A 72,089-nucleotide genomic window follows, 5' to 3' on the forward strand; every position below is an offset into this window, starting at 1 on the left:
ACTACTTTGAAATTACATCTTATACATATCAGAATGGTTATATGATGTAGGAAGTTCCATTGATTTCATTGGATATGAATAAAGAAGCTGCTTTGGCCTAGGATAGGGCAGAGTAGAACTAGGAGGGAAAACTAAACTGAATGCTTGGAGAAAGAATGAGAAGCTGTGGAACCACCACCAGAAACAAACATACCAAAACTTTGCTGGAAAGCCACAACCACATGCTGATACACATATTAATGGAGATAGGTAAGTTTAGGATATAAAAGTTAGCCAGAAATATGCTTGAGATATTGGCCAAACAATATCGCAAATAATGTCTGAGCAGCTTGGAACAAACAATCCACCTCCTACAATAATTATAATCAAAACCAGAAGTGAGAGCTAATGGTGGTGAGGAACAGGTCTAAAATTTATTCTTATGTATGAATTAAAATTTACCAAATCAAATGCTCGAGCTTAAACATCTTGGTTTAAACAGATGGCTCAGCATTCAAGGGCACATACTGATTTTCCAGAGAAGCAAAATTAGGATCCCAAAACCCATGAACTACAACTCCATGGGATACAGTATGATCTTCTGACCTCTACTTGTATAAACACACCACACACGGAGATAGAGAAAGAGAGAGAGAAAAAAACAAACCTGCATACATAAATACATAAACACACATAGACACATGCATACACACATGCATAAAACACATAAACTCAAGCATACACACACACACATGCACAGCTGTAGCTGCTGGGAAATAAGTCCAATATGTAATATGTCAGTGTCTGATAATCTAAGGAAGAAACTCTTCCAGGATATTATGTTCAAACCAGCTACATACAACTGCCTAGCACTAACTCAGAACAAGATAGTTCCAAATCTTTGTGTGTGCTGTAATCCAAGTAGCTTCAAACATGCTCAAGTATAAAGCTCTCTTGTAATTGCCTAGATTCTTGGCCCCCCCTAACACTTCCACAATGTACTCAAATTGCTCTGACACAAAATACTTCCTTCTGCATTGAATAACATTCCCTAGAAAAAACGAGGAGTATTTTCATGTATTTTTATTTTCAAAAATAGGAAGACAATTCTGTATATTTTTTTAAATTGCCAGAACCTTACATGATCTGGAGTTGACAGTCTATTATTATTATTATTATTATGATGATGATGATGATGATGATGATGATGTATATAGCATTCTTCCTGCATGTATGGCTGCACATCAGAAGAGGGCACCAGATTCAATCATAGATGGTTGTGAACCACCATGAACTCAGGACCTCTCGAAGATTAGCCAGTGCTCTTAACTTCTGAGCCATCTCTCCAGCCCCAATTCTGTATATTTTTAAAAGTCTTTTGTTCATGTTTTAGTTGACAGACTATCATGTTGGCACCTGATTTACTGTTTTCAATGACACACTCTTGAGTGAATTGATTTTTGATAGTGTGCATTTATTAACTTGAAGTTCACATTTCTGTAAACACAATCCATTAATATCAGAACTTTATCCTTTCATCTTGCTTCACTCTGGGGACTCTTACTTGTTCCCACAGTCACTGCTAGGTTTGCCATGAGCTTGCAGAAGGCTGCTCCCATCTGTTACAAACACATTCCCAGTGACAGCTGTCCACTTCTTGCCAAGTACCAGCAGTTCCTGTCCATCCCTCTCTTGAAGAGCATGTGTCTTTTCTCAGACTGACATCATGTTGCCCCTTATTGCTTTGCCCCAACGATTGTCATAAAAGTTGGCCCTGCTACAATATTCCTATTGGAGACTGCTTATTTCTGAGAAACCAAGAATTAATTCAGAAGGGATTAATTAATATTTTGTCAGAAAAAAATTAAGAAGCTCAAGAGTATGGCCATGTCTGTCTCCTCCTTACATAGAACACTATTTTCAAACAAACCAACAGACATGGAAAGAGTGACTGAAAGCTCCACCCAGCCCTGCTCAGGACACCCAGTAACCCAGACCCTTAGACATTATCAGAGGAATGGTACAGCTACGTGGAGAACCAGTTCACAGTTTTCTTCCTGCCATACAGCCTGACATTAATGTACAGTGTTTCTGTCCTAAGTATGATCAGTCATGATACCAAGGGTATCTAGTCTTCTCTTTTTTTGTTTTTTAAGACGGGTTTTCTCTGAAGCTTTGAAGCTTGTCCTAAAACTCACTCTGTAAACCAGGTGAGCCTCGAACTCACAAAATGTGCCTCACTCTGCCACCTGAGTGCTGGGATTAAAAGCATGGACCCCCACCACCCTCCTGGGTTCAGTCTTTTAAGGTCAAAGTCAAAGTGGTAGTTGGGATGAAACCCTTCACTGTCTCTGGAATAGAATATTCTTCCAGCCCCCTTAAGTGTGTACTGGGGAGGCAAGTGAATAAATTCTAGGCAAACTGAACAAATGTGGCTTTGTCTAGTTAATCAATCCTAATAACTTTTACCTTTGTGCACACTTCTGGGGATCTATAGGCTACTAATTTTCCTATGACCTTCTTTACTTCATACATTAATTACAATTATCTTTCTTAAAGAGAAAATCATTACTAACCCTTTTTTTCCCATGGATTCAAGATAAAACCTGTGCTACTAGTGTTTCACTTTGGCCTAATTTCTCTCCTAAAAATAGGTGTTAAGAACAGTTTTGATTATTATGGTGGGTAGAATACCTGGGAAGCATGAGGATAGAGTCATTGAACTCATTCCAGGAGCACATTTACCAGAATGAATGGACTTCCACCCTACCATTTCCTGGCCTCTATAATGCTGGCTAAAGAGCTGCTATTATAGAACAAGCCAGGCAAATAACAAAGGCGGAAGAATGTTAAAATCTCATTACAGCTGTAAAGGACTCTTAGCTGCTCAGACAGCCAAAGCTCTGATTATGCACTCACTGCTACTTAAATTTTTTTCAAATTTTCTGTGAACACGTGGGGAAAGTTTCCTGCCTCATTTTAAGTGGGTCATTTGCATGAGTGTCCTTGTTCTAGGGAGAGGCAGAGCCCTTGGGTCCCTCGAGGCAAGAGATCTCAGTAATAGGAAAAGTGTCAAAGCCTTGACAGTCTCTACCTGCAGAATTTAGGCTACTTGTTCATTTCTCAGGGTTAATGCACCATCACTTCAGTTAAATTACCCAAATGCACTTTAGGAGTTCAGATTTCCTGCACCGTGGTTTTATATTGACAGATCTAGACTTTGACCTCTGCTTTCTATGTATCACCATTGTGGACAAGTGGACTACTTCACCAGTTTGTGTCTGACTCCTTTAAAGCCATTTAACAGCTGTACTCCCAAATTCTCTGGATTTTTATAAAATGCCGCTAAGACAACAGCCTTTGAAATTGAATGTTAGGCGTGTAATGACAAGGAAATATGAGGAAATTTTGTGAGTCTTAGAATTCTGTGAGAATTTTGAGAGATGATGATTTGAGATGGGTGGAGGACAGACACAAAATGTTTGCTGCTGTAACTGAGCATGACTTCTGGGCAGTGGCCATTTAATCCCAGCACTTGGCAGGCAGAGGCAGGCAGATCTCTATGAGTTCGAGGCCAGCCTGATCTACAAGAGCAAGTTCTAGGACAGCTCCAGCTATTATACAGAGAAACGCCATCTCGAAAAACCAAAAAAGGAAAAAGAGAAAAAGAGAAAGCAACAGCATAACTGCAGAACAAAATGAACTTTGGAATTTGCTCATTCACTCCCAAGGAAGTGGAGATTTCCAGATTTTCTGTGAGAAAACCTGGTGGTACTATTTATAGACCTTAGTAGAGTGATTAGCAGGATGAAGGCAAAAGATGGATCCTAAGAGGCTCTAGAACCATATCCCCAGAGACAGCAATCACCAGCTCAACTGAGGGGAAGAGATAGACAGAGCCTCCCTCTCAATACCTCCAAGACAAATGATGTTTCCATCTTTCTGATCAAGGGACAGATATGTGAGAGGGTAAAATTCTAAACCCAACTAGCACTGAAATGCTATGATTTTAATTAATAATGTAGCAACACTGGATTATAAAAAAATGTTATTATAGGAAAATCAAATAAATGCATTTATTACATGTTATAATGTGAAAAAATTTCTATAAGGAAAAAATCCCAAGCCTGAGTGAAAGTATGAAAATGAAATCTACAACAGAGAATTCAAAATTGAAACATATAATTTTTCTCTGAGATCAAGTTTTCTAATGAATTCAAACATGAATTTTAACATAAAAAATGAACTCTGAATCATTGAAACACCCAAGAAGACCAGAAGGTCATAGATGTACTTGGTAATTCACTATGCATTTCTTCTTAAATGAATTTAACTCACACACACACACACACACACACACACACACACACACACGTGGAATACAGCATGAGGTTTACATATACATATATGCCATGTAAGGAGAAAAATCAGGTTACTTATTATGTTTTCACTTCAGTTTATCATTTCTTTGTTTTCAAATGTTTACAGCCTACTGTGTGGTGCTAGAGGATGGATCAGTGGTTAACTTGTGTGTGTAGGCAGAAGCCAGAAATGGGCTCCTAGTATTTTCTTCCGCCACAGTCTATTTGCTTTTCCTAAACAGGGTCTCTCCCTTAATTGGTGGCAGTTTTTTATCAGTTATGCTGAAAGTGAGCAAGCCTCAGATGCTCTTGTGCCAGCATCCCTGAGCACTGGAGCTATAGTTTGGTTGTTATCCAGGCACTAGGATCTAAACTCTAACCCTCGTGATGGTAAAGCATGTACTCTTAACTATTGTGTGATTGTTCCAGACTCAATTTTCTAGGAATTCTTGCATTGAAAACATTCAAAAGTGGGAAATAAGGATGCCAAAAAGATACTTGTCCTCCTTATTAATAACAGACAAGATATGCAACTTATTGAAAATGCTTATGAAATTCTTATTACCTTCAACAAAGCTGAAAATCAGTTACTAAGATAATTGAAAATGTGTCAGATGTTTAGTGATTTAAAACAATTGTCTTCTTGTTCATGTCAAAATTGATGAATAACTTTTAAACTACAATAGAATGTAGAGTGCAATCATGAAAAATGGTTCTAATAAACTGTATGAACAGAATACATCTTCACAATGACCTGGACCACCTTAGATGTATGCGGTGCTGCAAGTGGAAATGACTCCATCTGAGGTTCATAAATATTATAACTCATTATATTTTTCCTTAAATGGTAGGACTGAGGATTTTAAAAAAGATGTCTTAAATTACCTTTATCAAAGGCTCAGTTCCTACTGAGAGTTCCTACTGTGAGTATGTGTTTTCCTGGGTGGAGAAAACCACATGATTTATGAAACACAGATTTTCAAAAGATTGTATCTGCACTGTATCATCAAACAAGATAGAGAGGGTCCAAGTCCAAGATTTTTAAAAGGTCTTTGATTCCAAGATTAATATTGGCAGAAACAGCTTCACCTTGGAAACTTGATCTTTCTTATAGAAACCAGATAATTGTGTAGGAAAAAAAGACATGGAATCCTTAAAATGAAGACAAAATCTTTCCCAGCAGAGATCTATTAAAGAATTTCAAATGTTATATTTTGAAAAGCAAAACAAATCTGTGACTTCCAGTATCTCCAATTATCCACTAGTTTAAGCACACATTCTGCAGATTCTCAGCTTGTCCCCAGTGCTGTGTGTTGGGAGACATAAAAGGGGTGAAGGACGACTGTTCCCTTTGCTCATTCTTTCACTCCCTGAGCTAATCTGCAGAATCCCCGAACAAGTCTCATCTACACAGAGATATCTTCTGTAGTTCCTGACCAAAAGTCTGATTCTTATGTAAATTGCTGCAAGGTCCTTAGCAATATTTCACTTCATTTAACTTGCATGAGGAATGTAGTTTAACTTGATTACAGTAAATTGTAATATATTTTGTTTGATAAAAATCATCATGGAGGTATATTCATTACGTGGCTATCTCCCTTTCATTCTCTACTGAATCTACTTACTCAACTTCTCTTCCTAAAATGGGATGGATCGTTTTTAGTGAACATGAAGAAAATGAAACATAAATAGCAGTTAATAATCAAGATTAGCAGTCAAAGTGGTTTGGACAAGATTTGCTCTTCAGAATACATAAAATCTGAGGCAGCAATGGCAGAAGCCCTTGGTTTAACACTGACTGCAGTAATTATTGAGCATCCAGTGAAGCTGACCTATAGACAAGGGTTGGGAACAGGGGACAGAAATAATGCATTACCTCAGTAACAATAGTGGACACTGACTGTGCTGTGAGTGAGAGGGAAAGACACAAGCATAAAAGGCCCACAGCCTGCACACATGTACAAGAAAGTGTAAGGAGGATGTCACATGCTAATCACATGTGTCGTGGTAATGAGCAACATTCCTTAGAGGTAACAGGTGATAGGGCTTCCTTGCAGTTCTTAAATCTACTCACTTCTGCCCTAGAAATTAGTATCAAATTTCACAAATGGGATGGAATACACACACACACTTATAAAAGTATAATTGATATATAATATAATAAGTTTTATGGGTCTTTCTATAGGTTTGTTGTGTTAATTTTTATCAGTCTTCATCTCTGTAGCAGTTGTTGCTAAAATATCAATATTTACCAGTTTCATTTCTGTCTTAGTCCAAACTCCTAGTAACCAGGAAATTAATAAAGCACAGAAAATGTTTTGGCATTGATGTGGGATTTCTTTCTTCATGCTGTGAATGTATTTTATTACCACTGGTTAATAAAGAAGCTACTTTGGCCTATGGTATGGAATAATAGAGCTAGGCAGGAATTCTAAATTGAATACAGGGAGTAGAAGATGCGGGGTCAGAGAGATGCTATGTAGCTGCAGAAGGAAAAAGATGGTGGAAACTTATCAGTAGGCCACAGCCACATGGTGATACATAGGTTAATAGAAATGGGTTAATTTAATATGCAAGAGCTAGCTAAGAAATCACCTAAGTCATTGGCCATACAAAGTTGTAATTAATACAGTTTGTGTTATCATTCAAGACTGGGCAGCCTGAAAGCTAAAATCTCCTTTTCCATGGTGTATTTCTGAGACATGTGTAGTCAAGTACATTTTGTCAGTACTTGTTAGCCCAATGTGAAAATCTTGCTGAGTCATTACATGGTATAGTGTGTGTCAGGTTGAGGTGTAGCATATAGGCTAGCATGGTTCTTCCTCCTGCTTGACTCACTGATGTCATCCATAAAGTTCTATTTTTAATACCTCACCTAGTTCAAAACAAATGCCTAAAACCATACAACTTATGTACATCATGTGAAAAATTACTGTTTAGTTTTCCTAGACATTTATTTTGGATGCTCAATTAGACCATAGCCATAGATAGGAATTGAAGGGTGGAGTTAAGTGAAACCTGAAGCCAAGAAGTGCTCATCCCAGTCTTTGCGCTCAGTCCGGTCTCATGATTAACACACAATCTATGGTTGGAGTGCCGGCTTCCCTGAGTCCGTGTTGTCATGACTTGAGAAAACATGATGTCTGGAAGAGACAACTTTAGAAAAAGTTTCTGAAAGACATACACTTCATTCCAACACAGATAAGATTTTCAAGGAATATACCTTCATGGGGGTTATAGTAATTAATAGATTATTTATCTACCTTTAAGTTTAAATGTTAAATACTCGTAATAGCATCATGTTTAATAAATAATGTCTCATGCCAAGAGACAGAAAGTGAACTTTAACATAGAAGGGAAACTGGTAAATTTAAAACAATCCTTAAAAAAAAAAACTTAAAATTAGCAAATACTAATATTGTTGGGACTTTTACATTTGTGATTACATTTCTTACATGTGATTTTAGAATCTACAAAAGAAATATCAAATTATAGCAAGTGCTAATTCAGCTTTAGAATATTCACTAAAGAAAATGAGTAAGTGGTCCACTGGAAATGGTTTCCTCTAATGCAGCTAGTCACAGAGGAAAGAACAGGAATTGACTTTGCAAACCCACCAGGACTCAATTAAAATAAGTTCAGTGGATCTGAATGGTTTGACATGTGAAAATTACATGAACGGCATCAAACTAAGAAACTTTTCTCACAGCTATACATATTTCTATGAAAGGAATACAGGTGGGGATATGTGTGCCAGTTACAGATATGTTTACAAGAATATTGACGCCCTCAGTCAAGTAACTACAGGGTAAAAATGACACATGTATGACTTTCCACATGTTTATAGTGATGAATTGGTCTGTTATATAATCAACAAACAGTTTTAATGGAAAAGAGTGTGTCATACCATCACAATGGTAAGTTAAAATAGATATTTATTTGTATTTTTGTTTAATAGAAATCAATTTAAAACTTCCTAATATCATTTCGAGACCAGCCTGGTCTACAAGAGCTAGTTCCAGGACAGGCTCCAAAACCACAGAGAAACCCTGTCTCGAAAAACCAAAAAAAAAAAAAAAAAAAAAAAAACTTCCTAATATCATTGTCATTGACTTCATTCAGACTGTCATCCAAATCCAGGTGAAGTTATGACCTTACAAATATTCTTCCCTTGGGGCAGCAGTCTTCAAAATATATATTTCATATCAGCTTCTCTCCAGGTCTATATCATGCTGATTGTAATTTCTGAATTCAATTATAAGCAGTTTTCTCACAGAAGGAACAACATTTCCCAAAGTTTCTGGAAATTGAAGGACAATTGCCATTCATGACAGAGAAGACCTTAAAATAATTTTTCAGGAAAATTAATTTGTTAGTGCACAAATATAGCATCTTCCCTAGTAAGGAATATCAGTAATACTGTCTTTCAATGAACAGAATATGTTCAGGTAAGTGTTGGGAAGTTTTCACTACTTTTCTAATAAAAATTTTACATTATGATTCTAAGTTCAGTAGATCTTAAAGAAATATGTACTATAAAATTTGATAGAATATCCAATGATAACTCAATTCAGTCTTCAGATTATATTTTAAAGACCAGCTCAGAGAAAGTTGAGTGTAGCTGTATATGTTCTCTGGGGCAGCAGAGAGGATGCTAACCTTTTTCTTAGAAGAATAATCCTTTATTTATGAATTTATAAATGTCCTCCTTTCAACACATCCCAAAACTATTGTGCTTTAAGATTAGATAGGTCATAGGTCTATGGAAAATCAAATGTTGTTCCACTAAAGAACTGTAGCAATAATTTACACCGGATGACATTTTGCTAACTTCACAGGTCAGTGCCCCATTCAGCCACCAACAGAGAAGCTCCTTCCTACAGTAGATTGAGACAAATATAGAGATTTACGGCTGGATATTATGCAGAGAGTGAGAGAGTTTGGAAAACTTAATCCTAAATGTTATGTCTCCATAAAATCTCTTTCTTTCTTAGGGCTCAACAAACTGAGGAAGAAGAGGAGGAAAGCTTGTAAGAACCATTGGGGATGAAGGACACTAAAGAAATAAGACCTTGTAGACAGAACAGGACTGATGCAGAGATTAATGCACAGGTCCTGAACAGGTCCAACCCAGATGGGGACCCAGCACTGTGAGAGGAAATAGGCACAAGCCCCATCATAACCCAAACAACATCTCCAGGTGCTATTAGTTCACAAAGAAAAATTAGTTATCTCCCATAGAGTCTCACTGGGTATACAAACTGCACATAAGAATGCGCCCCATGCCCTGAAATAGATGTCCAACACAAAATGAACTTAGTAGTATTTTTGGAGGGTATTTTATTTTAATTTTTTGTCTCATCTCATAGTGTTGTGTATGAGGGGGCTTTTTTCCATTTTATATTATAATTTCTGGTTTTGTATTTTTATGGAATTTTTGTATGTGCAAATACATGTATCTCTGCATTTACGTATATTTCTTGTGCTTTTTCTTTGGCTCTATTTTCTTCTTTGTATTAGTTTGTTTTGTCTTTTCAGGTTTTTTTTTTAATTTTATTTTGTCTCCCCCACACCTCTGTCTCTTAGATGCCTGTTTGTTTCCTATTGAAAGAACAAGAAGAGCTATAAGTTTCGGTAAGTAGAGTGTTGGAGGAGGGACCGCTTGTTCTTCCCAATGGCCTAGCTAGCTTAGACCTGAACTAATCACACAGAAACTGTATGAATTAAATCACTGCTTGGTCCGTTAGCTCTGGCTTCTTATTGGCTAACTCTTACATATTAATTTAACCCATTTCTATTAATCTGTGTATGGCCACGTGACAGGGGCTTACCAGCAAAGTTTCAGCATGTCTGACTCTGGCTGTGGTTCCATGGTGTCTCTCTGACTCCACCTGCTTTTTCCCAGCATTCAGCCTAGCTTTCCCTGCCTACCTAAGTTCTGCACTGCTATAGGTCCAAAGCAGTTTCTTTATTCATTAATGGTAATCACAGCACACAGAGGTAACTCCCACAGCAGTGGAGAAGTAGGGAGAAGTTAGGATTTGGAAAGTCCCAGAATATATTATATGAAAAAATATTTTTTTAATAAAAAAGAAAATGCAAATTATGATGCCTCAACAAAAATACTGTAAAGGTGAAATAAAGACCTAAGCATCATGTTTGTTTTAATTCAAAATTTTAAAGAAAAAAATAAGTAGGCATTTATTTACTAATCTTACTCATCCCTAATTTTTTATCTGTATGTGATATTTGCAGTGCCAATTGTCAAGTCTATCAATGGGCGGTGACCAAATACAGACACAGTCTCTATTTTAATACCTTCATGTGCTAGCTCTTGGACTCTAATGCAGTTGTCTTTGCTACTTCCTTGAGCCAAGTTAAACTAGAAGATTAAATTAAATATTTAATGTCATAATACCTACCTTAGTCTATTCAGGCTGCTGGGACAAACTGTCAAACACCAGACAGCTTATGAATAATAAGGTTCTTTTGTTCCATGCTAGAGTGCTCCATGTAGCTGGACCCTCATGAGATCAAATTGTCAGAGCACACCTTCCTTGTCTCTGAGAAATACCCTACTTTCATGGCTTCCACCTACAATATCATCAGCTCAGTTTGGTTATTAGTGTACAAAATATTGTCAGGGAATATGCACACCAAGATATCCTCTGAATTTATTATACCAAAATTAAAAGACTCAGTATACAGTTAAAGCACCAATAAGAATTGTCACATAAGCTAGTCTGAGTTTCCAATTTTAGAAAGTCAGACCATTGGTAGAAGCTCATTCTGATTCCCCTTTGGGCAGTTTAAATTATTATTTAGTATTGCTCACATTCTTAATGAGGTTTCTGCCTCTCTTTCGCACTCACTAAAGGTGAATAATGATTTGAAACTTTATTCCTGAATTCTGGCTTCCTATGAGCTTTAGGCCCTCACTCCCCTGTCCCCTTCTGCTGTTGCTCTGAGGCTCTGTTTTTGTCCATGGAGTATTTTACTTTGCACAGGATGTCCAAGCAGACCCCAGGATAATATTCAGAATAGTTTCATATCTGTATCCAAGAAGATTCAAAAGATTGAGGAAAAGGCAGGCAACTTCTGCACCAAAGTAATAAGAAACTGGAACCAAGATTAGAAATAATAGCGTAATGTTTTATGCTACCTAGGCTGAGTAACTAGCTTGGAGCCACACTGATGATTAGCATGCCTGAAAATGTATGAAGCTGGATGGATGAAATGTTCTTTAAAGACTAGTTCACGCTAAACAGCACTGTCATTTCAGACAGGCCTCAGTTTGCAGGGCTCATTACCACACACTGCAAACACCGCAGTCATTGACATGATGTTATGGCTAATTTGACAGGATCTAGAATCAGCTAAGGGAAGAACCTCGGGGCACAAACAAGGGGCTTTTCTAAATTGGGCTGTTTGAGGTGAGGAGACCCACACTAACCTTTGGTAGGAGTGTCTTGTTGGAAGTACAGAAGTGAATGGAAAAGACCAAGAAAACCAAGTGCCAGGATTTCATCTCTCATGGCATTTGGTATTCTCACTCTGGATGCTTTTCCCTGTTCCTGTCAGAAATGCCCTCGCATAACGTGCTACATCCTCATTGTACCTATAAAGCAAACTAAATGCTTCCTTCCTTAAGTCACTTTGGACTGATTTTGTTAGATTCAGAACAATAACTGATATACATGTCTTAATGAGGAACTATCATGGGCAAATATTTGCTTGTTAACTTTTCATGTCTGCAATTCAGTCTCTGTATGGAGGTCTAGGCTAAAGTGGGAAATTGAATGCTACTCCAGGAAGGTAACAGTTAGGGTGTTCTGGGTTCTAACCATGACCATAGCTGATATGCTGACATTTGTCCACATAGGTGACACCTCCGCAGACTGACCATCCTCTGATCCTAACTCACATGTCATGATGTCTTTGCACAAGTATTTTGAGCAAAAATACGTTGTTTCCCTGAGGAAAACAAAGGTTAGAATGATTACTGAAAAAGAAATATATGAGTCAACTTTATCGCTCAGCAGATTTGAATTATAGGTTCTTTCTATGCTGGGTTGTGTAATGTCAGGGAAATATGAATGTCCTTGGAGTCTGTAGATGCTAACACACATTTAGAGAATTTCTAAATCTTGCCATTTTTCAAATTCTGACTGCATAATATATTTCAGGCTGACAATTATGATCTAAACATTACAACAAAAAAGACCATAATGAATCCAATCTATTTAACTGATGTATTTCAACTCCTTGTGTAATAAGGAACTATATTTAGACAAAGAAACTGATTGTAAAGACGTAGGAATAAATGCTGTTTTGAGAATAAAAACATAGATGAATACTCTACAGAGGCAAAGATATTTTCTTCCCTTCATGTGTAATTTACAATCTAATTTAAACAAATAATCACAAGTAAAATTAGAATTGTGGCTCTTTCAAAGTGCAGATGTATAATGTCTCTGTTATCACAGAAAAAAATATTTCTTCCTGAAAATACAGGAAATAAATTGGCAGGCATGGAATTCTTGGCTGAAAACAAAGGCGCATCGTTGGTGAGAGTTAAAGATGAGCAAGAAGATTAAAGTGAGGAAAGCAGAGCCTACGATAATCCCGGCAACAGAAACGCAGTGGAGGACCACAGAAAACATGAATTCTGAAAGCCTTCTACCACAGGGAGTGGGATGAGCTGTCTCAAAAGAACGCTACAAAAATATAAGCCCAACCTTCTGAGTCTAAATTTCTGAGGCATATTTTGTGGTCTTGACAACTCCTGCACTTTTGTTATCTTTCTTAATTTCATTTATAGCAGAAGGGTACATTCAAACACAAGATACAAAATACAGTATTAATAGTGTTATCACATATATTTGTTTTCAGAACCATAAAAACAATGGATTTTCCTCAGTAGTAAGATTTGAAGCTATTTTCCTCATAAAAGTACAAATTAAATATGTTTCTTCCTTAGGTCTATAAATTTGTGAAAAGGACATGCTCTAGCAAGGCATCACTACCAGTGATGCTACCCATCCCATGCTGACCTAACACAAAGAAGTGGAAAGACCAATGGGTGGTACTTCTGACCATTTCTAGTCCCGTTGTCATTATTGGCATCCTTTCCATACCCACACCAAATTAATCAACTGGTCAAATGTCATGTTGTATTTCCCTATACTTGCTTTCTGTCCTAACATTAAAGGTGAAATGATGACTTAATGGGTCAAAGCTTGCTGCATTTTCTTTACATCTATTTCTTTAACTCTCAGAGTAAAGCCGGGGATGTAAATGTCCTCAGTATTTAGTGAAATCCAATTTGAACCCGTCAATGTATTTCTTTCCTGGCACGTAAGCAGAACATATCAAATAGTTGAGGTCTAGTGTTCACTTTCCTTCCAAACACTTTGAGATGTTGAATTCCACACTTCACTTGGGGACCAGATTCGTGTAAGAGGAAACTATGAAACCTCTCAGCAGTGGACTACCTGTCTCACATTTCTGCTGTTAACAAGATTTCCACTGTGCTTGAGATTATATATCACTTTCTTTGGTATGTTTCTGTCACTTCAAAATGTCTTAGTCGATATGATCACCATTCCAAAGGATAATAGAATCACACATTGAAGTTCCATAAAATAAGTCATCATTGATGGCCTTCCTCTGCAATATTCATATGCTCTGCTCTAGTGTTGAGAGCGCCTACCTTTTCTCTCATTTTCTCCAGTAGACACTGGCCTTGAAAAGTTTTCCCCTAATTCAAATGGCTGACTCATTTTTTTATGTACTAAGATTAAATCCTTAAAGTCAGGGCAATTCAACCTTAAAATATGTGTAGTTTCTTTATAGCTGAAGGGTGGGTCATATGACTGAGAAATTTATTCTTCATGCCATGTTCAGACTTCTACCTGTGCATAGCTTAAAGTTATGAGTAACAAAATAAACAAATTAATAGGAAACATTTTCTCCAGCTATGGCAACCCAATAAACACTGTACTTTAGGTATACAGATAATTTCAGAGAGAAACTCTTGCGGACTATCTAGTTCAGATATAAAAAATAAAAACCAAAATAAGAAACTAATGTCTTACTTTATATCTAATTATTTTAAAAGATAAAAAGAGAACCCCAGTGCCCAGTTGTTTAAGGATTTGATCTTTAGGGAAACATAGCAGCCACTCCTTATAGGGCTCCAGCAACAAACCCAAGTATAATTCTAAAAATTTCCAATGTGGGGAGATAATGAGCTAATTTGGATTACTTGCAGATCATGGGCAAGGGATCACTTACAGAAATATGGCAACCCCAAAGCAGCAATAACAATAAACAGCATTACCCCAGCATGTATGATGACTTCCCCATAGCAGCATAGATGAGACCCTTCCTGGTAATTATTCTAGTCTTTATATCTAGCACCTTCCAAGATCATGAGGCCACATGAAATCTGGGGAGACTAACAAATGATCAGGAGGTACAGAAGGAAGAATACCAGGGGAAGGACCAATGATCTTCTCCAGTTTGTTTCTCTATAAGGGAACTTCCCAAGCCCAACCACAGGGGTCTCTTGAAGTAGTCACAGATACTCTGGTGACAATGGAGGCTCTCATGCATGGAATCTTTATGTACAGAATCTTTTGTAACTTTTCATTCTTCCCTGGAAATGGTCTCAAAATTGACACCAACCTTCAAAATAAAGAACACATTTGGCACAAGAAATGGGAGTTTGGAAGGCATATTCCACATATAATGATCAGAGAGGTAAGTAGTAGGTGTAGATCTGAGGAAAATGAAAATAAGTATAGTTTCTCCACATTTAATATTTCTCACTGGAACAAATAATGCTATGTTGTTCCAACTACAAACACTAGTCTTAGATGCCATCACTCTGTGTTCTATCATCATGGCTGTTGGCATGTGTGATTCACGGCACTATGACAACTGTAAAACATAATACAGGACATAATGGAGGTTTTATCTCTTTAACAGTTTAGGAGAACTGCTAATATAAATTTTTATCATTAGATCTAAAAAACTTTATTTTAATTTTTTCTCAGATGTAATCAGAGTAATATTTGACAAAGAAAATTCCTTAAAACAATAAGCAAAAATGGAGCATTTGCCATGTAATCCCAGGCAATCAGTGAATTAATAGCAATAATAAATAGCCTTGAGAAGATATACCTTCTGTTTCCCTAGTTACTGTGGATTCTTGTAATAGCCTTCAATCTCCTTAATTTAACACCAAAGTGAATTTTCCTTCTGAGCTTACAAGAATTTTAACAATTTCCTTTACCACCCATGATGTGGTCTTCAGTTTTTCCAAGAAGCCTATTACAGTTTGAATATGAGATTTACCTAACAGGCTCATGTGAGGAACAGATGATTGGTAGTAAATGTTGCAACCTTAGAAGCTGTATCTAGTTGAAGTGGGTCACTGGGGATTTGCCCAGCAGGGACCTTTTCAGTCACACTCTTTCTCTCTCTACCCTCTCTCCAACCTTCTCTCCATCCCCCTCCTCTCTCTCTCTCTCTCTCTCTCTCTCTCTCTCTCTCATCTTTGTGGTGGAAATGGGCTGAGTAACTTATCTGAACACAGAACTCCGAATCAATGTATCACATAAAGCAGTCCCCAAAACGCAGGACCATTTCCTCAGATTATCATCTTCAAATATTAAACCCAGTTTAAAGCCACACTCTCTTTAAGATTTTCCTCTTAGTTGTCTGTCCCAGTAAATAAATATCTAACAAAGACAGTAGTATCTGACTGAAAGAAATATATCTATTTTGGCATAGTGCCTCTTCTGTGGAAGACTTTTGGAGAAAAACTAATTGTCACTTCAAGGTTAATTTTAACATGATGGGTATAAACACAAAATTTTATATACTAGTACTGTATTTTGGTGGTTGGCTATAGATTTCAACTTGAAACAACCTATAATTATCTAGAAAATAAGTCACAACTGAATAATTTTCTATATCATATTGGCCGTGGACAAGTCAGTAGGAAATTTCCTTGACTTTACTTGGCCCATCCCACTCTGAGTGGCACTATTGTCTAGGCCCAAAAGCTATATACACAGTGAAGAAAGCTCAGTGAGCAAGGAAGCAGGTGGCAAGGGTGCATTTGCTTTTCTCTGTTCTTTACTGTGGATCTGGTATGATCTTTTGTCTCAAGATACTGGCTGCATGCATCCCCCAAAAATGATCTCCAGTAACCCTTTCTTCCTCTATGCTGCTATTGGTAGGAACATTTGTTATAGCAAAAGAGAAGAGATTGGGACTGGTTTCGGGAAATGCTATGGTATACAACACACTGCATATTGTTTAAAATGGAATCTCAAATATTTCTCTTTGAACATCTGTCACTCCTTTATGGGAAAATCTTTCAAATTCCTTTATTCTAATCTTTTGGTTTGTTAACTCTCTTCATATTCTGTGGAAGACCACACCACCAAGTTTGAATTATATATTATCATAACTTGATATCCAGCCATCACTTTTAGATCCCACATATAAGTGAGAGCACCTGGCTCTCCACTGTGTGTACCTGACCTATTTCTCTTCACAAGATCTCTAGTTACTCCATGATGATACAAATGGCAGGACTGTCCTCCTTTCATGGTGAGTAGTATTTCGTAGTGTACACATACCACAGTATTTACAATCACTTATTAGTAGATGCACACATGAATTCCTTCATTTCTGGGCTACTGAGAACAGTACTGCAATAAAATGTGAGTGCAGGTATCTGTTGAATATGAATGGGAAGAACAAGATACATGTATCTAATTCCCTTAACATTACCACTTAGCAATATGGGAGGATATTGTTGGCAGTGTGCTTTTAATATCATAACTTACAATTAAAATTGGGGCAACTTATCTGAAAAGAAGTTCATTTGTTTGACAATTTTGGAATCTAGAACGTAATCCCAGGCATGGCTTGGAATCTGGAGAGTATTCCATAGTACACACTGACATCACTGAAGAACACCCTTTCTCTCTGTCAGGCCACCAAGATTTAATGACTAGTCCCCAACCTAATGATCTGTTGTCATTAATTTTCCAATACATCACCTCTAAATATCACATTTATATTAACTTTTCACCACTCAATGTCATTGTTTTGTTATTTAGATGACTGAACTCAGTATAACTTCAGGGAGTAAACTCATATTCAAAACAAGACATAATTGTCTTTGAATGAGTGTTAATTTTGGCTCCCACAAGACACAGGGTCCTACTGAATGAGAATTGTTAGATGGGAAAAAATTTAGAATCTGAAGTCTGGTTGCTGCTGAATTCTTATCTGTTTATACCAACAAACAGGTGAAACTTTGTGTGTCAAATCATATACCATCTGTGCCAATACACTAAGCTAGCCATGATTTTAAGATACTACATGCCACCTTTAAGGGTACAATTTAGATGATCTTCAAGGCATAGGATGCACCTCCACTATAACTTCGTATTTGCTGTTTTATTGTTAATGTTAATTTCTCTGAAGGCCATGCTGCATTTCACATCTCCATTAGCAGAATGCTTCCTCACTCCTACTCACCTTTCTCTAGCCACTTTCTCCTCTCTGTGATTACATTCTTCTAATCATATAGCCAAACAAGAGAACAAGAACTTATATTTAACCATTTCTGCTCCAACTCTGACCTGTGATCTCCTCTATGTCCTCCAAAGTTTTTATAGTACAGGGCACCAATAGCTCATGACAGAATGTTGTTATAAGAAAAATATTGAAGGAAAAGTTGACTTATGAATTTAGTTTGCAGTATTTTACATATTTTAGTGTACCACCTAATATAAAACGTGACTTTTGAGACAAATTAGGAAAAAAATCTTTCAGAACATATCATATTTTGCTCAAAGTGATAGTGTAGAGACACCAGGATTGAGGGCATGGGATTATCTCTGGAAGCAATTGCTGTGGAGGTTTGCATTTCCTTAAAAACATTACAGGGTGTTATTTAGGGACCTTGGTTAACTTATCCAAGTGAAGTTTCCTGAGATCTAGGATGCACTCCAGATTTTTACTGTAATGTGATGAAAAATACATTAGTGGAGAGAGACAAAATTCTTTATATCTTTATTTTATCTATTTCAGAGAGCAGCATACTTCTTTAAGAGAAAGTGATGGAAGCTATCACCTGGCTTACTGAAGCCCTTTAGATAGGTTTCTGGAGTTGGATTTCATATTTTATGTTGTTCTTTGTAAATACTACATAAAAGATATTGAGACAGTCTAAAAGTGCTTGATGATAAAGAAAGCAGCATCAGCCTTAGAAATCTAAAGTAATCAAGTGTTTCAGAGAACTAGAAGAGAAGAAATGTCTATTATACTCCCTGGCACTAGTACCTAGACATACACTAAAAGAAACACAGTGCCAGACAGGAAATAGCCATATTAGAAAATTAGGTTTAGTCTGTCATCATACCTGAAGCTGTTGGAAACTTTTTCACTGCAAGACGCACCTCCTTGCTGTTTTAAAGATGTTGGTATAATTAATGCCTGTGCTTTATGTCGGGGTAGTCATGAAAACCCAGGTAATTTATTCCAATATAGGAGCAAGAAGCACAAGAGCTTTGTTATCTCACTATATTGACATCTGTCTGCCGAATGCTGTACTTACTTTTTCCCTACCACCACTGAATCTGTCTCACACAGTTAGCTTTGCTTTGAATTTATAAATGAAAAGTGTGGCATTTTATGATAAACAGTAAAATATGAATGATAATATCCCTTATATTATGTGTTCATCAAAAATGAAAGACTATGTACCTGAAAAGATGACAATCATATCTCTCTTCAGGGATCTGGACTAGGGTGTAATATTTTACAAGGACTATAACATTCAGGAAGTGACCAACTCTAAAAAACATTATAAGGTAATTTTCTACAATTCATTTTTCAACTTGGGGAGGACAAGTAAAAATCTTCAAATAGCTGAACACTTTGATGTGGAAGTCCCCTCTGTGTGTTGTGATTACAATTAATAAACAAAGAAATTGCTGTGGTCTGTTGATAGGGCAGAACTTAGGTAAGTGCGGAGGATTGGACTGGATGCTGGGAGAAAGGAGGGCAAAATCAGGGGACATCATGGATCTGCAGCTAAAGATAGACAAGCTGGAACTTTGTTGGTAGTCCATGACCTCATGGTGATATACAGATTAATAGAAAAGGGTTGAAATAAGATATAAGAGCTAGCCAATAAGAAGCTGGAGCTAATGGACAAGCAGTGATTTAATTAATACAGTTTCTGTGTGATTATTTTGGTTCTGGGCAGCCGAGATGAACAACAGTTCTTTGCAACAGATTGGTGCCAATGTGGATAGCTAAATTCACATAAAACCTGAGAGCACTTGAAAGGGAATACTAGACACAAAAATACAGAGTTTGAAACAGATTCTTGCTGTTTGCTAGCATGCCAAAGCTCCTTTAAGAGAGATTTATTTTCCTGATTCAGCCATAGTAGAAAAAAAGTCACACAGTTTTAAAATGTCAGTTGTCTGGGCTATGCCACCAGCACAACCTTTGGCTGTTTCAAGCAGGAGGTCTAGCTACAGAGCATTTGTCTGGAGTTTGTGAACAGCATGCTACAACTTGCTTGATGGCAATGTGGACCAGCTGTGTGCCTACAGTTGGGGCACTGTGCATGTCTCTCAGAGGCAGCAAGCAGCTCTGCCATCCTGGACTATGTGGAGAGAGTAGACAGTAACCGTATTTTACCTAGTAATGTTGCAGCTTAAATTCTTAAGTGCTTAGCATTTTAAGAAGCACTTCTACTCAGAAAATAATTACTGATAAGCAATAAAGACATATCCAGATAAAAAGTCCTATATTAGTCACAGTTTTGGATAAATGTACATAGGCTTGGGAGAGAAAAAAGGAGTATAGAGAGTCATAAAATAAAGTTAAATCTTTAAAAAACAGGGGTGGGGTAAAGTCTTTAAAGATACAGAGTGAATACAGTCATAGATATAAAAAATTAAAAAAAAAACCAAGCCACTTAAAGATGAAAAATTTACAAATAGTCTGGATTATGTATATTATTGTGCTTTCTTTTAATTTTTTGACTGTAAAAGAGCTAAGTACAGAGAGACATTTTATTGTATGGGCTGATAATCTAAAACAGCATGTATATTATAAATTTATCATAACTTTCAAATTTTATTCTTAAGATATTTTGCTTTGGAAAAGTTCTCCTCTTGTTTCCACAGTAGATGAGAACCTGTGGATTGCTTTCAAAACACTATGGTTTCATGGAACATACCACCAGAAAAGTTGCTGTGAACACCCACACAAACACCCACACAAAGTACTTTTACCAACTGTTGACTGAGATGAACCTAACACACTGGATACACCAGATACACCGTGAAAGACCTGATTAACAGTGCCCCTAAACAGTAAGAAGCAGTATGGACGAAACTACACTCATATTCCCAAATACTGTTTATACATATTCTTTTACATTTAAAGGGTAATATGCTATAAAGATTTGCATTGGTATGGGTCTTGGTTGTTGATATAAATTTAAGGTCAATGTTGTTATATTGTATAAATGTATATATATTGTATATATGTATATATAGAAATATACATATATATATGTGTGTATATATACATATATATATATATATATATACATACACACTTTTTTTAGAAATGTGACTGGAGAATGTGTGGCAGACTCTTTCATGAAACAGGAAACCTGAAATCATCTCACCTATAGGCATGATCAGAGGTCATTTCTCTGCAGGTTATACATGTCCACACAAGAGCAGTTACTTGACCAAACAGCAAACTAACTGCATAAGGAGCCACTTATGTGTATATAGTGTACAGAGTGTACAAAGTATACATAGTGTACAAATTGTACAAAGTGTAAATAGTGTACAGAGGGCGCATCGTGTACATAGTGTATATAGTGTACAGAGTGTACATCGTGCATATAGTGTAAATAGTGTACAGAGAGCACATAGTGTACATAGTGCATATAGTGTATAGAGTGTACAGAGTGTACATAGTGCACATAGTGTACATAGTGTACATAGTGTACACAGTGTACAAAGTGTACAGAGTGCATATAGTGTACATAGTGCACATAGTGTACATAGTGTACAGAGTGTACAGAGTGTACATAGTGTACAGAGTGTACAGAGTGCACATAGTGCACATAGTGTACATAGTGTATATAGTGTACGGAGTGCGCATAGTGTACAAAGTGTATATAGTGTACATAGTGTACAGAGTGTACATCGTGAACATAGTGTACATAGTGTACAGAGTGCACATAGTGTACATAGTGCGCATAGTGTACATAGTGTACAGAGTGTACATCGTGCACATAGTGTACAAAGTTTACAGAGTGCACATAGTGTACATAGGGTTCAGAGTGTACAGAGTGTACAGAGTGTACATTGTGTACAGAGTGTACATAGTGTATAGAGTGTACAGAGTGTACATAATGTACATAGCGTACATAGCGTACAGAGTGTACATAGTGTACATAGTGTACATAGTGTACAGAGTGTACAGAGTGTACAGAGTATGCATAGTGCACACAGTGTACAGAGTGTACAGAGTGTAAAGAGTGTGCATAGTGTACAGAGTGTACATAGTGTACATAGTGTACAGAGTGTACATAGTGTGCAGAGTGTACAGAGTATAGATAGTGCACATAGTGTACATAGTGTACAGAGTATACAGACTGTGCATAGTGTACACAGTGTACAGAGTATACAGAGTGTACATAGTGTTGAGAGTGTCCAGAGTGTACATAGTGTACAGAGCGTACAGAGTGTGCATAGTGTACAGAGTGTACATAGTGTATAGAGTGTACAAAGTGTACAGAGTGTACATAGTGCACATAGTGTACAGAGTTTACATAGTGTACATAGTGTACAGAGTGTACAGAGTGTACAGAGTGTACATCATGCGTATAGTGTACATAGTGTAAAGAGTATACAGAGTGTACATAGTGTACATCGTGTACATAGTGTACATAGTGTATAGAGTATACAGAGTGTGCAGAGTGTACAGAGTGTACAGAGTGCACAGAGTGTACAGAGTGTGTATATTGTACATAGTGTACATAGTGTACAAAGTGTGCATAGTGTACATCGTGCATATTGTGTACATAGTGTACATTGTGTACAGAGTGTATATTGTACATTGTGTACATAGTGTACATAGTGTACATAGTGTACAGAGTGTACATAGTGCACATAGTGTACATAGTGTACAGAGTGTACATAGCGTACAGAGTGTACAGAGTGTAAAGAGTGTGCATAGTGTACAGAGTGTACATAGTGTACATAGTGTACAGAGTGTACATAGTGTACAGAGTGTACAGAGTATAGATAGTGCACATAGTGTACATAGTGTACAGAGTGTACAGAGTGTGCAGAGTGTACATAGTGTACAGAGTGTACATAGTGCACATAGTGCACATAGTGTAACGAGTGTACAGATTGTACAGAGTGTTCATAGTGTACAGAGTGTACAGAGTGTTCATAGTGTACAGAGTGTACAGAGTGTACCGAGTGTACAGAGTGTGCATAGTGTACATAATGTATATAGTGTACATAGTGTACAGAGTGTACAGAGTGTGTAAAATGTACATCGTGTACATAGTGTACGTCATTTACAGAGTGTACATAGTGTACAGGGTGTACAAAGTATACATAGTGTTGAGAGTGTACAGAGAGTACATAGTGTACATAGTGTACATAGTGTACAGAGTGTGCATAGGGTACATAGTGTACATATTGAACAGAGTGTACATAGTGCACATAGTGTACATAGTATAAAGAGTGAAGAGAATGTGCAGTGTACATAGAGTACATAGTGTACATAGTGTACATAGTGTACAGAGTGTACAGAGTGTACAGAGTATACAGAGTGAGCATAGTGTACAACGTGTATATAGTGTACATAGTGTACACAGTATACAGAGTGTGTATATTGTACATAGTGTACATAGTGTACAGAGTGCGCATAGTGAACATAGTGTATATAGTGTACATAGTGTACATAATGTAAAGAGTGTGTATATTGTACATCGTGTACATAGTGTACATTGTGTACAGAGTGTACATAGTGCACATAGTGCACATAGTGTACATAGTGGATATAGTGTACAGAGTACGCATAGTGTACAAAGTGTATATAGTGTACATAGTGTACAGAGTGTACATCGTGCACATAGTGTACAAAGATTACAGAGTGCACATAGTGTTCTTAGTGTTCAGAGTGTACATAGTGTACAGAGTGTATATGGTGTACAGAGTGTACATAGTGTATAGAGTGTACAGAGTGTTCATAATGTACATAGCATACATAGCGTACAGAGTGTACATAGTGTACAGAGTGTACAGAGTGTACATAGTGTTGAGAGGGTACAGAGTGTACATTGGGAACATAGTGTACAGAGTGTCCATAGGGTACATAGTGCACATATTGTACAGAGTGTACATAGTGCACATAGTGTACATAGTATACAGAGTGTACAGAGTGTGCAGTGTACATAGAGTACATAGTGTACATAGTGTACAGAGTGTACAGAGTGTGCATAGTGTACATAGTGTACGGAATGCGCATAGTGTACATAGTGTATATAGTGTACATAATGTATATAGTGTACAGAGTGTGTATATTGTACATCGTGTACATAGTGTACAGAGTGTAGAGAGTGTAAAAAGTGTACACAGTGTTGAGAGTGTCCAGAGTGTACATAGTGTACATAGTGTACATAGTGTATGGAGTGTGCATAGTGTACAGAGTGTGCATAGTGTACATAGTGTACATATTGTATAGAGTGTACATAGTGCACATAGTGCACATAGAATACAGAGTGTACAGATTGTGCAGTGTACGTAGTGTACATAGTGTACATTGTGTACAGAGTGTACATAGTGTACATCGGGTACATAGTGTATATAGTGTACAGAGTGTGTATATTGTACATAGCATACATAGTGTACAGAGTGCGCATAGTGAACATAGTGTATATAGTGTACATAGTTTACATAGTGTACAGAGTGTGCACATTGTACATCGTGTACATAGTGTACAGAGTGTACATCGGGCACATAGTGTACATAGATTACAGAGTGCACATAGTGTACATAGTGTTCAGAGTGTACATAGTGTACAGAATGTACATAGTGTACAGAGTGTACATAGGGCGCATAATGTACATAGTATACAGAGTGTACAGAGTGTACATAGCTTCCAGAGTGTATATAGTGCACATAGTGTACAGAGTTTACATAGTGTACATAGTGTACAGAGTATACAGACTGTGCATAGTGTACACAGTTTACAGAGTATACAGAGTGTACATAGTGTTGAGAGTGTCCAGAGTGTACATAGTGTACAGAGCGTACAGAGTGTGCATAGTGTACAGAGTGTACATAGTGTACAGAGTGTACAAAGTGTACAGAGTGTACATAGTGCACATAGTGTACAGAGTTTACATAGTGTACATAGTGTACATAGTGTACAGAGTGTACAGAGTGTACATCATGCGTATAGTGTACATAGTGTAAAGAGTATACAGAGTGTACATAGTGTACATCGTGTACATAGTTTACATAGCGTAGTGTACATAGTGTATAGAGTATACAGTGTGTGCATAGTGTACAGAGTGTACAGAGTGTGTATATTGTACATAGTGTACATAGTGTACAAAGTGTGCATAGTGTACATCGTGCATATTGTGTACATAGTGTGCATTGTGTACAGAGTGTATATTTTACATTGTGTACATAGTGTACATAGTGTACATAGTGTACAGAGTGTACATAGTGCACATAGTGTACATAGTGTACAGAGTGTACATAGCGTACAGAGTGTACAGACTGTAAAGAGTGTGCATAGTGTACATAGTGTACATAGTGTACAGAGTGTACAGAGTGTACAGAGTGTACAGAGTATAGATAGTGCACATAGTGTACATAGTGTACAGAGTGTACAGAGTGTGCAGAGTGTACATAGTGTACAGAGTGTACATAGTGCACATAGTGCACATAGTGTAACGAGTGTACAGAGTTTACAGAGTGTTCATAGTGTACAGAGTGTACAGAGTGTTCATAGTGTACAGAGTGTACAGAGTGTACCGAGTGTACAGAGTGTTCATAGTGTACATAGTGTATATAGTGTACATAGTGTACAGAGTGTACAGAGTGTGTAAAATGTACATCGTGTACATAGTGTACGTCATGTACAGAGTGTACATAGTGTACAGGGTGTACAAAGTGTACATAGTGTTGAGAGTGTACAGAGTGTACATAGTGTACTTAGTGTACATAGTGTACATAGTGTACAGAGTGTGCATAGGGTACATAGTGTACAGAGTGTACAGAGTGTACAGAGTGTACATAGTGTTGAGAGGGTACAGAGTGTACATTGGGAACATAGTGTACAGAGTGTGCATAGGGTACATAGTGCACATATTGTACAGAGTGTACATAGTGCACATAGTGTACATAGTATACATAGTGTACAGAGTGTGCAGTGTACATAGAGTACATAGTGTACATAGTGTACAGAGTGTACAGAGTGTGCATAGTGTACATAGTGTACGGAATGCGCATAGTGTACATAGTGTATATAGTGTACATAATGTATATAGTGTACAGAGTGTGTATATTGTACATCGTGTACATAGTGAACAGAGTGTAGAGAGTGTACAAAGTGTACACAGTGTTGAGAGTGTACAGAGTGTACATAGTGTACATCGGGTACATAGTGTATATAGTGTACAGAGTGTGTATATTGTACATAGCATACATAGTGTACAGAGTGTACATCGGGCACATAGTGTACATAGATTACAGAGTGCACATAGTGTACATAGTGTTCAGAGTGTACATAGTGTACAGAGTGTACATAGAGCGCATAATGTACATAGTGTACAGAGTGTACATAGGGTACAGAGTGTTCATAGCTTCCAGAGTGTATATAGTGCACATAGTGTACAGAGTTTACATAGTGTACATAGTGTACAGAGTATACAGACTGTGCATAGTATACACAGTGTACAGAGTATACAGAGTGTACATAGTGTTGAGACTGTCCAGAGTGTACATAGTGTACAGAGCGTACAGAGTGTGCATAGTGTACAGAGTGTACATAGTGTACAGAGTGTACAAAGTGAACAGAGTGTACATAGTGCACATAGTGTACCGAGTTTACATAGTGTACATAGTGTACAGAGTGTACATCATGCGTATAGTGTACATAGTGTAAAGAGTATACAGAGTGTACATAGTGTACATCGTGTACATAGTGTACATAGTGTATAGAGTATACAGAGTGTGCATAGTGTACAGAGTGTACAGATTGTACAGAGTGTGTATATTGTACATAGTGTACATAGTGTACAAAGTGTGCATAGTGTACATAGTGCATATTGTGTACATAGTGTACATTGTGTACAGAGTGTATATTGTACATCGTGTACATAGTGTACAGAGTGCGCATAGTGTACATAGTGTACATACTGTACAGAGTGTACATAGTGCACATAGTGTACATAGTGTACAGAGTGTGCATAGTGTACATCGTGTATATAGTGTACATAGTGTACATAGTGTACAGAGTGTGTATATTGTAGATCATGAACATATTGCACATAGTGTACATATTACAGAATTTACATAGTGTAGAGAGTGTACATAGTGCACATAGTGTACATAGTGTATATAGTGTATGGAGTGCGCATAGTGTACATAGTGTATTTAGTGTACATAGTTTACAGAGTGTACATCGTGAACATAGTGTACATAGTGTACAGAGTGCATAGTGTACATAGTGCGCATAGTGTACATAGTGTACAGAGTGTACACCGTGAACATAGTGTACAAAGTTTACAGAGTGCACATAGTGTACATAGTGTTCAGAGTGTACATAGTGTACAGAGTGTACATTGTGTACAGAGTGTACATAGTGTATAGAGTGTACAGAGTGTACATAATGTACATAGCGTACATAGCGTACAGAGTGTACATAGTGTACATAGTGTATATAGTGTACAGAGTGTACAGAGTATGCATAATGCACATATTGTACATAGTGTACAGAGTGTACAGAGTGGAAAGAGTGTGCATAGTGTACAGAGTGTACATAGTGTACAGAGTGTACAGAGTGTACAGAGTGTACAGAGTATACAGAGTATAGATAGTGCACATAGTGTACATAGTGTACAGAGTGTACAGAGTGTGCAGAGTGTGCATAGTGTACAGAGTGTACATAGTGCACATAGTGCACATAGTGTAACGAGTGTACAGAGTGTACAGAGTGTTCATAGTGTACAGAGTGTACAGAGTGTTCATAGTGTACAGAGTGTACAGAGTGTACAGAGTGTACATAGTATACATAGCATACCAAGTGTACCGAGTGTACAGAGTGTGCATAGTGTACATAGTGTATATAGTGTAAATAGTGTACAGAGTGTACAGAGTGTGTATAATGTACATAGTGTACATAGTGTACGTCGTGTAGAGAGTGTACATAGTGTACAGGGTGTACAAAGTGTACATACTGTTGAGAGTGTACAGAGTGTTCATAGTGTACATAGTGTACATACTGTACAGAGTGTGCATAGGGTACTTAGTGTACATATTGAACAGAGTGTACATAGTGCACATAGTGTACATAGTATAAAGAGTGAACAGAGTGTGCATTGTACATAGAGTACATAGTGTACATAGTGTACATAGTGTACAGAGTGTACAGAGTGTACAGAGTGTGTATATTGTACATCGTGTACATAGTGTACATATTGTTCAGAGTGTACATAGTGCACATAGTGCACATAGTGTACATAGTGGATATAGTGTACAGAGTACACATAGTGTATAAAGTGTATATAGTGTACATAGTGTACAGAGTGTACATCGTGCACATAGTGTACAAAGATTACAGAGTGCACATAGTGTTCTTAGTGTTCAGAGTGTACATTTTGTACAGAGTGTACATAGTGTACAGAGTGTACATAGTTTATAGAGTGTACAGAGTGTTCATAATGTACATAGCATACATAGCGTACAGAGTGTACATAGTGTACAGAGTGTACAGAGTGTACAGAGTGTACATAGTGTTGAGCGTCTACAGAGTGTACATTGGGTACATAGTGTATAGAGTGTGCATAGGGTACATAGTGCACATATTGTACAGAGTGTACATAGTGAACATAGTGTACATAGTATACAGAGTGTACAGAGTGTGCAGTGTACATAGAGTACATAGTGTACATAGTGTACATAGTGTACAGAGTGTGCATAGTGTACATAGTGTACATAGTGTACGGAATGCGCATAGTGTACATAGTGTATATAGTGTACATAATGTATATAGTGTACAGAGTGTGTCTATTGTACATCGTGTACCTAGTGTACATAGTGTACAGAGTGTAGAGAGTGTACAAAGTGTACACAGTGTTGAGAGTGTCCAGAGTGTACATAGTGTACATAGTGTACAAAGTGTACGGAGTGTGCATAGTGTACAGAGTGTGCATAGTGTACATAGTGTACATATTGTATAGAGTGTACATAGTGCACATAGTGCACATAGAATACAGAGTGTACAGATTGTGCAGTGTACGTAGTGTACATAGTGTACATTGTGTACAGAGTGTACATAGTGTACATCGGGTACATAGTGTATATAGTGTACAGAGTGTGTATATTGTACATAGCATACATAGTGTACAGAGTGCACATAGTGAACATAGTGTATATAGTGTACATAGTTTACATAGTGTACAGAGTGTGTACATTGTACATCGTGTACATAGTGTACAGAGTGTACATCGTGCACATAGTGTACATAGATTACAGAGTGCACATAGTGTACATAGTGTTTAGAGTGTACATAGTGTACAGAGTGTACATAGTGTACAGAGTGTACATAGGGCGCATAATGTACATGGTGTACAGAGTGTACATAGCTTCCAGAGTGTATATAGTGCACATAGTGTACAGAGTTTACATAGTGTACATAGTGTACAGAGTATACAGACTGTGCATAGTGTACACAGTGTACAGAGTATACAGAGTGTACATAGTGTTGAGAGTGTCCAGAGTGTACATAGTGTACAGAGCGTACAGAGTGTGCATAGTGTACAGAGTGTACATAGTGTACAGAGTGTACAAAGTGTACAGAGTGTACATAGTGTTCAGAGTTTACATAGTGTACATAGTGTACAGAGTGTACAGAGTGTACATCATGCGTATAGTGTACATAGTGTAAAGAGTATACAGAGTGTACATAGTGTACATCGTGTACATAGTGTACATAGTGTACATAGTGTATAGAGTATACAGAGTGTGCATAGTGTACAGAGTGTACAGAGTGCCCAGAGTGTACAGAGTGTGTATATTGTACATAGTGTACATAGTGTACAAATTGTGCATAGTGTACATCATGCATATTGTGTACATAGTGTACATTGTGTACAGAGTGTATATTGTACATAGTGTACATAGTGTACATAGTGTACATAGTGTACAGAGTGTACATAGTGCACATAGTGTACATAGTGTACAGAGTGTGCATAGTGTACATCGTGTATATAGTGTACATAGTGTACATAGTGTACAGAGTGTGTATATTGTACATCATGAAAATATTGCACATAGTGTACATTGTTTACAGAGTTTACATTGTGTAGAGATTGTACATAGTGCACATAGTGCACATAGTGTACATAGTGGATATAGTGTACGGAGTGCGCATAGTGTACATAGTGTATATAGTGTACATAGTGTACTTCGTGCACATCGTGTACAGAGTGTACAGAGTGCACATATTGTACATAGTGCGCATAGTGTACAGAGTTTACAGAGTGTACATCGTGCACATAGTGTACATAGTTTACAGGGTGCACATAGTGTACATAGTGTTCAGAGTGTACATAGTGTACAGAGTGTACAGAGTATACAGGGTATACATAGTGTATAGAGCGTACAGAGTATACATAGTGTACATAGCGTACATAGCATACAGAGTGTACATAGTTTATATAGTGTACAGAGTGTACAGAGTGTACAGAGTGTACAGAGAATGCATAGTGTATAGAGTGTACAGTGTACAGAGTGTGCATAGTGTACAGAGTGTACAGAGTTTACAGAGTGTACATAGTGTACATCGTGTACATAGTGTATATAGTGTACGGAGTGTACAGATAATGCATAGAGTACATATTGTTCAGAGTGTGCATAGTGTACAGAGTGTACATACTATACATAGTGTACATCATGTACATAGTGTACAGAGTGTACAGAGTGTACAGAGTGTACATCGTGCACATAGAGTACATTGTTTACAGAGTGCACATAGTGTACATAGTGTTCAGAGTGTACATAGTGTACAGAGTGTGCATAGTGTACATCGTGTACATAGTGTACATAGTGTACATAGTGCACATAGTTTACATAGTGCACATAGTGTTCATAGTGCGCATAGTGTACATAGTGTACATAGTGTACATAGTGTACATCGTGTACAGAGTGTACATCGTGCACATAGTGTACATATTGTTCAGAGTGTACATAGTGTACAGAGTGTACATAGTGTACATCGTGTACATAGTGTTTATAGTATACAGAGTGTGTATATTGTACATAGTGTACATATTGTACAGAGTGTGCATAGTGTAAATAGTGTATATAGTGTACATTGTGTACATCTTGTACAGAGTGCGCATAGTGTACATCGTGTATATAGTGTACATAGTGTACATAGTGTACAGAGTGTGTATATTGTACATCGAGTACATAGTGCACATAGTGTACCTAGTTTACAGAGTGTACATAGTGTACAGACTGTACATAGTGTACAGAGTTTACATAGTGCACATAGTGTACAGAGTGTACATAGTGTACAGAGTGTGCATAGTGCACATAGTGTACATAGTGTACAGAGTGTGTATATTGTACAGAGTGTACATAGTGCACATAGTGTACAAAGTACAGAGTGTACAGATTGCACTTAGTGTACAGTGTGTACAGCTTCTGAGTGATTATTTCTGTTCTGCTATCTAGTTGATATATGATTGTGCATATATGTGTTTTCTTGAAGTTAGTTGGTTGAAAGGAAGTGAAAGTGAGTATATTTGAGAGTTTGGAACACCCATACTCACTAACACACACACACAAACACACACACACAAACACACACACTTCTTCATCTGTACATTGTATAAGTGATTATTTGTCTATGACTTGATAAAAGATGAAAACATAATTTCTTATCATGTTCTAATTTTTTACACTACATTTACCTTCAAACACATACCCACTGACTGCTCACTTCTCACTGAGACTCCAGAAGCATCGTCTTCTCTTTGATTTAATTTCCCAGCCTGGACCAGAATGGAGGATCCTGAGAGGGAAAATAGTGACCATGTGTGTCACAAGGACAGAGAAAGAGTTACACCTACAGGTTTCATAGAGAAAATGTGTTATGTTCTGTTTCCCATCTGCCGCAGCTAGAAAATGTTATCTAAAGTTTAGTCAAGTTAAGGGAGAGGCTAAGACCGACCTGTTGATATTTTATTAGTAAGTCTGATTGTTGTTAATAATAAATAGCCAGGCAAGGTGGCACACTCCATAATCAACAGCACTCAGGGAGCAGAGAGAGAATCCAGAGTTCAAAGCCAACCTTACATATATGAGACCCTGTCTTGAAACACCAGTCCATCAGTAAAAACAAAATATTGCAATTTTGAGCAAATTATTTTATATTGAACTTGAAAACTCCTTGCTTTCATATATGAAACTCTGAAAAGATATATAGGAATATTGTGAGGTCAAAGTAAAATTATATATGCAAGTCCTTTACTTCATAGCCTAGAATGAATTTTTTCCCATTAATGCAGAAATAGTATTTTAATTAATGGTATTTATTTTCCCAAATGTTACAATTTTATTTGCTCCATACAATGTTACAGAAATTTTACACAATGGAGTACTACACAGCAGAAAAAAATAACAACATCTTCAATTTTGCATAAAAATGGATGGAGTTAAAAAACATTATTTTGAGGGAGATAACCCAGACACAGAAAGAAAATTATCACATATACTTACTCATAGGTTGTTTTTAAAAATAAAGCAAAGAAAACCAGCCTACAAACCACAATCCCAGAGAACTTAGACAACAATGAGGACCACAAGAGAGCCATACATGGATCTAATCCACATGGGAAGTAGAAAAAGACAAGATCTCCCGAGTAAATTGGGATCATGGTGACCTCAGAGGAGGGTTAAAGTGGGAGGGGGGAGGCAGGGAGGGAAGCAGAGAAAAATGGAGAACTCAATAAAAATCAATTAAAAAAAACAATGTTACAGAAATTTTATAATTAAATGAAAACAAGATAAACAACCACAAAATAATTTCATTTGCTTTATACTATTACAATTTGCTCTGAACATCTTAAATATTTAAATGTGCTCTAATTTTAAAGAAATACAATCCCATGTAGAATGAATATCTTTCATTAAAATTATACTTCCAGCTTTTGATGAGCTGAGACATTAAACTCTACATAGTTAATGGGCAACTGTTTTTCCCTGTCTGTAATTTCTATCATGTACCTTCGTTTCTACCCACTGTTCGTGTGTTTATCTCATGAAAACATTCCATCTACTGGGCACATATATATCTGTGAATGGTCAGGAAGATGACTTTTCATTTATATGTATAGTTTTGATATACAGAATAAATACTAAAACATGCTTCATAGGTAGATCTGTTTGTCTCATGATGACTGTAAACACTTAAAAGCCTTCTTTGTTCTTTTTGCTCAGAATAATTATATTCAATTAGTTCACTTTTCCTTTAAAAAGGTTCAAACTAGACTAAAGGCCTTTTATAAATAAATCATAAGTTTCAAACTTTATAGCTATATGCCAAATCAGAGTCACAGATGTTCAACTAAGGCTGCTACACAAAGCACCCTAAGAAAAGCATGGAATTCTTCACTTTCCAAGTCTACTGACAATAAACCTATGTGTCAAACTTAATCACTGGGTTCTGTGGCTCCTGTCTGGACACAGTCTTACTCCTGAAACCTTGAAGTACTTATTTCACTGTGATAAGTGGCTTGTCTCCTTATTGCTTACCCTAAAAAAAGTGCTTTTGACCAATGAGAGGTAACTGTTAAAATGTTTTTATTGATTCAAGTCTCTTGCAAGAAAGACAATTTTTAGGTTAGAGGAGAAGAATCTAGGAGGAATTAGAAGTAGGGCAGAAGAATTAGAACAGAAGCAAAAAATAAATAAATAAAAGACTTATTTAGAACAGCAGAGTGTGAGAGAATTAATTTGCCCTCAGATACCCCAAGGAAAATTCTGTTTGTTTTCTGTAGCATTTGATCTGAACCCTGAAAAGAACCTTGGGGCTAAACAACAAAGACCCTTGGTACTCTAACATCTATCATTTGAGTTGGAAATGGCTACAGAGGGTGGGTACCCAGCCCCCTTGAAATCTTTTTGTTTCTGCTTCTCAAGCTGGATGAACCTGTAAATGAAGGTTTCTCTTTCCCGCCCCATTTCATAGCCTCTTCTAAATAATCACTTATTTTAATGAATATTAACTAGTTAATATTAATTACAAAATGTTCGGTCAAATAGTTCAGGCTTCTTACTAACTAGCTTTTTCTTTTAAATCAACCCAGTTCTATTAATCTGTGTTTTCCATGTGCTCTAATACATCTTGGTCCTCCTGAGTCTGACTGGCATCTCCCAACTTGCCCTTTTCCATTCTGTCTCTCAGTTTGGCTTTCCGGTTGGCTTTACTCTGTCTTGCTATAGGCCAAAGCAACTTTTATTATCAACCAAGGAGAGCAACACTCAATCACAGCATAAGAAGATTTATCCCACAGCATAAACTGATGCATTTACAGAAGATATGGGGGAGCTTTGTGACCTCAAAAAGCAGCATCAGGGAAAGGCTACCACAGTATGGTTGTAACTCATAGAATCTACATTACTGCTGTCAGGTCCCAAAGAAACTCGACAAATAACTAAATGCGGTGCCTATTAAAGATACTAAAATGCACAGTAGCAGCCAGGCTCTCTGAGCATCACAACTGTCTGTTACAGAGTCCTGACTCATCGCAGCGTTTCTCACCCCGTCCCCTGTCGCCTACTCTAAACCACTCCAGCTTCTGAACTTCACTTCCCAGTTCTGATTCCTATAAAAGCTGCCATTTCAGCCACACATTCTCTTTGTCCTCTTGCTTCTCTTTCTCTCTTGCTCCTGGTCCCTCATTTTGTTCCCTCTCTCTTCTCTTCCTCTCTCATTCCCCCAATCTCCCTCTCCTCTCACGGCCTATTTCCATCCGCTGGTCATGCTCAGTCTACTACTCACACTTCCAAATGCCTCTGGCTGTACTCTCCCTCATGTCTACAATAAAAACCTCAGCCACACTCAGGGGCAGTCATGTCCTCATTTCCTTCAACTGCACTGCCCTTCTCAGCTTGCAGGTGGCTCCACTGAAGAGTCTTCCTTCCTCAGCAGCAGTTTAACCCTTAATAAAAACACAGGCAGGCTCCTCGCAGGCCTTGTGCATTTCATGAGTCTCCCAAAAGCCCCCTGAGCCTCAAAAATAAGGAACCAGTTACACAGTAACGGCATTCTCCCATGATGTAAAGTACAGATCCCAGGACACTGTCTTTGTTAAGATAATGAAATTTTTTAACTCAACTGCCTACGTCCTTAGAAATCACAGAGACACTTCACATTTCAGGTCAAAAACAGGGATGTGGACACAGCATTCTGAGGTAGAAACTTCCAGACTCATTTCAAATTTACCCAGACTTTTCATTTGGTTACATATCTTGCTATTTCAGGGTATGGTGTCATTTGAATAGGAATCTACAGAACTTAGAAGTCTATAAAAATAGAGATGAAGGAGCTTGGGATTTCAAACAGGTACATGGTGCAACACTATCTGAGTTTTAAAATACCTCATGATCTTGTGAAAGACTGATCAGAGGTAGGTTACTTAACTACCAGATAAACCAGTTCCCACAGTTAGGATAATCCCATCCAGATATGAAGTGGAGGAGGTGACAGAAAGTGGAGCTCACTGAGGAAAGAGAAATGGGATAAACATCAGAACACACAAAAAATGTAAGAAATGCTGGACTACATACCTATGAAAACAGTGCTGAAGGCAGTGCATCAGCACACTATTTAGAGGAGAGAGCAGTGAAAGATGGAGTACAGGCCTCACAGTTTGTAAAATGTAATGCATTTATGTATATTTCTAGTGTATACATAAATGTATAGTGTGTATAATATGCACATGAGGGGATATGTATAAGAATCTTAACATTTAAGTCATGGCATCTGTTAGTTCTCTTATTTCTCTGTTAAGTTTCTGTCTGGTTGACCTGTGCATTGGGGAAACTGGAATGTTGAAATCTCCTATATTAGAGTGTGGGATTTGATGTGGGATTTAAGCTTTACTAATGTTTATTTTACATATGTGGGTGCTCTTGTATTAGGACATAAATGTTCAGGATTGAGACTTTATCTTGATGAATTGTTTCTGTTATGAGTATAAACTGTCCTTCTCCATGTCTTTTGATTGACTTTAGTTTGAAGCCTATTTTGTTAGATATTAGGATAGTTACACCTGCTTGTTTCTTAGGTCCATTTGATTGGCAAATCTTTTCCCAACCCTTTACTCTGTCTTTGAGGTTAAGGTGTGTTTTTAATAGACAGAAGAAGGCTGGATCTTACTTTTGTATTCATTCTCTTAGGCTGTGTCTTTTTATAGGTGAATTAAGTTCATTGATATTAAGAGATATCAATATATGTATGTACTCACTCATAAGCAGATACTAAATTTAAAGCAAAGAATATTGAGCCTATAGTTCATAATCCTAGAGAAGCTAAGTAACAAGGTGAAACTTAAGAAAAACATACAAAGATCCACCTGGAAAGGGTAAATAGACAAGACTGCCTGACAAAATTGGGAGCATGGGGGTAGGAATAGTGGTAGGGGCAGAAGAGGAAGACAAGGGGAGAATGGAGGAGGAAGGATTGGGATAGTTGAGATCAAGGAAAGAAATATTTTGATTTAGGGAGCAATTGTAGGGCTAGCAAGAAACCTGGCACTAGGGAAATTTTCAGGAGTCCACAAGGATGACCCTAACAAACAGAGAAGAGGGTGCCCAAACTGGCCTTGCCCTGTAGCCAGACTGATGAATATCTTAAATATCACCATAGAACCCTCATCCAGCAACTTATGGAAACTAAGGCAGAAACCTGTATCAGAGCAACTGGATTGAGCTCCCAGAGTCCAGTTGAAGAGTGGGAGGAGTGTGAATATGTGCAAAGAGATCAAGACCATGATGGAGTCATCCACTGAAACAATCTACCTGAGCTAAAGGGAGCTCACCAACTCCAGCCGCTGGAAGGAAACAGCATAGGTCCAAGCTAGTTCCTCTGAATGTGAGTGACAGATGTGCGGCTGGGACAGACTACAGAGCCACTGGCAGTTGATGGAGGAAGGTCATTGGCTAATAAAGAAACTGCCTTGGCCCATTTGATAGGCCAGCCTTTAGGTGGGTAGAGTAAACAGAACAGAATCCTGGGAGGAAGAGGAAGTAAGCTCAGATTCGATAGCTCTCCTCTCTGGGGCAGACGCGATGAAGCTCCAACCCAGAATGGACATAGGCTAGAATCTTCCCAGTAAGCACACCTTGGGTTTCTACACACATTAATAGAAATGGGTAATCAAGATGTAAGAATTAGCCAGAAAGAAGCTAGAGCTAATGGGCCAGGCAGTGTTTAAAAGAATACAATTTGTGTGTTGTTATTTCGGGGCTTAAGCTTGCCAGGAGGCGGGGAGCCGGGCTGTGGAAAGAGGCCCGCAGCTCCCTCTACAGGCAGTGGGACCAGGAGCCGGGCTGTGGAAAGAGGCCCGCAGCTCCCTCTACAGGCAGTGGGACCAGGATTTATTCCTACTGCTTGTTCTGGCTGTTTGGGGCCTATTCTCTTTGGATGGATACCTTGCTCATCCTGGATATAGTAGGGAGGGCCTTGAACCTTCCCCGAAGCAATGTGCCCTACCCTCTCTGAGGAGCTGATGGGAGGCAGGTGGGGTAGAGGGAATTAGGTGGAGGGGATGGGATAAGGGGAGGGAGTGGGAGCTGGTATTGGTATGCAAAATGAAAAAAGATAATGTTTTTTTAAAACAAAAATAAAAAGTGAAAAAAAAAATTCTAACATGGCATGATAAGAAGATGGTGCATCAGTATCAGTATCAGCATCAGCAAGAGTTATTGCTCTCACATCTGGTTTCTGGTCATAGATACTATGCAAGGAACATGACTCATTGTCCTAGTTTCAATGCTGCTGCGTGATGAATCACTGAACAGGATCAGCTGTGAAGGCACAGCTCAGGTAAGTCACAGCAGGAAATCAAGCAGCCAATATCAGCACACCCACCATCACGAGCAGAGAGAAACTCATGCTCTTATACTGCCTGCTTGCTTGATCTCGGTTGCTTTCTTCACTCTCTGCTGGTTCAGGTCCCAGTGTGTGGAATGGTTCCATGAAGAGTAAACTAGGTCAACTAGTGATCAAGGTAATCCCGTCGAGAGGCCCACAGGCTAGTCTGATCAAGATAATTTCTCAGTACATTTTCACAAGTTGACTTTTAAAACACTCACACTTGGTGGTAGTGCATGCCTTTAATTCCAGCACTCAGGAGACAGAGGCAAGCAGATCTCTGTGAGATTGAAGCCAGGCTTGTCTACAGAGCAAGTTTCAGGACAGCTTCCAAAGCAACACAGAGAAACTCTGTCTCGAAACAACAAAAACACAAACAAAACCCCCAAAAAACAAAAACAAACACCATATATCACGCCCACATTTGTTGGTGCTACTATCTGAAAAAAAGATTTACCTTGTAGACCAGCATGCTGGTCTCAAGTGCTGGATTACATTTATCTGCCATCCCAAATGGCTCTAACTCATTATTATTATTATATGACTGTAGTGTGCATATGAAATAAGCTTAAAGGAGTTCTGTCTACCTTTCCTGTTTTTACTTCAACCACCATGCCCACAACTACTCTGAAAGTCAGAGGGAGTTTTGACCATCACCTACAACTTCTTTCCATCACCTTCAGAATCTTAGTGTAGTCATAATTGGAGTGGTCACCTCAATTGTACTTTCACTAGGAATTTATGCTTGTTTCTGATGATGCCCTTACTGCCAACTCACCTGGTTTGGCTGTACAGATCCGTACATTTCCTGGCACACTGCCATACATGTTCCGTGGGTGAGTGGTCAGGTCAGTTCATATGGATATGATTTGAACAGCTCAGAATATCACTTTTCCATATCCACACGTGCTTATTGATTAGGACCATGTTAGTGAACTGCAGCGAGGCCCACATTCCACACTGGGAGCTGTCAGCACACATCCCTGAAGGCAGAATATTATATGAGGGACTTTCAGTAAGCATATGTGATTTTAATTGTCCTACATCATGATTCCTACTGGTTTACCAGACTTCCTACTGAGACAGAACAACCAGGAGCTCCAATTTGTGTCAGAAAAGGTTAAAATGTTACTTTTTCCCAGGTGAACTTAACAGTGGGAGAGCTGATGGTTACCATGACAACAGAGGTGCCAGCACTAAAGGAGTTGGCACCTTCCACTGGAGACTGGAGAGGGCTAACTCTCCTAACAGAGGTGAAGAGAAACGGGCCCCAAGCACAAGTTCACTCGCCTTCCTTCTGGACTCAAGGCTCTGATATCAGAAATTACTCAGTCTGCTATGAAAAACACAAATCCCTGCCCTAGCAGAGCCCGTCCATGCCGACTTTCTCTGCCGAAGATTTATTTCTGCTTAGGCTATACCTCTCTCTCCCTTATGAGTGACTTTATTTCTGGTATTTTAAATTCCTCAATCTGTCAGGAATATCACTGTGTCAAGGGCATGGATATCCTACACTTACAGCGATTTTCATGAGTGATTGTCAGGAACCAGCACACCGTTTAGCTTTGATATATTATCTACATGCTGCTCTTTGATTTTATGTGCAAATGTCACTGCTTTCTTATTACCTTGAAGTCTGATCTCTTAGCATCTTACCTGAGACTATAAGTTATGTAAAGGTCAACTGAGGTCTATTGGCCTGATTTTAAAATTAAGTTTTCCATTCTACACGTGGTTCGCCACTCCATTCATTGATCTGTTCTGTATTCTTTTTCTCGTTTTTTTTCATTGTAGCTACTTTATTTTTCTATACGTTTTTCAAGTGTATGAAAATAAATGAACCAATATGTGATACTTTATACTTTGCATACCTATTGTTTTGCTTATATCAAATAAAATTTCTCAGAAGAGATCTTATTATAAGCCATCTTGCTAATTTTTTTTATTGCTTTTGTTGTTGAAGCAGCTTCACCATCCATAACTTGAATTCTCCAGGTCTCTTCCCCTTTTCTCTGCTTTTCTTTGCTTCCTGCGAAGATCTGATGCTGAGGGCATTTGTACTTCACATTGCTTTTACAATGGGCCAGTCAGCACCTGCGGCTTCAGTCAGGCATACCAGGATCTTTTGATTCAATCTGATCTGGGAAGTCTTTGTGCATGAAGAATGTGCTTGACAGAGCAATGTTTCCCTCAAGTTTGAGTCTGCTGAGAATGTATAAAAAAGTTTAGTTTGCTCACTGGTTCTGCATATCTCTGCTGAAGGGATCATGTTTCCTTAAAGCGACAGCCTAAATTGCATTAGTTAATGTGAGGACAACCCCTGTTTCTGTACTTGGAATGAAAATTTTCTCATAACATTAGTTTATTCTTTTTATCAGCATGTTTCCCCTTTGAAAATTTTAAAGAAAGTTTTATTTATACACATATTTAAGAGAAGTCTTATTTTTAATTCCAACTTCTCCAAATAATGGAGTCAAGTGTCTTATAATACAATGAGAAGATTTTGGAAAATTTTCATAATGTATAGTTTGTGAAATATTTAGATTAATTTTATTTGAATGATTTAGGATCATTTGGTTTTCTTTGTTGGTAGATTTAATGCAATTATCTTTAAATAACATAAAACTCAGATTTTTTATTTTTTCTGATGCATTCTTGCAAATTTCTTTAAATATGGAAATACATTCAATTTAACAAAAGGAATTTTTAAATGTCCATTTATTTACTAACTTATTTCTTTTTCTTTTAATGATTCTATATTATTCTTCCCTCAGTTATTGTTGAAATATACTTAATAGCTGACAGCTCCTTGTGTGTGTAGTATTTTTCTGCTCTGTATACTCTGAAGTTTTTTGCTTTGTCTCTGGAGAATTTTGTTTGTTTACCTGTTCCATTTATTTACTGTCTTGACTCTCTGTATTAAGGCCTTCTATTAGTTTTAGAAAATTTGAAGATTCAGAATTGTATTTATGTTTTCTTCTTTACTTTTCTTTTTTCCATGAAACTTAAATTGCACATGTATTAGCATGTTGGAATAACTCAAATGACACTTAGAATATTGCATTCTGAAATACACACTTGCTACATCTTCCAGATTATACTGTCCACTTTCTTTCTAATATTAGTAATCTTTTAGCTTCTTATCTCTTTGTAATTTCTCAGAAAATTAGTCTGTATCTAGTTTCTATCTAATTCATCACAAAATCTTTATAGTCCAAGAGTGCTGTGTTGTTTTGTATGTTTGTCTATTTTGCCTTCTCCCTAGTTTTAAAATAACAGGTATTTCTCATTCCAATGCTTAAAAATTAGTTGTTCAATTTCCATAAATGCAGAGTCTTTATTCATAACTGAGGCTAAGAGATCAAGCTGTGTTTCTATACTCCCCCCACTAAAGAATGATAATTAACTCTTTTATTAGTCAGTTGTAGCTAATTTTTCAATGTTATGAACAAGTCAAGTTCAAACTGATCTAGAGTCTGAGGCCATAGAAATGCACGTGTCTCTACCTTCCTATATTTCTAAGCACATTGGTGGGTTTTCTTTCTCTCCTCTGGGGACTGCTTGGATGATGTTGGAGTCCCCTCTGTGTGCTGTGATTACCATTAATGAATAAACAAACTGCAGTGGCCTGTTGATAGGGCAGAACTTAGGTAGGTGGGGGAAACTAAACAGAATGCTGGGAGGAAGGGAGAGTCAGAGAGACGCCATGGACCTGCTGCCAGAGATAGACTTTCTAAAACATTGCTGGTAGGCCATGACCTTGTGGTGATACACAGGTTAATGGAGATGGGTTAAATTAATATTTAAGAGTTAGCCAATTAGAAGGTAGAGCTAATGGGCCAAGCAGTGGTTTAATTAATACAGTTTCTTTGTGATTATTTCCGGAGTAAGCTAGCCAGGTGTTCGGGAAGAAGAAGCGGCGTTTTCCATCCAACATTTGAAGAAGTTCGTTCCTCTTCACACAGAATTAGTGACAGTCAGGAGGTAAACAAGAACTCTTTTCCTCCCCCAACACACCTCAATTAGGTTTTTCTTTTGTATTGATCCATCTTAGCTCTGTGGCTTTTAAGGTACTTTGGTTGCTTTGACAAAGGACCTCAGAAATGATCCTACTTTTTGAGTTGTTCATGGATGTCCTGTCCTGCTACACATTACTTTATGTTCCTGCTTAGGGTTTGTAGTAAGTTGTAGATTTAAAAAGCTCCCAAGGTCCAAATGAGGAGCAGAAGGAGGGAGAACATGACCAAGGAAGTCAGGACCGTGAGCAGTGCACCCACCCAATGAGACAGTGGGGCTGATCTATTGGGAGCTCACCAAGGCCAGCTGGACTGGGACTGAAATAGCATGAGTTAAAACTGGACTCTCTGAACATGGTGGACAATGAGGGCAACTGAGAAGCCAAGGACAGTGGTACTGGGTTTTGATCCTACTACATGTACTGGCTTTGTGGGAGCCTAGCCAGTTTGGATGCTCACCTTCCTAGACCTGGATGGAGGGGGGAGGACCTTGGACTTCTCACAGGGCAGGGAACCCTGACTGCTCTTGGGACTGGAGAGGGAAAGGAAGGGAAGTGGGGAGTGGGGAGTAGAGGAAGAGAAAGGGAAAAGGGAGGTGGGGAGGAGGCAGAAATGTTTAATAAAAAAAGGGGGAAAAAAAGGAAGAAAAAACCTAGATTGGTCATCTTTATACCTCTATAGATGCCTGTTAATAGGGACTCTTTTTCTGTCAAGAAACAGGTTAGGAACAATTTATTTTCATTTAATTTCATGTTAGCTTTAATGGTAATGGTATATGTCCACTACTTTTCCTTCTTTGATAGAATATTTTAGACTCTAATAGAAAGCTTTGACCATTTATCACCAATCTATTTAAAATATCAGAAATGAAACTCCAAGTTTTATTCTGTCTCCAGAGTTCAATGAAAGAACAGACTTTTTCTCTAATTTAATTTAATATTTCTGTTTAACTTCTTAGCCTCTCAGGAGCCATTTCTTTTTTTATATATTTGGAAAAATAGTTCAGTAGGAAAAGTGTTTCCAGACCTGAGCATTTTTAGACTTCAAGTCTGCCTGGAAGTAAAGCCAAATAAATCTTTTTATCCTCTTATGTCCTCAAACATAATTTTATACTTATTTCAAGCTTCAGTAGCTGTTTTTAGTGAGTAGATTGTTCAAGGGAAGTTATTATGATGATTCCAAGTCTATTATCATGCACCTCTAAATAACTTTGGATCAATCTAATTCTATGGAGACATAATTACTGCAACTTAATGGGCTGTTGATTTTAAAAGACTGGAACACACTTCATTTTAATCACCATGCATTTCTGGTATCAAAACTGATATATCAATTAGCAAAGAATGGACAGTTATTGATAATATCACTTGATCTATTAGCAATAGACTAAAATAACATGTAAAACAAACATTGCTTAAGAAAGAATAATAAATATCTCTGATTAAAATCTCCCTGAGTGAGGTGTGTGTAATAGTGCACGTCTGTATTGCCAGTCACTGCAAGGCTACAGAAAAAGTATCACAACCACAAGTCCATCCTGGGCAGGATAACAGAACTGCTTGTGTAAAGCATTAAGATACAAACAAAACAAATCAAGGAGTAATATGGTGTTTCCATATGTATGTGTGTATATACATATATACATATACACTTGGATTTGAGTCCCATCACAAGTTCCCACTGAGCAGTAATGCAAGCACTAAAGAGACAAATACTAAGTATTAAACAAGTGAATTCAAGACAGAAGATGAGACATCAGAGGTTGCCAAGCTACCTCATTCTGAAAAAGAAACAGGGAAAATAGAATATCAGATGACTGCTAGAAGGCAGTGCTCAGAAAGACAGGTGGACAGTGATCAAACAGGTAGACAGTGATCAGACAGGTAGATAGTGATCAGACAGTAGATATTGATCAGACAGTAGACATTGATCCGACAGTAGACAGGGATCAGACAGTAGACATTGATCCGACAGTAGACAGTGATCAGACAGTAGACAGTGATCAGACAGTAGACAGTGATCAGAGAGTAGACAGTGATCAGACAGTAGACAGTGATCAGACAGTAGACAGTGATCAGACAGTAGACAGTGATCAGACAGGTAGACAGTAATCAAACAGTAGACAGTGATCTGACAGGTAGACAGTGATCAGACAGTAGACAGTGATCAGACAGGTAGACAGTGATCAGACAGGTAGACAGTGATCAGACAGTAGACAGTGATCAGACAGGTAGACAGTGATCAGACAGGTAGACAGTGATCAGAGAGGTAGACAGTGATAAGACAGGTAGACAGAGATCAGACAGTAGACAGTGATCAGACAGGTAGACAGTGATCAGACAGTAGACAGTGATCAGACAGGTAGACAGTGATCAAACAGTAGACAGTGATCAGACCATAGACAGTGATCAGACAGTAGACAGTGATCAGACAGTAGATAGTGATCAGACAGTAGATAGTGATCAGACAGGTAGACAGTGATCAGACAGGTAGATAGTGATCAGACAGTAGACAATGATCAAATAGTAGACAATGATCTGACAGTAGACAGTGATTTGGCTACCAGATGGCATCCTAGCTGTATCTATAAAGGACACATAATGGAAGGACTGAAAAGCATTACTAGTTTGGGAAAGCAAAGAACAGAACACATTCAACTAGATTCAACCTTCACTGCCTTCACTAATGGCAGCAGAGAGAAATTGAGATCTCAGAATAGAATAGAGACTATCACCTCTAGAGTAGTCACAAGCCTGACTTAAAATATCAAGAAACAAAAATAGAAAGGTTAAAACACATAATTGAAAGATCCTAATTTTTTCTAAGCATATCCATCATATGTTTGATCCTTTTCTTGAAAATATTCTATATACTAGTCCTATTTGTTTTTGTTTACTTGTTTTGACAGTGTCTTGTTTTATAGGCCATGATAGCTTAAGCTCACAATTATCCTGCCTCAATCTCCTTAATGCTAGAATTACTGGCATATGCTACCATGTCCACAGGATGACTTTCATACTAATAGAACAGGAAGAGATATAGGAGGTACTTGGGGATCATTTAGTCAGTTCTGGGGTCACTATGCTTGGAAAGTAAGACAAACTGAAAGACCCCCGTGGTAGGCAGTCTTTCAGACTGGGGAGACCCTCCCAAGGAACAGCGAGACCACTCTCCGGATGCAAACAGCAAGAGGCTTTTATTCAGTACACAGGTACCTGGGGCGTCTTAGTCTCTCGGGAGACTAGCGCGCCTTTAGGCTGGAGAAGTAGGCTTTTTATAGGTTTGGGGAGCAGAAAGCATGGCTACAGAAGCGAGATGCATAGTTACAATGTTCTGATTGGACAATTCAAATAAGGCCAGGTTCAACCCAAGGACAATTGCGGGGATTCTCAAGTAATCAGATAAAAATTGGCTAACTATCTAGGGTGTAAACGGTTCCCCTTGCTCAGTTTCCCCTTTTCTAGTTGGTTCCTTACTCAGTTTCCCCCTTTTCTAGTTGGTTCCTCATAACAGGGGCTAGGTAGCCGACCGCAGATATCCTGCCTGGTCCTCCACCCTTGTCTTGTGGTTGAGCTTCCCTGTCCTAGTTTAACTTAAGAATTTTAAGTTCAAGCCTTGCAAAAATTGCATTACTGCTGCTTAGCTTTTGGGTGGGGGTCTTTCAAAACAATTGATTCTTTCATGTGGCCCACTAGTCCCAAAGATATGATACCTTGACCCCAGCTTTCATTTGGGATACTCCAGATGTTTAGTAAAAGTAATTAAGGAAGAATAGGTCTTCTTGACAGCCGCTAGAAAGATCAGAAAAGAAATCAGGGTCTTTATGGTTGTCTTTTAATGAGATAATATGCAGTGTCATCTCCATCATGAAGTATTCCATTGATTTAATTACAATTAATACGTGTTGATCAATAACTGTCAATCTACAAAGTACTAGAAGGAAGGTTACACTAGAAATGTAAGAAAGGCCAAATACTAAAATAAGATGAACAGCATAATCCCAACAGTATAGGCAAACGATTTCTTGCAAAATTATAGAGGAAGGAAATGTACCACAGCCATCTCCAGTCATGATTCCTGGGTTCTTGCATTTGTCTTCAATAGAGTTTCTGGGTTTTGCCTGGTGTTTCTAAGCAACTGTAATTTGTACTTCACACCTGCCTCGCTACAGCCTCAGAAATACTAAAATGGCCTCCTACTGATGACAAACAGCAGACTTTACTGATTATAATATTCAGGTGCATAATGTAGATATAATGAAGATATTTTCTGAAAAGATCATGTTTGGTGATTCTACAACTTGTTTCTCTCTGGTCCTTTGTCAGATGCCTCCAAAAAGTTCACCCACCCAATGCATCCATCAGTTGACCTTAGACTCCTGGGGTCAGTTCCTGAGAGATGGATGCATTCCCTCCGACAGTGAAGCATTCAGGCCACCTTGTGTTTCTGTGTTTCCTTAGAGGTCAAGAAAGCAAAAAGGCTTGAAAGTACAATGGTTCTTAGACAGTAGTCTTATCTGTCCTGTATGACTTTCAAACTTCTCTATATCTTGGCAACAAAAACTGTATTGATCCTGGCCATTGACATTGTATTCTGTTTCTGATAAATGTGTATAAAGTCTGATTTCTTTCAGTAGAATTGGCACAGTCTCAGCTGTGACCCCTCCAACTTGGCCTGGTTTTATTTCTTGAGGCCATATGAGGTGACCTTGGCCCAGTAAGTTAATGCAGGTAGTTACATTCATTCAGTTCCACTTACGGTTTTCTCCGTAGATTTTGGTTCCTGTCCTGGAACTAGCTCTTGTAGACCAGACTGGCCTCGAACTCACAGAGATCCGCCAGCCTCTGCCTCCTGAGTGCTTGGATTAAAGGAGTGCGCCACCATCGCCCGGCTTTAAAATCACAGCAAATAATGTTTATATAAAACAAAATGCAGCAATGGCTCCGTCATCACGATCATCTACTACTCTTGTAGAGAACCTAGTCTTGGCTCCCAGCACTCCCTGTGAGTGATACATAACTCTAATCCCAAGAGATGTGATATCCTCATCTGGCCTCTGAAAGCCCTAGGAATGCATGTGGTGCACATATAAACATACAGAAAAACATGTTCATGCAATTAAAAATAAAATGCATTAGTCTGAAAAAAATTAATTTAAGTAAAATGCACACAACATGAATTTTACATCTGCGAGGGTAAATTTGATTATCTACTTGATCAGATCTAGAATCCACTAAAACATGTGTTTCTGTGCCTGCTTTGGAGGGTTATTTAAAGTAGATTATGTTGTGATCCAGCTGCCCTCACTTCCCCTGACTAATGGCAGAACTTCCTTGTGGTCTGTAATTGACAAGGATGTTTGTGTTCTTTCTGGCCGGGTGGGTCTCCACAGAAGGAGTAGAGATATAAAGGTTGCTGTTCTTTCACTGTGTCTCAATCCTGGCACACATCCCCCCTACCACCCTCCACCTACCCCACCCCCACCCCCCACCCCCATCCCCCACGCCAGTCTTGCAGCAAGTGGAGGTCCCACCAAGATCTGGAAAGTGGGGGGTGTATCAGCCCAAGCTGCAGAGGTAACCTCATTGCACTCCAGCTCTTCCCTTGGGAACCTGTAAATTTGTATACTGATAGTGTGAATATGGCCCACATCTTCAAGCCATTGGAGACATCTGCCTCTAAGGTCCATCATTTGCTCAGCTGTGTTCAGCATTGGATTTGGCAGCGAACTGAACCTTTGTTTGTCAGACATATATGCAGTCATACCCAGCTGCCTGGGCCATTGTCAGCAAGTGATGATTTAACTGATAAAAATATACGTGTTTGCTTTACTTCTTACCGCGCCCAAGAAATACATGATAAATTTCACCTTAATGCGCGCTCCCTTCGACATCATACTCGATGCACGCGAGAAGTAGCACAAGCCATTCCATCATCTTGTCCTCAGTGCGCTCCTTTCCTAAGCAGCCCCAATTAAGGAGTTAACCCACGAGGATTACGACCAAATCAGTTATGGCAGATGGATGTTACACACCTGCCTGCTGCTGGGAAACTTAAGTTTGTCCATGTATCAGTAGACATCTTTTCAGGAGTAATTTTATCATCCTTGCATTCAGGAGAACGAGCAAAAGATGCCATTGCACACTGCCTTTCTGCTTTTGGCTATATGGGCAAACCTAAGGTTATTAAGAAGGATAATGGCCCAGCATATATCAGCAAAAAATTTTCATCCTTTTGTTCATTCTATGAAATTTCCCATAAAACAGGCATCCCATACAACCCAATAGGTCAAGCAATCATGGAAAGAGCCAATCAGACCCTCAAGCAATATTTTCAAAAAATAAAGAGGGGGGAGTTCATATTCTCCCCAGCAACTCAATTATCCACCATTCTCTTTATTTTAAATTTTTTGACTGTGGATGCTGAAGGGCACTCACCAATGGAATTCCATACACAGGTTAGGACCCAGAGCCTAGGATGGGTTCATTGGAAAGATCTGCAAACAGGAATATGGATGGAACCAACCCCCGTGTTGGCAAAGGTGAGGGGGATTTATGTGTTTTTCCTCCAGGAGTTGATAAACCAATTTGGGTTCCAGAGTGGGGTGTACGACCAGTGACCCAGGATGAAGACCGCAATGCTCCTTCTACTTTAGGTGATGACTCTGGTAACAACAGAATTATGAGTGATGGGGAGTCTGGTGAGAAACCCCCCCACTTTTAATGCCAGTTAGTATTGCATAATACCTATGGTCCCAAACCTGCTCCTTGGTGTTGGGAGGCTGATAGAAATTTTAATCTCCACCCCACAGTTATGTGGGGAGAATGTATCACTCAAGAGCCTGATTTGTTATATTGCTGAACACAATGACTATTTGATCTTCTGCTTGCGTTCCTGCCCCATTTTTTCTTTGTATTGTGGAATGGCACTTTGGGGGGAAATATTCTTTTTTTTTTTAAAGATTTATTTATTTATTATTATTATGTGTACATTATTCTCAGTATTCTGTCTGCATGTATGCCTGCGGCCAGAAGAGGGCGCCAGATATCATTACAGATGGTTGTGAGCCACCATGTGGTTGCTGGGAATCGAACTCAGGACCTTTGGAAGAGCAGGCAGTGCTCTTAACCGCTGAGCCATCTCTCCAGCCCGAAATATTCTTTATTGTTCTTCCAGGATCTGAAAGCTGAGTAATTGCTGGGACCGTTCTGATGGAGCTTTGATGGTTTGAGTGCCTGCTTTGATTCCTCTGCCGGTGCTGGTGTCCCAAGAACATCAGGAGATCATCCGTTATTGACATTGGGCGAACAGTTGCAATTGTCGCTGCTATTGCTGCCACTGCCACTCTGGCTACAGCTGCTGCAGTTGCCATTTCGCAGACAGCTGTGACTACAGAGACTGGATCAGCTGTCTGGAAGGGTTAGCAAGTCCCTTCAGACACGGAGTGTTCTGGACTCTCATATTTGACTTGGACTTCTAAATTTAAATCAACAAACTGTGCTTTTGCAAGAACAGGTAGATTCCCTTTGACTCCTGCAACAAGTGTCTTGTACGTTACACCTGCTAATGTTATAAATGCTTCTGATGTGGCTAAACAGTTGAATGCATGTTTGAATGGCCCTTGGAATTCCTCCTTTTTGAATTTCTCCTTGTAGACAGCTTCTCATATTGTTAGTATTAATAGCACATGGGTCCGTGATGTGTCTGGATCCAGTCAGTAGAATGCCATAGCCCAGCTTAGGGGCTGGGTCCAGCAACTGTCTGGAATGCTCTCATTTGTACTAATCTTGCTATTGGGGTTATCTGTTTTTGAATTCTTTGCCAGTCTATGTGGCAATCCCATGCAGCACACTGTCACTTGACAAGTGTTGCTCGGGTTGTCTTCCAGTAATCAGGAAGTGCCCCAAGTCTGGCTGCAGAAGTCATGAGGAATTCCTATGATGGGCAACTGTCCTGGTATAGAGAGCTTGCTTAAGACAGGGATTAATGACCTGACCAGCAGGCCACGTAATTTGTGGGCCTCGAGTTCGGGATCACCTGGGTAGGAATGGGGGGAAAGAGAAAGAGAACCAAGCGCGTATAAAGAATGACAGAGTCAGTCTGTGATGCATCTAGGTTCCGTTTATTGCAGGCAGGGGTTTATTCTTATAGAGTGGTTTTGGTTGGGAGGGGTAGGGTTAGAGGGGAGCGGAAACTATCGCGCCCTAGGCCAGGGAGGAAGCAATATATCTCTTGAAACATCTACGTGGTTAGGCCATGTCTTGGCACCTTGTGTCTTGGCACCTTGTGGTCAGGTCATTCTGAGAACTGTATCACAGCTGTCTGTGCAGCAAGCTGTTTTGGCAGCAAGCTGTTTTTGCAGAGAGGATGAGGAAGATTGGCCAATACTTTAGGTCGGGGGGCTTCTTGGTCCCCAACAGATTAAGGCCTCCCATAGACCGGTAAGAGTCTCTATCTGGGGGAATCCTAAGACAGGGGCTCTCATGCTTTTAAAATAAAAAAGGGGAAATGTTGGGTCCCTAGAGGACAGGCCTTCACACCCCCACTTGATCTGTTTTGCACTCTTGAGGTTGGTTGAAAACAGGAACAAAAACAGGAACAATCTGTTGTTTTCAGCAATGTTTCTAAGGATGTTTACCCCTAAGCCATTGAGTTATGGTGATGAGATTCCTGCTATTGCTGGTTTGGCCTCCCCTGCTGAGGGCTATATATATTTGTGAGAAAGTGGAATAAAAGGCTTGTCTGCAGAACCTGAAGGTGTGTTGCGTGTTAATCCCGACATCCCTCACTCAGAAGAACAACAGTTGCCATGCTGGCGTGGCAGATTAGTCTCTAGCATGCTTGTGAGGAGTTTTCTGAAGTAGTTCAGTCTCTAGCATGCTTGGGAGGGCTTGTCTAAGGTAGGTTAGTCTCTAGCATGCTTCGAAGGGGTTATCTTGATTAGGTAACAGAGGTGGGAAGACCCACCTGTAATCTGGGCAGCACCAATCATGGGCTGGAGTCCTTGCACAGCACCATTCACAGGTGCTTGCTCATAGAAAACATGGACACTTAGCTGACCAATGCAATGCATCTCTTTCTGCTTCCTGTTTGTGGAGGCAACTTCTACATCAAGCCCTCCTGTCACCATTACTTTCATTCTGTAACCTTCTTCTGAGAGCCAGAATAGTCTCTATTCTCCTTAACTTGCTTTTAGTTGGGTATTTATTCACAATGATGAGGCATGCAACTATGCAGGTGGCATAGTAGAAGGCCTTTCTGTCATCCAGCTGCATCACTGCCTTCAGGTAGTTCAAGTTTTCTCTCCAGTTCTTACCACTTCTTCCTTTAAGCATTCTATTTTTATGATGGAATGATTATTAAGGCCCCAAGGTTTCACTCATGTTATCTTGTGCCAAAACTACTTCCCTTTTAAGGGCTGGGCACTGTCTCCTTTTTATTCAGGCATGGAAAGTGTTTAGAAGGTATTTGTCAATGACCTCTTGCATTAGTTTTATTTCATTTTGGTTAGTTGTTTGACATGGTAATTCACATTCATATTGGCCATAAAACCCCTGCATTTCTCATAAAACACCAGCATTTCTCACGAAACACAAACACCTCTTGGGCATCTTCAATCCACCTACACCATTTATAGAACTTAGAATGTCCCCAACCCATTTGTAGAAGCTTTCCTTTCTCACAGCTTCCTCCAATGCATCCTTTGATCTTTGCTATCTGTAGCAGCCCTGGTCTCTAAGCTGCTGAGGGAAAAGGAAAGCTGAGGGGCTAAATATGGCCTTTGTCTTTCTTAGAGAAACCCTTTCAAATTGTGCCCTTCTTCTAGGCTAATATTTATTAGCCTAAAAGTTCCATCTATTAGTTCAATGTATTAGTTCCCATATCTGTGTTCCAGAGATGATAACAAAATTTATATTTTAAGCTCATCAGTACTCAGACATGCAAGACCACTTTAAAATATATACAAAGAACATGGCATTTACTATAGAGATAGAGTTTATTTTAATAGTTTTTTCATAGATCTTGACACTGTACAAAGTTATGGTATGGAACTACATTCTCCCAAAATAATATGCTGAAGTATTTTATTTTGGAGACCTTTCTTTCAGGCTTGCCATGCTGATTAGAATCTTGAAATCATAACAGTTGGGCTAACCCACAGCACACCACGAAAGACCAGACAATGCCATGAAAACCCACGCTCTCCTGTTCTCCACCCCATTTTCATGCTATATGAGATTGGTCATGAGAGAGAGAAGGTGAGCAGTTAACTGGGGATTCATCCCAATGAACACAATTGCCATGAGGCTGACACCAGTACTGGATGGGATTTCTGGTCAAGCACCCATTTTTCAGCCATTTTTTTTTCTGTAAAGAATGTATCAACTGGAAGAATTCTAGAAACCAGAGGGGTTGAGGACACTAAACCACAGAATCAACTAAGTAAGGTACATAGGGACTGACAGAAAAAAGTCAACAATCACAGACCCTGTATGGCTCTAAGCTAGGTCCTTTACATATGCATTATGGTTGTATAACCGGGTATCCCTGTGGTGCCCCAAGTGTACATGTGAGTCATAGGAGAGGGCATCTCTGATGCTTTTGTCTGCTTTGGGAACCCTTTCTCCCCTACTTGGTCACTTCAATTAGCCATGATATAAGTGTTTATGTCTAGCCTTATTGTAATTTGTTATGCCGTGTGCAGTTGATATCTCTGGAAGGCTTGTTTATTTTTTGTTTGTTGGTTTGTTTGTTTTTGAGGAAAACAGAAGAGGAGTGAATCTGGGGAAAGGGAGACAGAGACAGAGGACCTGAGAGAAATGGAGAAAGGGGAAACTGACCTTAGGATATAACAAATATAAAGAATAAAAAAGAAAGCACTGCCTCATCCATGCTCTGTAAGCAATCCCTCAGCTCTTCTTTGCAATGCCTCAGCCCTGCCATTGTAGGGCAGCCCCATAGGCCCACTGGTTCACCAAGCTGGACTTGCTGAGAATGGATCCTTGATGCTATATTTGGGAAGAAAACATATTTGCTCACATTCTCCCCAATGAATGCACACAAGATCCTATTTCACGTGTGCAAACACTAGAAAGTGGGCCTTTGTGGAGTTACTCTGGTCATGAGCCTGGAGCCCTCATGAGATCATACTCTAATAAGAAACAGCATGATCCCCTGCTCTCAGAGCAGGAAACAGAGCCCACCAGACACTATATCCGCAAGTACCTTGATCTTAGACTTCAGAATGTAGAGAAATAATTGTTTGCTCTCAAGTCACCCAGTCTATGGGCTTTTCTTAGCACAATCTGAGCATGCTACGCTGTAGAGGTGAACACTATTGAGGGCACCAGGCAAAACTAAAACAGCATCACAGACAGTGATACAAATCAGACCCTATTCATGGGCAACAATCATCAGCTAGACACTTGTACCCTTTCTGGCCTTTAAGTTCATGTAATATTCTGCAGTGATGTAGTCTGTAGGCTTTCCATCTTATTGAGTTTGTTTCTTCTAGTTTTCTTTCTTCTCAGCTTGTAATTATTATCATCTGCCCTTTGTTTAATCCTTTCAAACTTACAATGTGTAAAAACGTAGAAAAATTATGTAATACGTGTCCTCTTGGATATAATTCTCATGCTTATAAATTTAAATTTTTGTTTTGTTTCTAAATGTTTAATAATCCTTAGTTTGGCAATTTGTTGATGCTTAATTGATTATTTTAGTTCACTTTTATATTCTCAGTTTGTGGCACATTTATAAATAGCTTCTACTTATGACAAGTTATTTATGAATTTTTATCATTTTCTATTAGTATATGAAAATTTTCCCATTAAAGCATATATTGAGATTATAATTTTGAATACATATATGCATATCTCCTTTATTCTTTACCCTTCCTTATTTTTTAAAACTTCCCATAGCTGTCTGGTGAGTCAAGAGAAAGTTCAGAGAGCATACTGCCCTTTCTTACCGAACTGTATACTGAGGTGCTGTTGTCTTTCAGTAATTGCCTGTTGAGTAGAAGGGGTGAGCTGGGCTAATTGAGGTCCTACTTTTCTCCACTCAATTCAGTCTTTTACTCAGCAGGTTCACAATAAATTAATTCTATTGGAAAGCAATCAATCTAAAAACTCACAGACTTCGTGGAGGGTTTTGTGTTTGATAGACCAAATGCAATTTTTCTTGTCTAAGTTGCTTTTGTTTTCTTAGTGATTTTTCCTGCTATCAATACGACAGTTCCCATTTCACTGATCAGTTCCTTCCCTTGAATTATTCATTTCCATTTGGGAGTGTTTTATTCCCTCTTAGACCAACAGCATGACATCAGAACTGTTGTGGAATGACCATGTATGTTCTTGTCTTTTACAGAAGATTTTTGTATCATGTGGTATTGATCTGTAACAGAAATTGTGCTACAAAAATGATCAACTAAAAAGCAGAATCAGACGTGCTTTGTCTAGAGTGGTCTAAACAAGGTGTAATGTTATTTAAGAAGGTGTCCACAGGAGCAAACTCTGTAAGTCAGTGATTCTGAACTCTCTTCAAAAGCAAACCACACTTGTATCGCTAAAGATGCTCATTTCATGCTTCTTCAACCATGTTTTCATGGCTTACATCAGGATAGAGACAGAACATTACACTAGAGATTGCGTAATCTCAAAACCAGCAGTCTGATGAATATCCAGGAGGATCTCAGTAGTCTTAGGCCAAACTTCCATAAACAACATCGATCTCTTCAGAGGTAATGAGAAGACTTAAAATACATTTTTATTATTATTATTATTATCTATTTTTATAGGTTTGCTATTTAGGGCATTTTATCCCTCTTCCTCTCCTTTCTCAAACTCATCCAATGTCTATTCACTCTGCTCCTACTTAAATTCATAACCACATTTTCTTTATATTCTTTTTAAATTTATTTATAACTTTTATTACATATAGATTTTTTCTCATATAATATAATCTGAATACAATTTCCCCTCCCTCTTCTTGTTCCAGTTCCTCCCCCACCTTCCTTCTCACCATGATCACTGCCATCCTGTCTCTCTTTAGAAAAGAACAGGCAAAGCAAAATGTAGCAGAATAAAATATAATATGATAAAACACAAACATATTGTAATTGGGCAATTTAACGCAACAGAAAAATAAAAGAACCAAAAGAGAAGTCATGAGAATCAGAAACCCGCTCCTTTGCACATTCAGGAGTTCCACACAGGTCCTAAACTGAAAGCTGTCCTCCATCCCATCTGTCACCCCTGCTCCTTCTGTTTCCTCCTTTGTGGAGTTCTCTGAATTCCTGAGGAGGGAGGATTTGATGGAGACATCTCATTTACAGCTGTGCCCCAAGATCGATCTCTCTCTCTCTCTCTCTCTCTCTCTCTCTCTCTCTCTCTGTGTGTGTGTGTGTGTGTGTGTGTGTGTGTCTGTGTGTATGTATGTGAGTGAGCTGTCTTTTTGTGAGTTTCTGTATTTGTGTCTCTGCATTTGTTCCCATTGGCTCTAGGAAGCAGCTTTTCTGATGATGACTGCATAAGGCACCAATCTATAGGTATAGCAGAATATCATTAGGAGTTATTTTATTTATCTTATTGTTACTGTTTTTTTAAGAACAGTAACATTTTGTTCTTCCCTATGTCTCTAAGCTCTCTAGTCTCTGTTTCTTGGTCACCCAAGCAGTGTTGGGTATGGGTGTCCTCTTGCAGAATGGGCTTTAAATCAAATCAGACATCAGTTGGTTACTCCATCAAAGTTTGTCCCACCATTGCCCTAGGGACCTAACTGGACCCTCTAAATGTGGGTGACAGTTATGTGGCTTGATCTGTTGGGGGAGCGGGAAGGGCACCAGGACTTAATCCAGGTGCATGAACTGACTTTTTGAAGCCCACTTCCTATGGTGGGACATTGCTCAGACTTTATAAAAGGGGGAGGAGCTCAGTCCTGCCTCAACTTGATGTGGCTTGCTTTGTTTAAGCCCATGGGAGGCCTGCCCATGTTGAGTGGGTGAATGCAGAAGGGAGTAGATGGGAGTCCTGAGGGAAGGGGATGGGAGGAGAGGAAGAAGGGGAAACTGTGGTCAGTTTGTAAAATAAAGAAAAGAATGTTCATAAAAAATGAGAGAAGAAAAGAGCAAATGATCCTGCTTCTGTTTTCAAAGTGCTGGCATGAAAGTTGTTTTTCATCCCAGCTGACTATTCTAATGGTTTTCAAAGTAAGTGTGTCCATGCACCTAATAGGAGATTCAGTATATTCTAAGTCAGCTCTCAGACATGTTCAAAGTTTCTGAAACTCTACTATCTAGCATCTGATAATATTTATTGAATAAAAAACAATTTTACATAGTAGAAAGTATCAGATGATACCAGTTTTGGTTCCTTGATAACTACAAAAATCATTTTAATATTCAATATCTAATTTTATTTCTGGCATATTAGATGCCTGTTAAACACACATTGACAGAATGTGCTTTGTATTTCATTATATGGACTTGAATGTATATATCATCTGTTCAGAGATTACCCTCTGCTCCCAAAGCTGAAGGTACTCTTTATTTACTTCAGATAGCCAAAGCGCATTGCTAATTCTAATTTTCTACAATGAGCCCTTATTAAATAATTAATTTAAACATTTTCATATAGCCTTTCCTCAACACTTTGTTTCTCTGTTGATTAGCAAAAAGGTTATTTAAGAACCATCTCCTACTTCATTATTCAAAATTATATATAAAAGTATTTGAAGAAATTTAAAAATTGTCAATTATACTTTAATTTCATAGCAGCTATGACTGAGCATGAGATAATGAACAACTCAGTCCTCTGCCAGGTCACAGAAGATGCTGAACAGCGACTGATGAGACTGCTTCTCTAGGTGTCTACAGACCTGTGAGACTCACGTTCTTCCTCCTTCCTTCTCTCTAGGTGTCTACAGACCTGTGAGACTCACGTTCTTCATCCTTCCTTCTCTCTAGGTGTCTACAGAACTGTGAGACTCACGTTCTTCCTCCTTCCTTCTCTCTAGGTGTCTACAGACCTGTGAGACTCACGTTCTTCCTCCTTCCTTCTCTCTAGGTGTCTACAGACCTGCAAGACTCTCACATTCTTCCTCCTTCCTTCTCTCTAGGTGTCTACAGACCTGCAAGACTCTCACATTCTTCCTCCTTCCTTCTCCCTAGGTGTCTACAGACCTGTGAGACTCACGTTCTTCCTCCTTCCTTCTCTCTAGGTGTCTACAGACCTGCAATACTCTCATGGTCTTCTTTATTCTGCTTTTCTTTCCCCACAGCACAGTCCAGTGAGTTATGCACTGGGGACATGGAATGAATCAAGGTTCTCCCAAACCTTTTGCATTTCTGACTAGGATGTGACAAAGGAAGAGGGACTTGGTTTACAATTCATTGTGAATATATGTTACTGATGTAAATACTGTTCACACATGTCAGGAAATGTGGGTTTATGATGCAAAAATTTTAACATATTTTATAGATTTACTTGTGTAAAATTAAAACTCTTTGACTCTGTTCTTTAGTGTGCTATGGGAATGGAGATATTCAAGTATCTCTCTGAAATTATATCTTTGATGAAAAATTTAATAACTTCCTAATATAACACTTGATATGTAAATCTAGCCTTTATCTTGTAAAAAAAATCCCCTTTAAAAAACTAAATTATTAGCCAGGCGGTGGTGGTGCATGCCTTTAATCCCAGCACTTGGGAGGCAGAGGCAGGCGGATCTCTGTGAGTTCGAGACAAACCTGGTCAACAAGAGCTAGTTCCAGGACAGGCTCCAAAACCACAGAGAAACGCTGTCTCGAAAAACCAAAAAAAAAAAAAAAAAAAAAAAACTAAATTATTTGCAAAACACCTCCTTTATTCTCACAACTTGTTTCTGTGAACAACAGCACAGAGATAAATGATGGGTTCAAATAGACTTTAGCATAGGTGGCAAGGCTCACTTCAACTTAGAAAGGTTTTCTTTTTTATATCCCCTTAAACCTTTAAATAAACATTTGCAAAGAACATCAACTTAGGGACGGCAGAGGCAGCCGGAACCCGGACGGCAGAGGCGGCCAGAACCCAGACGGCAGAGGGGGCTGGAACCCGGATGGCCGGCAGCGACCAGCTGGGACCGGCTGGGACCGGAGCAGCAGCAAAGGACACAGGCCGCAGGCAGCAGGAACCATTGTGGCAGCAGACACAGGCTGCAGGGCCGCGCACAACAACAAGAGCAGATTGCCCCACTACAATTAAATCAAAGAGGTAGGCCTTTGGTTGGCAAGGTCCCTGGCAAAGGAGGAGCCAGGTCCTATTCCTGAAGACCCTTCTGAGGGGTGAGAGGGATCTTGGTCCCCGGCAGGAAACAGGAAACAAAGCGAGGGCATTTTGTAAGAGGAGCCCCTGGCCAGCAGGGAAACCTGAATCAGTTTTAAAAGACCCCTTAGATAACATCGATAGGAGATGGGCAGGCACCAAGGCAAGAATTCACCCAATATTCTGAAAAACAGCATGAAAACACCAGAACCCAATGATCTTAAAACAGAAGGTCTTCAACACCCTAACACAGAAGAAGTGGGAAAAATTGACTTTATGAAAGCAATAGAGTCCCTTAAACAACATGTGAAAAATGCCCTTATAGAAATGGATGAGAAGTTTAACCAAATATTTGAAGAAATGAGTAAATACGTACATAATACCCTGGGAAACCAAGAAAGAATGATCAAACAGGTAATGGAAACAGTTCAAGAATTGAAAACTGAAATGGAAGCAAGGAAGAAAACACAAAATGAGGACTAGCTGGATATGGAAAATCTAGGTCAACGAGCAGAGCCTACAGAAACAAGCATAATCAATAGAATACAAGAAATAGAAGAAAGAATCTCAGATTCTGAGGACACCATAGATAAAATAAACACACTGATCAAAGAAAACTGCAAAGCCAACAAATTCTCATCACAAAACATTCAGGAATTATGGGACACAATAAAAAGACCAAACCTAAGAATAATAGGAATAGAAGAAGGAAAAGAGTCAGCTCAAAGGCCCAGAAAATATTTTTAACAAAATTATGGAAGAAAACTTTCCCAACATAAAGAAAGATATTTCTTTGAATATTCAAGAAGCATACAGAACACCAAACAGACTGGATCAAAGAAAAACATCCCCTCGCCATATAATAATCAAAACACAAAATATACAGGTTAAAGAAAGAATATTAAGAGCTGCAAAGGAAAAAGGCCAAGTAACTTATAGAGGTAAACCGATCAGACTTACACCTGACTTCTCTATGGAAACAATGAAAGCCAGAAGGTCCTGGATAGAAGTGCTGCAGAAGCTAAGAAACCATGGATGCAAGCCCAGACTACTATACCCAGCCAAGCTTTCCTTCATTATAAATGGAGAAATCAAGACATTCCAGGATAAGAACAAATTTAAACAATACGTAGCCACGAATCCAGCCCTACAGAAAGTAATAGAAGGAAAACCGCAACCCAAGGAATCCAATATTGTCAACACTGCCTACAATAACTCAGGCATCTAGCGACCCTTCACCAGCACAACTCAAAGAAGGGAGACACACAAATTCTACTTCCAAAAACAATAAGAATATCCAGAGTAAACAACCACTGGTCATTAATATCACTTAATATTAATGGGCTCAATTCACCTATAAAAAGGCACAGGCTAAGAGACTGGATATGAAACCAGGATCCAACATTCTGCTGTTTGCAAGAAACACATCTCAACCACAAAGACAGGCATCTACTTAGAGTAAAGTGTTGGGAAAAGGTCTTTCAAGCAAATGGTCCTAAAAAAAGCAGGTGTGGCCAAATTAATTTCTAACAAAACTGACTTCAAACTAAAATCAATCAGAAGAGATCAAGATGGACACTTTACACTCATAACAGGAACAATTCGTCAGGATGACGTCTCAATCCTGAATATGTAGGCCCCTAATATAAAAGCACCCACTTATGTAAAAGAAATATTACTAAAACTCAAGGCAGACATCAAACCACACACACTAGTAGTAGGAGACTTCAATACACCTCTCTCAGCAATGGACAGGTCAATCAGACAGAAATCTAATAGAGAAGTAAGAGAACTACTGGAGGTAAAGAAGCAAACATCTATAGAACAGACATCTATAGAACATTCCACCCAAATAGGAAAGAATATACCTTCTTCTCTGCAGCTCTTGGAACCATCTCAAAAATTGACCACATACTCAGAAACAAAGGAAACCTCCACAGATACAAAAAAAAATATCAGTGTCCACCTGCGTCTTATCAGATCACCATGGATTAAAGTTAGAATTCAACAGCAATCCTACCTCCAAAAAGCCGACAAACTCATGGAAACTGAACAGTCAACTACTGAACCACACCTGGGTCAAGGAAGAAATCAAGAAAGAAATTAAAGTCTTCCTTGAATTTAATGAAAATAAAGGGACAACATACTCAAACCTATGGGACTCTATGAAAACAGTGCTAAGAGGAAAGTTCATAGCACTAAGTGCCCACTTAAAGAAAACAGAGAAAGCATACATCAGAGACTTAACATCACACCTGAAAGCTTTAGAAAAAAAAAAAAAAAGAAGCAGACGCACCCAGGAGGAGTAGAAGACTGGAAATAATCAAACTGAGGGCAGAAATCAACAAAATAGAAACACAGAAAACAGTCCAAAGAATCAATGAAACAGAAAGTTGGTTTTTGGAGAAAATCAACAAGATCGACAAACCCCTATCCAAACTAATTTAACGACAGAGAGAGAACACGCAAATCAATAAGATCAGAAATGAAAAGGGAGATATAACCACAAACACAGAGGAAATTCAGGGACTCATTAGATCTTACTACAAAAGCCTGTATGCCACAAAACTAGAAAATGCAAAAGAAATGGACATTTTTTAGATAAGTACCATATACCAAAGCTAAACCAAGACCAGGTGAATGATCTAAATAGACCTGTTAGTCTAGAAGAACTAGAAACCGTTATCAAAAATCTACCTTCCAAAAAAGCCCAGGACCAGATGGTTTCAATGCAGAATTCTACCAGAACATCCAAGAAGAGCTGATACTTATACTCCTTAATGTATTTCACAATATAGAAACAGAAGAGTCATTGCCAAATTCCTTTTATGAAGCTACAGTTACCCTGATACCAAAACCACACAAAGTTCCAACCAAGAAAGAGAATTACAGGCCTATCTCACTCATGAATATCGACGCAAAAATTCTCAATTAAATACTGGCAAACCGAATCCAAGAACACATTAGAAAAATTATCCATCATGATCAAGCAGGCTTCATCCCAGAGATGAAGGGTTGGTTCAACACACACAAATCTATCAATGTAATCCAGCATATAAATAAAATGAAAAAAAATCTGATCATTTCATTAGATGCTGAAAAAGCATTTGACAAAATTTAACACCCCTTTATGATAAAAGTCTTGGAGAGATTATGGATACAAGGGTCATACCTAAATATAATAAAAGCTATTTACAGCAAGCTGACAGCTAACATTAAATTATACAGAGAAAAATGCAAAGCCATCCCACTAAAATCAGGACCATGACAAGGATGTCCACGTTCTCCATACCTCTTCAATATAGTGCTTGAAGTTCTAGCAATAGCAATAAGACAACATAAGGGGAACAAGGGGATTCGTATCAGAAAAGAAGAAGTTAAGCTCTCATTATTTGCAGATGATATGATAGTATACATAAGCGACCCCAAAAACTCTATCAAAGAACTCCTACAGCTGATAAACACCTTTAGTAATGTGGCAGGATACAAGATCAACTCCAAAAAAATCAGTGGCCTTCCTACACACTAAGGATAAGGAAACAGAGAGGGAAGTTAGAGAAGCATCACCTTTCACGATAGCCACAAATAACATAAAATATCTTGGGGTAACTCTGACCAAGGATGTGAAAGATCTATTTGACAAGAACTTTAAGTCTTTGAAGAAAGAAATTAAAGAGGACACCAGAAAATGGAAGGATCTCCCTTGCTCCTGGATTGGGAGGATCAACATAGTAAAAATGGCAATTCTACCAAAAGCAACCAATAGATTCAATGCAATCCCCATCAAAATTCTTCACAGATCTTGAGAGGACAATAATCAACGTTATATGGAAAAACAAAAAAACGAGGATAGCCAAAACAAGCTTATACAAGAAAGCATAGTCTGGAGGCATTACCATCCCTGACTTCAAACTCTACTACAGAGCTACAGTATTGAAAACAGCTTGGTATTGGCATAAAAACTGTGAAGTCAACCAATGGAATCGAATAGAAGACCCTGACATTAACCCACAAACCTATGAACAGCTGATTTTCGATAAAGGATCTAAAAGTATACAATGGAAAAAAGAGAGCATCTTCAACAAATTGTGCTGGCAAAACTGGATGTCAACCTGTAGAAGAAGGAAAATAGATCCATATCTATCACCATGCACAAAACTCAAGTCCAAATGGATTAAAGACCTCAATATCAGTCCGAACACACTGAACCTGATAGAAGAGAAAGTGGGAAGGACTCTACAATACATGGGCACAGGAGAACACTTCCTACGTATAACCCCAGCAGCACAGACATTAAGGACCTCATTGAATAAATGGGACCTCCTGAGACTGAAAAGCTTCTGTAAAGCAAAGGACACTGTCGCTAAGACACAAAGGCAGGCACTGACTGGGAGAAGATCTTCACCAACCCCGCCACTGACAAAGTCTGATCTCCAAAATATGGAAAGATCTCAAGAAACTAGACCCTAAAAGGCTAATCAACCCAATTATAAAATGGGGCATTGAGCTGAACAGAGAATTCTCAACAGAAAAAGTTCAAATGGCCAAAAGACACTTAAGGTCATGCTCAACTTCCTTAGCGATCAGGGAAATGCAAATCAAGACAACTTTAAGATACCATCTTACACCTGGCAGAATGGCTAAAATCAAAAACACCAATGATAGCCTTTGCTGGAGACGTTGTGGAGAAAGGGGTACACTCATCTATTTCTGGTGGGAATGCAAACTTGTGCAACCACTTTGGAAAGCAGTGTGGCGGTTTCTCAGGAAATTCGGGATCAACTTACCCCTGGACCCAGCAATACCACTCTTGGGAATATACCCAAGAGAGGCCTTATCATACAACAAAAGTATATGCTCTACGATGTTCATGGCAGCATTATTTGTAATAGCCAGGACCTGGAAACAACCTAAATGCCCTTCAATGGAAGAATGGATGAAGAAAGTATGGAATATATACATATTAGAGTATTATTCAGCAGTAAAAAACAAGGGCTTCTTGAACTTTGCATGCAAATGGATGGAAATAGAAAACACTATCCTGAGTGAGGTAAGCCAGACCCAAAAAGAGGAGCATGGGATGTACTCACTCATATTTGGTTTCTAGCCACAAACAAAGGACATTGAGCCTATAATTAGTGATCCTAGAGAAGCTAAATAAGGTGAACCCAAAGAAAAACATATAGGCATCTTCCTGAATATTAACCTTCATCAGGCGATGAAAGGAGACAGAGACAGAGACCCACATGGGAGCACCGGACATAATTCTCAAGGTCCAAATCAGGAGCAGAAGAAGAGAGAGCAGGAGCAAGGAACTCAGGACCGCTAGGTGTGCATCCACACACTGAGACAATGGGGATGTTCTATTGGGAACTCACCAAGGCCTGCTGACCTGGGTATGAAAATGCCTGGGATAAAACCTGACTCTCTGAACATAGCGGACAATGAGGACTACTGAGAACTCAAGAACAATGGCAATGGGTTTCTGATCCTACTGCACTTACTGGCTTTGTAGGAGCCTAGGCAGTTTGGATGCTCAACTTACTAGACCTGGATGGAGGTGGGGGTTCCTTGGACTTCCCACAGGGCAGGGAACCCTGATTGCTCTTCGGGCTGAGGAGGGAGGGGGACTTCATTGGGGGAGGAGGAGGGAAATGGGAGGCGGTGGCGGGGAAGAGACAGAAATCTTTAATAAATAAATAAATAATAATAATAATAAAAGAACATCGACTTAATGAATGTATCTGTCTGCTCTTCAGAGAACAGCCTGCATTCCCAAAAGCTAAAAATATTATTTATTTTTTTCAGATAGCCAAAGGCTGTGAAGACCTGGAGTTCCCACAAAAAAGAAAAAGGTGCATCCACCATGGCCTCGGTGCTCAGCAAGTTCAAGCCTAAGTTGTGAGGCACCATCGCTGTGCTGATTCCTTTCCACAGACCTAATTATCACTTCTCTTTACTCAGAATCCTCTCATCTCATGCAAATGAGCCCCAGCATCTGTTCTGTCTACTCCTACAGAGCTTTTATACTCTTAACAGTCTGTGGGCTAAAACTGCTCTGCAAAACATCCAGGCTTATCAGTTAGGATTATCTCTCATGAGAATTTACACACATTCCATCAAACAGAAAGTAAAGAAAGCTCATTTCAATAGTTCTGTCACAGAGTGAATAAGGAATTAATCCTTCTCTTACCTGTTACTAGACTGTGAGTCCCTCTCAAAGATGGAATGACATAAATACATAGTATTCATGTGGAGAAATCCCTAAAAACTGATCATTCTGCTAGTCTTGAGAAACATCTTTGTGGCTCCAAAGAGCAGGAAATGGACTGGTGTTCATGAGATTTTACACAACTGAGAACCCATCTTCTGAAATCATACGAAGATAACATCCCAAAAACAATATTGAAAAGACTCAAAGTTGAGTGGGGAGGAAAACAAACTATTACAAAGATAAAGCACCAAAGTCAAACAGGATAGGGGCGTAGTTATCAGCCTAACTTCATCAGTTAGTCCATTCTGTGTGTACAAATGTAGATGTACATTTGCATGTGTGCAGATGAGTACATCTATATGTGTGTGCCTGAGTATGCATGCATTGTATATATGTGTTTGTTTGTGTCTATTTACATGTGTATGTGTTTACGTGTGCATTTGTATGCTTGCATGCGTATGCGTGTGGTATAGGAAGTCCTTCTGTATTTGGCATTGATTTCATTGGTTGAATAAAGAAGCTGCCTTGGCCTTTTGATAGGGTAGCCCTTAGGTGGGCAGAGTAAACAGAAAAGAATGCTGGGAAGAAGGGAAGTGTGGCAGATGCCATGATTCTCCTGCCCGAGATGAATACTGGTTAGACTCATGCCATAGTCAAGTGGTGATACACATTAGTGGAAATAGGCTAATCAAGATGTGAGAGTTAGCCAATAAGAGGCTAGAGCCAATGGGCCAGGCAGTGTTTAAATGAATACAGTTTCTGTGTAATTATTTCGGGGGTTTCTTAGCTGGGTGGCGGGACACAGCCTGCCGCTCTCATACTACATGCTTGCATAGTATGCAAATGTTTATTTGTATATATGTTTATATCTATGTGTGTGAGCATGTGCATGTGTGTTTAAGAGTGCATTTGTGTGTGTGCATGTATATGTATATATAATTGCATACTCTTTTTTGTTCTACAAAAGTACATTTGTGTGTATGTATGTGTGTTTATGTGTTTGTGTGTATTTGTATTTGTGCATGTATGTGAATAAATTTACATATGCATACATTTTTGTGTGTGCATAGTGTAGATCATGTACGTATGCATTGTTGTATGTGTATGTATATATGTATTTGTGTGTATGCATATGTATATTGTCACATCCCACCTCGACCAGCAAGGATGACGCGACCACCAGAGCTCTTCTCACTGCAGTTTATTCCAGGACTTTATTCACTTTCTCTCTCCCCTCTCTCCTCAGGCAAACCTCTCCCAGCCCTCAAGTAGGCATGGGCTGCCAATCCCGGATTGCCAGGTGGGCACTGCCCATAGGCCCATGCATATGCGAGCAGCTAATGATCATTGTGTGATAATAGCATAAGTCAGGTCTTAGGCATAATTAGGAGCTGATTATCAGATGTGGCTCCACGCTGTTCACTACAGTATATGATTAGATAGGTCCCTAATTTGAACTGAGGTTTCTTTTTAGATAAACAATGTTGACTATTTGAGGTTCTGATTCTTTACTACAATGTTAAAATCCTTGTGTCCAATTCCCATGTGTTGTATCTCAGTCTTCTCCATGTCTACTTTCATGCCAAGGTTTTCACTTACTTCCATCACTTTATTTACCATGGCCTGTAGCTAGTTTGGACTTTCAGCAAGTGGTGCTACATCACCAGCAAAATGAAAGTTATTGATTTACATATCACCTATCTGCATGCCTATCTCCTTGTCCTCCAGGGCTGTTGCTATTATTAATTCCAGGAATATATTAAAGGGTAGCACTGAAAGGATGCATCTCTGTAACATTCTTACAATGATCTTTAACTGATCACTGAGTTCTCCACAGACTTTGACTGATATAAAGGTATCTTTATAGGCATTTTTTAGTATTGTTATGATTATTCTCTGGGTACCTGTATAACCTCAAAATCCTTTCCTTCAAATGCTATTGAATGCAAAGACATATAAGACATCAAAAGGCAGATAGGGATAGTGAGGGCTGCATTCCAGTCACTAGAAAAAGTTTGGTCAGCAATAGACATAACGACAACAACAAAATTACAAGTATATGAGAAACTTGTCTTGAGCTGCCTTCTTCGCTCCTCAGAACAGCAGCTGAATGCGTTTGAGATGGCATGTCTCAGGAGGATTCTAGGCATCACACGAAGAGATGGACTGTGCAATGATGACATTAAGAAACATCTCCATCTACAGAAGGATGTAAGCTACAGGATACAGCAAGGGTGCTTGAGATACTTCCACCATATTATAATAATGAATGACAGCAGATACCAGAAGATAGCACTGCGTGGAAAAGTGCATGGAATAAGGCAGAGAGGAAGGCCCCCCAAAACACTGGGTAGACAGCAGAAACGAAGACTGCAGAATTCGGGTATGACAATAACACAAGTATCTAGGACTGTTGAGGATAGGAACAACTGGAGAACCACCAAAAATGATGCCCATGCATGTTTAAGCATTGCTGAGGCATAAATGATGATGATGATATGTACATGATTGCACTTTTGCATGTATGCCAGTGAAGGTACCTGTGTTTATGCATGTGAATAATAGTATGCCTGTTTTCTGAATCATATATATATATATATGCTTCTGTATGTCCATGTTTATGTGAATATATGCATGCATCTTCACACTTATCTGCATGTATGTATATATAATTATGCATGTGTTAATGTGCTTATATATTTGTGTGTGTAAATTTATGGGTATTCATGTATATGCATGGGTATTTGTGGTTTTATATATGTGTGTACATTGTACATTTCAATATCTGCAATCACACACAAACAAACCCCACAAATGAGCATATTAATAAAGTAGGATAAAATGACATGAGTATTGAGACAAACAAGGCAGCACATGGAGAGGAAGATGACATTGTTTCCATGGTGACTGTTTGAATCGAGACTCTTTATCGAATGGACCTTTACTTGAGCAACATCTGACTAAAGACCTGCAGTATGTAGCTGAGTGGATGGTACCTTGTTCCTCTGGAACTAAAAGAATAAGTTCTAATGTATATTTCTTATTGATCACCTATTAATTAATATTGTCTAAAAATTTCAAACACGACTTAGAGTTTGAGTTCTTACATGCTACATAAACTAGCATTATCAAGAACTAATAGTTTTGCTTTCTCCATTACATGTTCTCCTCGGTGCTGGATATGTTAATGGTCTTTCCAACCCATAGATGCATTAAAATTCAGACTAACAAAAGGTAGAATTAGTACAAAAGTATTCTTACATAATTATCTTCTCTTTGGAAGAAATCATTCATTCATTAAGTATTGTTATTTCCTTAGTACTAATTGTATGATTTTCATTTATGTAAACTGTTATAGAAGAAGAGATATGCTTTAAGCAGAGTAAGTTATGAATACCTAAATTGTTATAGCCTTTCACCATTATAAAACAATTAAAAATTAAATTAAAGTAAAATGAAATGAAAATACAGTTTTATATGCATAATGCAAACTAGCCAAATGCAGCTATTTGTAAATAAGATGAGAGGGAAACATGGCTGGGCTAAAATGCAGTAGCATTACATTTGTAAACCTCTTTCCTAATATAAGAATATAAAATGCAAAAAGAATTAACTACTTAACAACTCACTAAAGTTTTCATAGATCGTATAACTGATGTAAAAATGAAAGAGAGCAATTGCATACGTGTCATGTGAGGGTATAAATAAGTAAGTATAAATAATATAAATGATGAACATTTTTTAAGGAGATGAAGATCGTACTTTAAGCTTTCATGTAGGAAAATATTGTTTTATTGGTCATCTGCACACACCAGCAAAATAAGTACAGAAGACTGTGTATCTCAGGGATGAAAATTCATTTTGCTCTGCTGTATTAGAGTTGGGTATGGTAATGATGGGACCAACAGTTGATTAGCCAGCTGGTGGTCCTACAGAAGATTCTCTGTACTCAAGGTAAACAGAGGCACTCAGTCATGTTCAATTCCTTTCTGAGTTTCTATGACTTAATGAAAGGAATTCTTAGACATACTAGTACACCTTTTTGACCTAAAGTATATAACCACTGTGTCTTATTCCTTTGACATCCACTGCATGTAATCTAGAAGTGATTCCTAATATCAGATTTTGAAAAAAGGTGTTCGTGCTATTCTTTCTCAAGTAAAATGCCTCCCTTTTTTATGAAAAAAAAGCTTTCTATACATCCAATTTTATCCAGGAAAAGTCATTAGTCAAAAGGTTTCAAGCTACAGGTCTCCCTAGAAATGCAGGAGGCGGAAACAAGAAACAGAAATGAAAATTCACAAGTTAAAATTGCATTTCATGTAGAACACAATCCTCAATCAATTTTCTTTCCTCACTCCAACTAGATCTTTCACCTCAATATAGAGGCACGAATTACAACAATTGTCACAAATGAAAACACATTGAAGACTATGTTTCTTTTGCCTGGACGGAGATTGAACTAAGGGCTTTTTCTAGGCTGTTCCAACCATCTTATTTCCCAATTTGTACACTATTCAAGAAAAATCTTATTGCCATATCAGAAATACAGTCACCTCAGCTTACAAACAGCAGTATTCATTCGACTTAAATGAGTTTCCTGTGGTCACAGAGATAGACTCGGGTTCTGTCCTTAGGAGAATTTACCTTGATGTATCACAATCTTCTGTGTTTTATCAAAACTTTTTAGTAAATGCTAAAAATCAAGTTTTATACACATATACTTATATGTATGAATATATATATATATATATATATATATATATATCAGGTTCCTTAGATATATAGAGATTATATTCAGTATAGATAGATAATCTTCGACCTCTTCAAAGAGCTGTAGAAAATGGCCTTTAATCTAACTCAGAGTTTTGTGGTAGTGAGACACAATTGCTCCTGGCAACACTGCTCTATTCCCGAGAGAATGTTGAGCACCAAAGACATTCCATCTGGAGCCTTTCTATTTGGCAGAACTGGCCTTTGGGCAAAGAAATGCCCATACCTCAACCACAGACAGAGATACAGAGCATGCCTCAATGGATAAAATAGGACTGTCATATCCTGCCAAGACAGGGTAAGATAGTTTTGAAAAGTTCCTTGCCTTTAATAATGGAATGTCAGTTATGTTAGGCCTTAGCCAAAATTGGTTGACTCAACATTGCAAATGAGACTTTGGGTGATTGCCCAGGTAGTCAGTTATCTCTGTCAATTGTTGCACATTTTGGATATATCTCGTTTGTTGAGTAGTGTTTATTCCCTTCTCAGATCTTTGACGGAGTTGAAGATTATATAATTGTAGTTACTCTCTACATTATTTGGACTCCTTGAGATAGAATGTTTAGCAAAGATTTTGTTCTCAATATTGTTTGTTATATTTATTATTTGTTGTTATTGTATATAGTTGTATTTGGTTTGGTTCTGTCTTATTTAAATGACAAAAAGGGGAGATGTAGGGATAGGTCCCGCCCCTTGGGGGGCGTGTTCGCCTCAGGCTAATGTCTGCCTATAAATTTGGCGAGATTCAGAACGCTAGAAATGACACAACCCACAAACGCCCTCCCGCAACAAGTACCCATCTCAGTTCACAATTCACATCATTAATTACAATACATAATAGTTCAGTTTAAAAAAAACGCAATAAAACTGGACAGCCAAGATACAAGAAATTGGAGGTGAAACACTTAATGAATTTACATTTATGAATATTTAAATACTGCTTAAAATTTTTTTAAAGAATTTGTTACATTACCACCTAAGACTTCCAAGCCATTTTTCTGTTGCAACAGAAAACAGAAACAAACAAACAAAAAAAACTGTAAATAAAAAGACACAGCAATAAAAACAAACCCATTATCTGATGAAACGTCAGGACTCTGAGGAAAAATGATGGACTATCATTTAAAAAACAGAAATAATAAAAAAGTATTAAAATGCAGATAATTAAAATAGCAACAAATATCTTATAAAAGGGTAGAGAGACATATTACCACTGCAGTACACACCAACTATAATTAGAGGATAATTGCTTTAATACACAAGCCTGAAAGTCTGAGCTGCAGAAGTGTATTTGATCACCATTACTGAATTTCTGGGTGGCTGTTGTTTATCAAATAAGCCACCTTATTTGCTCAGAAGATGTGTGCAGATGACATCTCCAAGTATCTGAACTTTGAAATTTAGCAGGATAATAGCTTTGTTTTCAGGAATATATTTTATGTTTAATAATGCAGTGTAAAGGTCATGTTTTCAGATGCTAAGTGACAAAATGTTCAGTCTAAAATTTTGACAAGTTTGACCTTTCAGGAAAAATTATAGATCCATGTGACCATGGGTGGGCTGTGGAAAATATGTCTTCACTCATTTTCCAGTTGTTTAATACTCCTTAAATTCTTAGTTTACTCGTATAAAATTGGTTCTATCACTGTGTCCTTTTAATGTCTGTTTTCGTACCTAATGCAAAGAGAAAATACTTTTAATAGGACTATTTTACTTCTCAGCACTCCTTGTTTCCACCATTGGTAATGAGGAACAGCAGAGTGATTACTCTTCCTATCTGTTCATCTTTGCATCATGTTAGATTGCTTAACCTCAAGACAACATTTACAGAACTTCTGTTAGGTCTTCTTTTTTTCATGATGCTGGGCTGGACAAAGCCAGGACAGGTTCAGAGACTGTACGCTCATGGCAGAGGTATGTGCTGGCTAGTTTGATGTCAACTTAACACAAGCTTGAATCTCTGGAGAGGATGGGATCTCAGGTGAGAACATGTCACTATGAGAGTAGGCTGGAAGCAAAGCTTCAAGTCATTTTCTTAACTAGTGATGAACAGCAGATGGCCCATCTCATTGTGGGTGATGCCCTCCTATGCTGGTGGTCCTGGGTTTTAGAACAAAGCTTGCTGAGCAAAACATAAAGAGCAAGCCAGGAAGCAGCACCTCTTCATGGCTTCTACATCAGCTCCTAGTTTTAGATTCCTACCCTGCTTGAGTTCCTGTCCTGACTTACTTTGCCGATGAGTGATGCAGAATTATAAGCCAAGTAAGTCCCTTCCTACACCATTTGTTTTTGATAATGGTGTTCTATTCTAACAATATTAACTCTAAGTAAGACAAGATACAAAGTGAAATGTCTGTGATGAGGAAGTGATGATGAGAATAAAGGTTTTCAAGTACAAGAAAATCAAGGTTAAATAGATGTCTGGGGCTTGAGAGATGGCTTAGTAAGTAAAAGAGCCTGCCTCCAAGTCTGATTACCTGAATTTAACACCTAGGACCCACATGGTGGGGGGCAAGAACCACATTTGACCTATGACTTGCTCCCACACATTGTGGGACAACACACACGCTTACATGCAAACACACACATATGAATACAAAATAAACATATTGTAGTTATGTTTAGTGTCGCAGTGATGAAACATTATGATCATAGTGACTAAGAGAGGAAAAGCTTTATTTGACTTGTTTTTCCACATCTCTGTCCATCACTGAAGGGAGTCAGGACAGCAACCTGGAGGCAGGAGCTGACACAGAAGCCAAGGAAAAACACTACTTACTGACTTTCTCACATGGCTTGTTCAGTGTGCTTTTTTAACCTAGGACTACCATCCCAGAGAAGGAACCAACCACAATGGGTTGAGTCCTCTCTCGTCAATCACTAATTAAGAAAATGCTCTAATGGCTTGTCTAAAGCCCAATCTTATGTAAGAAGTTTTTCAATAAAT

Source organism: Microtus oregoni, unplaced genomic scaffold (assembly GCF_018167655.1).
Source record: "Microtus oregoni isolate MIOR12 unplaced genomic scaffold, Mior012 000000F_ref0000247, whole genome shotgun sequence".
In the NCBI taxonomy this organism is placed as follows: Eukaryota; Metazoa; Chordata; class Mammalia; order Rodentia; family Cricetidae; genus Microtus; species Microtus oregoni.